This window comes from Bufo gargarizans, chromosome 2 (genome assembly GCF_014858855.1).
Source record: "Bufo gargarizans isolate SCDJY-AF-19 chromosome 2, ASM1485885v1, whole genome shotgun sequence".
NCBI classification, from domain to species: Eukaryota; Metazoa; Chordata; class Amphibia; order Anura; family Bufonidae; genus Bufo; species Bufo gargarizans.
The window spans coordinates 212,187,217-212,259,305 of record NC_058081.1 but is presented as its reverse complement, the minus strand read 5'-3'; the positions used below and the strand labels follow the sequence as shown (position 1 = coordinate 212,259,305).

The following is a 72,089-nucleotide window of genomic DNA, read 5'->3' as shown; positions in this document are numbered from 1 at the left end:
CCACACAAGAATGGTCTCAGGATGCTTTACTGTTGGCATGACACAGGACTGATGGTAGCGCTCACCTTTTCTTCTCCGGACAAGCCTTTTTCCTGATGCCCCAAACAATCGGAAAGAGGCTTCATTGGAGAATATGACTTTGCCCCAGTCCTCAGCAGTCCATTCACCATATTTTCTGCAGAAGATCAATCTGTCCCTGATGTTTTTTTTTTTTTAGAAAAGTGGCTTCTTTGCTGCCCTTCTTGACACCAGACCATCTTCCAAAAGTCTTCGCCTCAATGTGTGTGCAGATGCGCTCACACCTGCCTGCTGCCATTCCTGAGCAAGCTCTGCACTGGTGGCACTCCGATCCCGCAGCTGAATCCTCTTTAGGAGACGATCCTGGCGCTTGCTGGACTTTCTTGGACGCCCTAAAGCCTTCTTAACAAGAATTAAACCTCTTTCCTTGAAGTTCTTGATGATCCTATAAATTGTTGATTGAGGTGCAATCTTAGTAGCCACAATATCCTTGCCTGTGAAGTTATTTTTATGCAACGCAATGATGGCTGCACGCGTTTCTTTGCAGGTCACCATGGTTAACAATGGAAGAACAATGATTTCAAGCATCACCCTCCTTTTAACAGGTCAAGTCTGCCATTTTAACCCAATCAGCCTGACATAATGATCTCCAGCCTTGTGCTCGTCAACATTCTCAACTGAGTTAACAAGACGATTACTGAAATGACCTCAGCAGGTCCTTTAATGACAGCAATGAAATGCAGTGGAAAGGTTTTTGGGGGGATTAAGTAAATTTTCATGGCAAAGAAGGACTATGCAATTCATCTGATCACTCTTCATAACATTCTGGAGTATATGCAAATTGCTATTATTAAAACTTAAGCAGCAAATTTTCCAATTTTCAATATTTATGTAATTCTCGAAACTTTTGACCACGACTGTACATAGTAGTAACCTAGTATGTTCAAGATACAATGGGTTTTAAATTTCCTGCATTTTTCTGTAAAGCACATATAGAGGCGGAGTTTCCGCCTTGGAGGATTTTTCACCGTGATCTTCAGGGTGCAATCCTCACCATAGCATGTAACAGTAACTAATGTATAGGTCCAATAGTGTTTTAATTTTCAGAAGCTTTCAGGGTCAGCCATATTGTGAACCTTGGTTCCATGTTGTTGGTTGTGCCTGGCGCTACTGCAGGGGCATATGACAAAAAAAAAGAAAAACCCTACGTGTCTTTGTTTTTCTGTTGTCAGGTGCTAGGGTCTGTGGTCACATAAAGCAGAAGCTTCAGGCCCATATTCGCAGACTTCTATTTTCAAGCTGTCAAGTGGTACGTCTAGGTCCCATTGGCATTTTCCAGTTATCCCACGTTTGCTGGCATGACAATATCACCGTGATAAGTGTTGCATACAGGCATTGCTTGGGCTCCATGTTGGTGTGTGTGTCCACCTGGTGCGTCCAGGCGTGTCATTTGTCCTCGTTACACGTACTCCTGAAGCTTCAGGTGTCCGTCATGTCCTACGTCTGCCCAGATTGTTTTTTGTTCCGTTCAGTGTTGCATGTCCGCCAGAAGCATTCAGGCGTCCTGTCACGTCTATCACACATGATAGCATGTTGTCCTGCCTGGTACCTTCAGGTTTCATGGTCGTCAGTCCTCGTTGCACGTCCGCCTGAAGCGTTCAGGCATCCTGTCACGTCTGCCGCCCGTGGTGGCATGTTGTCCTGTCTGGAACGTCCAGGTCGTTATGCTCGTCAGTCCTCGTTGCACGTCCGCCTGAAGCGTTCAGGCATCCTGTCATGTCTGCCACACGCGGTGGCATGTTGTCCTGCCTGGAACGTCCAGGTCGTTATGCTCGTCAGTCCTCGTTGCACGTCCGCCTGAAGCGTTCAGGCATCCTGTCACGTCTGCTGCCCATGGTTGCATTTTGTCCTGACTGGAACATTCAGGTCGTTGAGTTCGTCAGTCCTCGTTTCATGTCCGCCTGAAGCATTGAGGCACGTCTGCCACCCTTGTATGGCAGGTTGTCCTGCCTGGCACGTCCAGGTCATTGTGTCTCGGCGGTCTTATATGATATAAAAAAATAAAAAAATAAATAGACACACAATTGGTGGGGTGCCCGCTGGTCTGTTCACTCCTAACATGCGTGTCGCCTTAGGCTACTTTCACACTAGCGTTGTTTAAATCCGGCATTTAATTCCGACACCGGAACTGCCCGCCGGATCCAGAAAAACATGTGAAAACGGATTACATTTGAATCCTGATTAGGATTTTGATCATAATGAAAAAATGCATTGGAAAAAACTGATCCGCCATTTATGGACTTTAACCTTTTTTTCACATATTTCGGGTTTAACATGCAAAAGCCGGATCCGGTTTGACTGAACACACGGCGCCGGATCCGGCGTTAATGAAAGTCAATGGGAAAAAGACCGGATCCGGCGTTTATTCAAAGTGTTCAGGATTTTTGGGCGGAGGTAAAAATACAACATGCTGCGGTTTTCTAAAAAGCCTGATCATTTAAAAAGACTGAACTGAAGACATCCTGATGGGATTACTCTCCATTCAGAATGCATTAGGATAAAACTGATCAGTTCTTTTCCAGATTTGAGCCCCTAGGACGGAACTCAGCGCCGGAAAAGAAAAACGCTAGTGTGAAAGTACCCTTATGCGTTCCTGTCAGGCAGGTAATTGTGTTCATCATAATCTCTTCTTCACGCGCTGGCAACTTTTAGGTGGCACCAGTTATCTCCGGGCTTTGTGAAGCAGGTCCACCATACCCTTCAGATCGTTTGTGTCAACTTCCACGGTACCTGATCCAGTCATGTCCTCAGTCATACCCAGGTAAGTGTTTCAGCGCTTGTCCACGTGTCACCCTCCACTTTTCTTGGGTCGGCCCACCTCACCCCTGGTGGTGACCCCCCCGCATTCCTTCCCCTTCACCAGGGTTTTCCTTAGCATGCGTCCTGGGCTCTTTACGGTCTCCCATCCACAGGGGCTTTTCTCGTAACTAGGGTTTTTCAGTCCTCAGGTGGTCACCGGTCCACGGCTCTTATGTCGGTACGGGCGACATGTCTCAAGCTTCAGACATAGAAGACTCATCGTCCATCCCAGAGTCTCAAATATCCGGACAGACGGGCTATGGATCCCTCAGGAATTGGACTATTCCGAAGCTGGTTGCAGAGTTAAACAGAAGGGGCATCGGCCAGAAAGGCGGAGCTTTATAGACTTTTAGTATCTAATCTGGGACCTTCCGTAGATCAACCGGTGCTACCCTCTATTCAAAAAATATTGGCACAGCTGCGCGCCACAATGGAAAGTCTGGCTACTTTGGTAGCTTAAATCCAGACCAGGGTCATGGAGCTCGAATCCAGGGCCCCCCCCCCCCCCGCCTCGCAGCCAGTGGCACCAGTGGCAACCCCCCCCAGCCTCAGTCATGTTCCCCAGTTATGTACCTCCCTCCTCCGGTCATCGCCCCTGCCCATTTTGTGGCAGAAAATATCAGGAAGGACATATTGGCAGGGAAAGACGTCAACCTGGTGTCAATTCTCATAGCATCTCACGATGCTAATGAGAACAAAACGATCGATTGCGGCGAGGTCTCAATGGTATTAAAATCCGAAGATGCCTGCCTCAATCGGAAGCTTTCCATACCCGAATTTGTGCTAGCTTTCAGTCTTTACAGGGATGTCATCTGCTCTGCTCAGCCAGATAGGAGGGAAGAGCTGGACTTGTACCTCTACCGGGTCACCGACTTAGGCCACAAGCATGGCGGCTCTGCCTTCTACGATTATCATTGTTCCTTCACGGCTAAGGCAGCAGCCGCCCTGGCACAATTCCAGTTTTCTACAAATTGGACTAATCTCAACATGGAGCTCTTCTGCAGACATTTTGCAGGTCTCCGAGCCCCCATTTGTGGTTCTTGTCAGTCCATCTTTCATTCTACCGAATGGTGCCCTAATGCGGCTGTTTCCAGATAGAGCCCTTCCTGGCCCATCTGGGGTCCCTAGGGGCCCTGCCCATATGGATAAGTTCAGTAGACCTATTGTCTATTTGAGTAAAAGTCAGATATGCAACAATTTCAATTTCGGTCACTGCTTGTTCAGCGGCTGCAGGGCCCTTCATGTTTGCACAGTCTGCTTCTGTGCTCACCCCAGGTCCACATGTCCCAAGAGATCCAACAAGCAGTTATGACTAACCAACATCAATGTGGACCTCCTCGAAGGCCTTCTGAGGGACCACCACGATCAACAGTTTGTAGTTCAATTGTTGTCAGGTCTTTCGCATGGTTTCCATATGGGGTTGGTGGCCCTCCCTCAGTCCAACTGGGAGTGTGATAACCTTCTTTCCGCAAAACGGAATTTAGGGGCAGTGCAGGCATCGATTGACTTAAAGTTGAGCAAAGGGTTCCTCATCAGCCCCTTCGATTCCATTCCCTTTGACTTTTGGAGGGTCAACCCTATCGGTGTTGTGGCTAAAAAAGATTCAAATAAAAACAGGCTAATTTATGACCTCTCAGCTGACCTAGTCTGCCCAATATGCTATAGTAGATGGCCGAGCAAGTATTGCTGATGGAGTAGAGGGGATAAGTAACATGCAAAGAAGTCCATGTTAACCTCCCTTTGGGGTCATAACAGGATATTTTTCTCCTCTCTTTCCTACAACCTGCCAGCCCCCTTGAGGGGTGTAGTTTCTAAAATGGGATCACTTTTTTGCAGTTTCTACTCTAGGGGTGCATCAGGGGGGCTTCAAATGGGACATGGTGTAAAAAAAAACTGTCCAGCAAAATCTCCCTTCCAAAAAACGTATGGCATTCCTTTCCTTCTGCGCCCTGCCATGTGCCCGTACATCGGTTTACGACCACATATAGGGTGTTTCTGTAAACTACAGAATCAGAGCCATAAATAATGAGTTTTGTTTGGCTGTTAACCCTTGCTTTGTAAGTGTCACCACCAGACTTCTGAGAAGCTCTGTCAGACGTTCTTCAGAACCTCCTGCTTGAGGTTCCTTTTGTTTTGCTTTCGTTTTCTCATCTCGTTAGCCTCTCTCAGCTGTCATGTAGTTGTACTGATTGCATCCCTTTAAATCCCTTCCCATACTGCATCACTTTGCGGTTTATACAACTTCCTGGAGTGTGTGCATGCTGGATGCTACTACTGAGTCTTCTACAGATAAGTTTTGTTCATTCATTTGTGTTTTCCTGTTTGCTGGATCCCAGGTGACCCTGACTCCCTCCGTGTCGGGTGTAGGGAGCCGATGGTCGTGTCCCCTCACTATTGTAGGGTGTTCAGGTGTTATACAGTCGAGGAACGAGGGCATGCAATCATCTACCATAGAGATTTTTGCATAGGCTGAGCAGTTAGGGAGAGAGCCAGGTCTGTTACAGGGCTTACCCTTTGGTTCCTTAGTTTTGGATCCAGTCAGTCGGATCTTCATTTTGTGTCTTCTAGTTTTCTGTACACCTTCCGTGACAGTAAGTGGAAAAAAATTATTAAAATGGAAAATCTGCCAAAAAAGTGAAATTTTAAAATTGTATCTCTATTTTCCATTAATTCTTGTGGAACTGTCATGGTCTTACCTCCTTGCTGTTCCCTTCGTTTGACATGTGCTGGCGGCCATCTTGGTTTCTGGGTTTTCTTGTAGCCTCCCACCCTGCGGCTCCTCCTTCCCACTGGGAGGAGCTGGATGCCCAGCTCATATATATAGGAGGTCTGTGGCTTCAGTTCCTTGCTTGGTCCTCCTGTGTTCACATGCTTCCAAGACTGCTGCTGCTTCTGGTTCCTGATCCTGGCCTCGTCTGACTACCCCGTTGGTTCCTGATTCCGGCTTCGTCTGACTACCCCGTTGGTTCCTGATCCTGGCTACGTCTGACTACCCCGTTGGTTCCTGATTCCGGCTTCGTCTGACTACCCCGTTGGTTCCTGATCCTGGCTACGTCTGACTACCCTTCTGGTTCCTGACCTCTGTCTCCGCAAGACCCTGCTTCGGTCTAGCCATCCGTTTGGACTTTGCTTACGGCTTGCTCTTCAATAAAACCTTCTTCTTCTCCACTTATCTCTGTTGTACGTCTGGTTCATGGTTCCTTGACATTAGGACCAAGCCATGAATTCTGACGGTACAGGGCCACCCTCGCTACCTACGCTGGTTGCCAGACTTGATCAGCAGGATCACCTGTTGGGTCGGTTCGCTGTGGCGTTGCAAACCCTGCTTGAACGCACGGCTCATTTAGCTTCCGTTGCCGATGGGTCGGTTGTCGCTCCTGGGCCCGCTCCTACTGCCGCTCCGGTTGTTGCGCCAGAGTCTACCCCGACACCTGTTGCTGCGCCTGTGGTGTTTCGGGGTATGACCGGTTCTGCCCCCCTTCCACAGCGCTTTGGGGGAGAGCCAACTCAGTGCCGAGGTTTCCTTAACCAGGTGGGCATTTACTTCGAGTTGCTGCCACATGCCTTTCCTACTGAGAGATCAAAGGTGGGCTTCTTGATCTCGCTGCTCTCGGACAAGGCCTTGGCCTGGGCCAGCCCTTTATGGGAGAACAACAATCCGGTGGTTGCCGAGTTTTCCGGTTTTGTTGCTTCTCTTCGGAAGGTATTCGATGTGCCGGCTCGTGCTGCCTCTGCTGCGAAGCTCCTTATGTCCATCAGACAGGGTTCACGATCCGTAGCTGAATACGCCATTGAGTTTCGTACCCTGGCAGCAGAGGTGGGCTGGAATAATGAGGCTCTGGTCGCTGCTTTCTCTCATGGTCTCTCGGATGCCTTGAAGGATGAGGTTGCAGCTAAGGACCTACCAGTGGAGCTCGAGTCTCTTATTTCTTTCCTGATTTTGATTGACACCAGACTCAGGGAGAGACCTTCCTTTAAGGAGAGCCTGCGGAGGTCTCCTAACAGATTGGCGCCTACGTTTGCTGTCCCACCCGTGCCTCCCTCTCCTCCCACGCCTCCTGGGGATGACTTGTCTGGGGGTGAACCCATGCAGCGGGGGTTTGCTCGCCTTTCCGAGGGGGAGAGGGCACTCCGGAGACGCGAGGGCCGATGCATGTACTGTGGTCTCGGTGGGCATGTCCGAACCGTCCGGGAGAACGCTCGCACCTGAGGTCCTGTCGGGGGCAGATCTTGGGTGGAGTCTCCTCATCCCCGGTTTCCCGTGTTGACAAACCACTGATTACTGTTGTCCTCTCCTGGGTCGGGGGCTCGGTGACGACCCAGGCGTTGGTGGACTCTGGTGCTGGTGGTTTGTTCATTGATGGTGTGTTCGCCGCCGCCAATTCCATTCCTCTGCAGCCTCGAGGTTCCCCACTGGCTCTTGAGGCGATAGACGGCAGACCCCTTCTGCCGCCACACGTGACTCATGAGACCCTTCCAGTGGGGATGGTCATTGGTGCCGTTCACAGAGAGTCGGTCTGTCTCCAGGTTATTTCGTCTCCACACTACTCGGTGGTCTTGGGGTACCCCTGGCTCCAGAAGCATAATCCGACTTTCGATTGGAAATCGGCCGAGATCCTCTCGTGGTCACCGCAGTGTGGGGCTAGTTGCATCCATGGGCCTGTCAAGTTGCTGAGTACTTCCTCGGACTCTCTGTTGCCTCCTGAATACGAGGAGTACCGGGATGTATTCGATAAGGTGCGTGCGGTTGCCCTACCTCCGCACCGCCCATACGATTGTGCCATAGAGTTACAATCTGGTGCCGTTCCTCCTCGTGGCAAAGTCTATCCACTGTCGGTAGCGGAGAATGAGGCCATGGAGGAGTACGTGAGGGAGGCGCTTTCACGCGGACACATTCGCAAATCCTCGTCCCCGGCAGGGGCTGGATTTTTCTTTGTGAAAAAGAAGGGCGGTGAGTTGAGGCCTTGCATCGATTACAGGGGTCTCAATCGCATCACGATCAAGAACGCTTACCCGATACCCTTGATTTCCGAGCTGTTCGATCGCCTCAAAGGGGCCACGGTCTTTACCAAACTCGACCTGAGGGCGGCATATAACCTGGTAAGGATCAAGGCGGGCGATGAGTGGAAGACCGCGTTTAACACCAGGACCGGTCATTATGAATCCTTGGTTATGCCCTTTGGGTTGTGCAATGCGCCCGCAGTCTTCCAGGAATTCATCAACGATGTTTTCCGTGACCTGTTGCAGCAGTGTGTGGTGGTCTATTTGGATGACATCTTGGTATATTCTGAATCCATGGAGGCCCACATTCTGGATGTCAGACGAGTGTTGCAAAGGTTACGAGAGAACAAGCTGTTCGGTAAGCTTGAGAAATGTGAATTTCACCGATCCCAGGTAACCTTCTTAGGTTACATCATTTCCGCTGAGGGGTTCTCCATGGATCCTGAGAAGGTTTCGGCTGTCTTACAGTGGCCCCAGCCCAGTGGTCTTCGTGCCCTGCAGCGCTTTTTGGGCTTCGCCAATTATTATCGGAAGTTCATCAGGGACTTTTCCTTGCTAGCCAAGCCTCTCACGGATCTGACCAGGAAGGGAAGTAATCCCCAGGTCTGGCCGCCCGAGGCCATCCGAGCTTTTGAGGCTCTAAAATCCGCATTTGTGTCGGCTCCGATTCTGTCGCATCCCAACCCTGGGTTGCCGTTTGTCCTCGAGGTGGACGCGTCTGAGACGGGAGTAGGCGCCCTCCTGTCTCAGCGTAGAACACCGGAGGGTCCTCTGCTTCCTTGTGGGTTTTACTCCCGGAAACTGTCTTCCGCGGAGTGCAACTATCAGATTGGTGACAGGGAGTTATTGGCCATCGTGCAGGCCCTTAAAGAATGGAGGCACTTGCTCGAGGGCTCGGTGGTTCCGGTTCTCATCCTGACGGACCACAAGAATCTGACCTACCTCTCTGAGGCCAAGAGATTGACACCACGTCAGGCCAGATGGGCTCTGTTCTTGTCACGTTTTAATTACGTGGTCTCCTACCTACCCGGTTCCAAGAACATCAGAGCGGATGCCTTATCACGGCAGTACTCCGAGCTGTCCGGGGAGGAGTCGATTCCGACTTCGGTCATACCTCCGAATCAGATCCTGGCCGCCATTCGCACCAGCCTGACCTCTCCCCTGGGTGAGCAGATTTTGGCGGCTCAATCTGGTGCTCCCTCTGGGAGACCCAACGGCAGGTGTTTTGTGCCTGAGGAGTTGCGCACTCGGTTGTTGCGAACCTACCATAACTCCAAGGCCGCGGGGCATCCTGGAAAGAATCAGCTGTCCTGGGCTGTTTCACGTCTGTTCTGGTGGCCTTCCCTACGTTCCGACATCGCCGCATATGTAGCGGCATGCTCCGTTTGTGCCCAGAGTAAGTCCCCTCGGCACCTTCCGTTGGGCCTTTTGCAACCCATAGCCACCGGGGAGCGTCCATGGTCACACCTGGGGATGGATTTCATTGTGGACCTCCCTGCATCCCGAGGCCATACGGTCATTCTCATGATAGTGGATCGGTTTTCCAAAATGTGCCACTGTGTTCCTCTCAAGAAGTTACCCTCTGCACAAGAGTTGGCCTCGATTTTTGCCAGGGAGGTCTTCCGGTTGCACGGTTTGCCCAAGGAGATTGTGTCGGATCGGGGGAGTCAGTTTGTGTCCAGGTTCTGGCGCGCCTTTTGCTCCCAGTTGGGGATTCATCTCTCTTTCTCCTCGGCCTACCACCCTCAGTCCAATGGGGCCGCAGAACGATCCAATCAGGCCTTGGAGCAATTCCTTCGTTGCTATGTCTCCGATCACCAAGACAATTGGGTTGACCTCCTGCCTTGGGCTGAGTTTGCCAGGAACACGGCGGTGAACTCTTCCTCTGGGACGTCTCCCTTCATGGCCAATTATGGGTTCCAACCTGCCGTGTTACCGGAGATATTCTCTCCCCAGGATATTCCGGCTGTGGAGGATCACCTTTCCGTCCTACGTGCTTCTTGGGTACAGATCCAGAGGTCCCTTGAGGTCTCTGCGCAGCACCAGAAACTCCAGGCTGATCGCAGACGAGCGCCCGCTCCTTCCTACCAGGTCGGAGACCGCGTATGGTTGTCCACCCGCAACCTCAACCTTCGAGTGCCCACTCCCAAGCTGGCGCCTCGCTTTGTTGGTCCCTTCCGAGTGCTTCGCAGGGTAAACCCGGTAGCCTATGCCCTTGCGCTTCCTCCTGGCATGCGGATCTCCAACGTGTTTCATGTCTCCCTGTTGAAGCCGCTGGTGTGTAATCGTTTCACTTCCTCGATTCCTCGGCCTCGTCCGGTCCAAGTGGGCAATCGTGAGGAGTATGAGGTGAGCAATATCCTGGACTCACGCCTGGTCCGCGGCCGGGTGCAGTTTTTGGTCCATTGGCGTGGTTATGGTCCAGAGGAGCGTTCCTGGGTTCCCTCCGCAGATGTCCATGCTCCTGTCTTGCTCCGAGCCTTCCACGCACGCTTCCCTCAGAAACCGTTCCTTACTCCGCGGAGGAGGGGCCCTTGAGGGGGAGGTACTGTCATGGTCTTACCTCCTTGCTGTTCCCTTCGTTTGACATGTGCTGGCGGCCATCTTGGTTTCTGGGTTTTCTTGTAGCCTCCCACCCTGCGGCTCCTCCTTCCCACTGGGAGGAGCTGGATGCCCAGCTCATATATATAGGAGGTCTGTGGCTTCAGTTCCTTGCTTGGTCCTCCTGTGTTCACATGCTTCCAAGACTGCTGCTGCTTCTGGTTCCTGATCCTGGCCTCGTCTGACTACCCCGTTGGTTCCTGATTCCGGCTTCGTCTGACTACCCCGTTGGTTCCTGATCCTGGCTACGTCTGACTACCCCGTTGGTTCCTGATTCCGGCTTCGTCTGACTACCCCGTTGGTTCCTGATCCTGGCTACGTCTGACTACCCTTCTGGTTCCTGACCTCTGTCTCCGCAAGACCCTGCTTCGGTCTAGCCATCCGTTTGGACTTTGCTTACGGCTTGCTCTTCAATAAAACCTTCTTCTTCTCCACTTATCTCTGTTGTACGTCTGGTTCATGGTTCCTTGACAGGAACACCTAAAGGGTTAACAAAGTTTGTAAAATCAGTTTTGAATATCTTGAGGGGTGTAGTTTATAGAATGGGGTCATTTTTGGGTGGTTTCTATTATGTAAGCCTCGCAAAGTGACTTCAGACCTGAGCTGGTCCTTAAAGGGCTTCTGTCACCCCACTAAAGTCATATTTTTTTTTTGGGCTAGTTAAATTCATTATACTGCGATATATGAAAATATAATGGTGTTACTTACTTTCCTTCAGCAGTTTCTTGTAAAAACTAACTTTTATAATATGTAAATTAGGTCTCTACCTGCAAGTAGGGTGTCTACTTGCTGGTAGCCGCCGCAAAAAACCGCCCCCTCGTCGTGTTGATTGCGCCGATGACGTCTGATGTCATCGGCGCAGGCGCACTGAGGGAGTGCTGAGGAGGCGATTTTTGAAATGCTGACAGGGCCGGCCGGAGGAGGAGATCGCGGCTGGCCCTGTCAATCAACACGACGAGGGTGCGGTTTTGTGCGGCGGCTACCAGCAAGTAGACGCCCTACTTGCTGGTAGAGACCTAATTTACATATTATAAAAGTTTGTTTTTACAAGAAACTGCTGAAGGAAAGTAAGTAACACCATTATATTTTCATATATCGCAGTATAAGGAATTTAACTAGCCCCCCCCCCCAAAAAAAATGACTTTAGTGGGGTGACAGAAGCCCTATAAAAAGTTGTTTTTTGAGAATTTCGTGGAAATTTCAAGATTTGCTTCTAAACTTCTAAGCCTTGTAACATCCCCAAAAAATAAAATGTAATTCCCAAAATGATCCTAACATGAAGTAGACATATAGGGAATTTAAAGTAATAACTATTTTTGCGGGTATTACTATGTATTATAGAATCGTTCATTTCTAACGATAATTTGTTTTCCCTTAGTCCTAACAGTGGCACAGATGGGGTATTCTGCCCCTGTGGACTGGTTAGGACAGGTGGAAGTTTTAATGAAATTAAACAACACATACACACACCCTCCCTCCCCAATAAAGAGGGGGCGTGACCCCCAGGCCCTTGTGTAGTTACAAGTAGAAAAAAAATAACAACTTTAAAGTATAACTAAGGGGGGGATATTTGTGTGCCACTGTTAGGACTAAGGGAAAACAAATTATCGTTAGAAATTAACGATTCCCTTACGTCCTAACCAGTGGCACAGATGGGGATTTAGCAAGAAGAAAGCCCCATTGGAGGGTCCTCATGCCTGGCGGAAGCTAATACTGTCCGGCCAAATGAGGAATAATTATGAATTCTAGAATCCACTCTATAGTGTGAGATAAAGGTGGAGTGAGAACTCCAAGAAGCCGACTTACAGATCACATCCAATGGAATCGAGCTTCTCTCTGCAAATGAAGTGACCACAGCCCGAGTGGAATGGGCCCTTACAAACTCAGGAGGCTCCGAGCCTGAGACATATAGGACTCCCGAATTGCCTCTTTAATCCATCGACTGATGGAGGGCTTTCCTCCCCTTGTGGGTACCGGAAAAGAGGATAAGGAGGTTTTCATCTCTCCTAAATACCTTGGAGCGTACTTTGGAATAAAAGTAGGCAGAAATCTACGTAGTACCCGGTCTTGGAAGAACCTAGTATAAGGTTCAAACGCAGAAAAAGCTTGGAGTTCCCCAACTCGCTTTGCAGAGGTAATGGCCAACAAAAAGGTGATCTTCCAGGTAAGGAACTTGAATTCCACCTCCTCTAAGGGCTCAAAGGGGTGAGATGATAACCCCCTGAGCACGACCGATAAATCCCAGGACCGGTCTAATCGCTGTAGGCTTTAATCTTGAAGCTCCCTTCAGGAACCTCTTAATAAGGGGCTCTTGAGAAATAGACCTGTTGAGACAGGCTGAAATTGCTAATACCTGCACTTTGAGGGTAGAAGGCAGCCCCTTGTCCAGACCGTCTGGCAAAAACTGAAGAATTGCCGGAATGGAAGCTTCAGTGGATGACTGCTGACGCATAGAACACCATGATGAAAAAATCCTCCAAATTCTTAAATAGGACTTTTTAGTAGCTTCCGATCTGGAGTGCTCTAAGGTTCTCAAGAAAGACCCCGAAAGCCCTTCTATCCTTGGAAGGGACTGATCAACCTCCAGGCCGTCAGGTTGAACATTTGAGGAGATCTGAGTGTCCCCCGACACCAGTACTCTCTCTGGGAGAAGCCTCCAAAATTGACCCTGACTCATCTGGAAGAGTTGGGTAAACCAAGCTCTCTTTGGCCAGTATGGAATGATGGCGATGACTGACGCTTGGTCCTGCCTGATTTTCATCAAGACCCTTGGTATCAAGGAAATTGGAGGGAAGATGTAGGCCAGCCTGAACCTCCATGGGATTGACAGTGCATCTATTGCCACCGGGTTGTCCTCCCTGTAAAGGGAGCAATACCTCTCCACCTTGGAGTTGAACCTCGTTGCCATGAGATCGATCTCTGGCATGCTCCACCTGAGCATTATCTCCTTGAAGACCTCTGGATGAAGTGACCATTCCCCGGTTGGAAGACCTCGGCTCAGGCGATCCGCGATCACATTGTGAACTCCGCGAATGTGAACGGCTGATAAGTGGGTGAGGTTTAGTTCTGCCCAATCCAATATCACCCCTATCTCTCTCAGGAGACTTTGTGACCTCGTGCCTTCCTGCTTGTTGATATACAGCACAGCGGTCATGCTGTCTGACTGCACCTTCACTGCTTTCCCTCGAATGAAGGGAGCAAAATGAAAAAGAGCTAGTCTGATCGCTCTGATCTCCAGGAGATTCAATGACAATGATTTCTTCTGTGGTGTCCAAGTTCCTTGGACTGTCTTGTCCAGAAAATGAGCTCCCTAGCCTACTAGGGATGCATCTGAAGTAAGTATGATCCAAGAGGGCTGGATCAGGGACTTGCCGTCCTCGAGGTGAGACCACCATCTTAGAGAGGATCGGGCATGGTAAGACAGGGAGTGAACGGAATTGAGTCCCCCCGGACTGTGATTCCACTTGACTGAAGCGGACACAGATGCCATAATGCCCAAGGAACCGCCTCTGCGGTTTATGACATTAGTCCCAACATCTTCATCAATGTTCGAATTGTTACCTCTCGTGGTACTGAGAGAGAACGGGCTGTTAGTTGAACGGATCGCCTTCTCTCGGGAGTGAGATGAATAGTTATCTTTACTGAATCCACCACGAACCCCAGGAACCTTACAGAGATGGCTGGCAGAAGTGGGGACTTGTCCCAGTTGATTATCCATCCTAGCTGATGAAGGAAGGCGACAGCCTGTTGAATGTGTTGGGACAGGATCGCTTGGGAAGGGGCTCTGAGGAGCCAATCGTCCAGGTAAGGAACTATGCTTAGACCCTGAAGCCTTAGAGCGGCCACCACAGACACCACCACCTTGGTAAAAGTGTGTGGGGCTGAAGAAATCCCAAACGGGAGGGCCACAAACTGGAAATGTTTTAAGACCCCCCCGATCCGTACCGCGATCCTTAAGAATCTTCTGGATCCAGGGTGGATGGGAATATGGCGATAAGTATCCTTGAGGTCCAAGGTTGCCAGGAAATCCCCCGGCACAAGAAGATTGGTCACTGACTGGATAGTTTCCATACGGAATTTCTTTCGTTTGATAAAACGATTGAAGTACCTCAGATCTATAATCATCCTCCATCCTCCAGTATTCTTGGGTACCAGAAACATTGGGGAATAGATACCTGCTCCCCTCTCTTGGGGGGGACCTCCTCTAGAGCCCCCTTCTGAAGATATTCTAGAACATAGCTCTCTAGAACTCTTTGCTTGCTGCAGGGAAGTAACCTTGTCTGGACGAACTTGTCCAAGGGCGGACTGCTCAAGTTCACAAGGTAACCTTGAGAAATGATGCGAAGGACCCATTGGTCCTGGATATGATCCTGCCAAAAATCTAGAAAATGTTGTAGGCGCCCGCCTAGGGGAATGTGGGGAGCAGGGAGCATTGGACATTCAGTCAGACCGGCTAAATACCAAGAGCCTCGAGGAGGCCTGCAATCAGAGCGACGAGGACTTCTTGGGGGGTCTAGATCCCCTAGAGGATTTTCCTACTCTATGGGAACCCCAATCTCTCTGGGTTCTAGGTTGAGGTTACGGCCTGGAACCATACCTCTTGCCCCGACCACGAAAGGACTGCTGTAGAAGGGACTTGCCCTTCTTGTCCGACAGCCCCTCCATTATCTGGTCTAGCTCTGCTCCAAAAAGTTTGCCGGGTTCATAAGCCATAGCACACAGGTTATGCTTAGAGGTAGTATCATCCTTCCAAGGTTTCAACCAGAGCGGACACCTGCCCGCGGTTGAAAGCGCCATGGACTTGAACGCCAACTTCAATTGTTGTGGAGCAGCGTCACACAAGAAGTCGATGGCTAAACTGGCCGTCTTACAGGAGGCCAAGATGTCATCCCTGGAAAGCCCCTAGTCCAGGTCAGACTGTATCTGGGCGAACCTTGATCTAAGAAAATTCGCCACTTCTGATGACGCAATAGCGACTGAGGCAGACGCTGAAGAATAAACCCGCCTAAGGGCACAATCCGCTTTCCGATCCATCGGATCTTGGAGGCTTGATCCGTCATCCGATGGGATTAAAGTCCTCCTTAATAGTTTGGAAATAGCCATGTCCACCTTTGGGACAGGCCCCCAGGATGATACCTGATCCTCCTTTACAGGAAAAACCGCCTTAAATCTCTTGGTCAATACAGGACCCTTCTCCGTTTTTTTTCCATTTAGTCTTCATTACTGAAAGTAGGGAACTAGCTGCTTTAAAGGCCCTGAGCCCCTTAAAGGCAGAAGATGAGGCTTCCCCCGGATCAACGTCCTGGTCCCCCAACCGGGTGGATCTTAGCAGCCGCTGGACTTTTTCAGGAGGGAAAAAATAAGCAAAGCCATCCTCGTCCTCAGAGGAGGAAGAGGTCGATCCTTCTCTTACATCCTGAGCCCCCGATACTTCCATCGCCCGATGAGGAGAGGAAGGACTTCGGCGTTTGGAGACAAAGGCATGCTTCAAATCCTCTATAGAAGCGTTCATTTGACTAAGGTTGGTTTCCATGTAGCCCTTAACCCAGTCAATGACATCATGGACCGTCGGTTCCTGCTGGGGGAGTGCTTTGGCCCTACAGGGAGGGCATCTGGAAAAAGCATAGCTGTCTTCCAGCACAATCTGGCAATCATGGCACTGCAGATGAAGCCTCTTGCCAGAACTTTTTCTGGTGGGCTCCCGGTCACCGTCTCCAGTAGAAGACATGGCTGCAATACAAGAGAAGGGAATAAACCGTAAAATTCAGAGGAAAAAAGGACAATTAACAGCAAGCTTCAGGATCTTTACCCAGAAGATCCTAAGGTTTGAATTGCAACACACAAGAACTTGCAAGAAAGCAGAACTTGCAAGTAATCACAAAAGTCTCAAGATTAGGCCTCTTTCACACTACAGTATGTTGAATTCAGTGTTTTGCGTTCCGTTTTTCACGGATCCGTTGTTCCGTTTCTTGCTTCCGTTGGGGTTCCGTTTCCGTTCCGTTCCGTTTTTCCGTATGGCAAATACAGTATACAGTAATTTCATATTAAAAATTGGGCTGGGCCTAACATTTTCAATAGATGGTTCCGCAAAAAACGGAACGGATACGGAAGACATACGGATGCATTTCCGTATGTGTTCCGTTTTTTTTGCGGACCCATTGACTTGAATGGAGCCACGGACTGTGATTTGCGGCCAAATATAGGACATGTTCTATCTTTTCAACGGAACGGAAAAACGGAAATACGGAAACGGAATGCATACGGAACACATTCCGTTTTTTTGCGGAACCATTGAAATGAATGGTTCCGTATACGGACCGTATACGGAACGCAAAAAACGGACCGTATACGGAACGCAAAAAACTGTAGTGTGAAAGAGGCCTTAAACAGATACAATCTGCGCTCCAGGAGACTGAGCTTGGCGCAACACCAGCTTTAAATAGCCTTGTTTGGCGCCAAACAAACTAAGCTAAACTAAAAAAACTAATCTAAACTAAACTAAACTAAATAAATTTTCCCTATACAGGCCCCTATAGGAGAAAAATTGTAGGGCAACTTGCCCCAAAGCTAAAAAATGAAAAAAATGCCTTGCATAAATCAAATGGGAAGACAGTTTAAACATGGCCCCAAGATGGCGGCGCCCTGTGAGTGCCCGACCTACGGCCCCATCATAGACAGGATTCAAGTCCAAACAATCCGACCCGGCCAGCTACAACAACCTCCCCTGCCGAAACGGAGGAGGGGACCACCCATCCTAACTGTCCAAAGGACAGAAAAAAACACAAGGGCCTGGGGGTCACGGCCCCTCTTTATTGGGGAAGGGAGGGTGTGTGTATGTGTTGTTTAATTTTATTAAAACTTCCACCTGTCCTAACCAGTCCACAGGGGCAGAATACCCCATCTGTGCCACTGGTTAGGACGTAAGGGAAGTAGAAAAATTGAAACTTGGAAATTTGCTAATTTTTCAAAAAATTTTACAAATTTGATATTCTTTTTTTAATAAAAATGATATTTTTTTTACTCCATTTTACCAGTGTCATGAAGTACAATATGTGACGAAAAAACTATCTCAGAACGGCCTGGATAAGTCAAAGCGTTTAGTTATCAGCACTTAAAGTGACACTGGTCAGATTTGCAAAAAATGGCCTGGTCCTTAAGGTGAAAATGAGCCCGGTCCTTAAAGGGAGTCTTTCACGCCGATTGACCCTATTAACCTATTAACACACTTATGTCCACGGCATCCCCCCTATTAAAACTGTTCTTACCGTTAGTTCCCTGCTAGCATCATTCGTCCAAAAAACACTTTTATTCCGTATGCACATGAGGCTGTGAAGGTCATTTTCATACCAATTCACTCCCCCTCCGTGTCTGCCCGCCCATCCGCCGCGTCTGCCCGCCCATGGTCTCTTCTCTATCTTTTCTCCTACTGTCCGTAATCCCGCGCATGCGCCGATGACCGCGATATCGGCGCATGCGCATTGAATGACCACAGTCTGGCCGGGGCATCACAGTTTACTGTGCGCATGCGCCGGCCTAACTTACGTTCTTGCCGTGATCATTATAAAAATTGTCGCGCGACATTAGTGCGACAAATGTCGTTGTGTAGACATAGCCTTAACCTCTTTAAAAGAACACCTTCAATTATTCAAATAACATACTAATTCTTCCCGTAAAAAGCCCCTGTAGCAAGTGACTGTTGCCCCTGATATTCTGGCAGCCCCTCCCCAGCCTCCACCTACTCTCCTAGTTCAGCATGTGAACCCGTCACTGCTTGTCGGCGGAGAGGACACACGCAGCCCTGCGCCCCGCCCCTCTCAGTACATTATCACAGTCACGTGACTCTGACGTCATCACTCCGGGCTTACTCCATGCCTGGCCGTCACCGGTAGGCGGGAAGTTACCGCGGGTACGGTTAGGAGCCCTGTGCCGAGTCGTGGAGGAACAGAATGATTACCGGAGCTGTACCGCACCGTTTTGACCACTTTGCTCTGTGAAAGAGACGTTTTTACTTTCCGGCTTCGGTGGTGATTGACGTGTCCCGGTGTGTACCGCCGGTTATTAACCCCAGTGATGGCTGACGGTACCAAGAGCGGCTCTTACCTGGACACCAGGCTAGGTAACGCATAAGTCCAAGGACTTGTGAAGATGGGGGTAGTAGTGCCAGAGTCTTATACTGTGTAGTGTGACAGGTAGTCAGCCTCTGATCAGAAATGTTTCCATTCACTGATTACAAGCAGAGATCTTAGAAATGATGTCAAATCAGAATATGACAGGAAACCTAAAAACCACAGTGACAATGTTTGTCGGGCTATGTTCACACGGCGGATATTTAGTTGTCCGATTGTTTTCAAATAGATTTTTCGCCTCCATACATGTGGATACCACGGGAAACTGTGGTGGAGTCTGCTCACGGCTTTAGCTCTGTTCAGTGTGGCTAAATCGGAAACAGGTCCACGTCACTAAAACTGAGAAACGGGCAGATATTGCCAATGTCGGGATACGCTGTGTGAACATAGCCTTATAGATCTGTTATTTTCTTGGCTGCGAGGGGTAAATTTTGTATATTGCGGCCATATTTAAGTCAAGTGTGAAGGTACAATACGGGTCACACTGGGAGGACCTCTGTGTACCCCCCTCATCAGTGGTCTGCCTAGCAGGTGTGTACTGTGCTGGGGCCCAACAAATCCACAGCAATTCACAAATGGAGGGAGTTTTCTGAACCCCCAACTACATGTACTGAAAAAAATCTGCATGGAAATCAGAGCAGTGATATCTGCGGTAGGGTCACACCATATCCACTTGTAGGCGTGTATTCTGAGATGGGTTCACCGAAGTTTTCTCCCACAGCTGGACCCAGACTTGTTCTTCATCCCTACGGTGCCTTCTAGGTGGGATTACCTTATGTTACAGTATGGGGTGATGGAGCGTCATGGAAACTGTGAGCCCCCATGAAGAAAGCCTCCCTATGCAATTGGTGATGCACAGTGGTACTGGTAGCAGTATTTGGGTGCCACTGTACTGATCCTCAAGGCTGGGTTCAGACCTGAGCGTTTTACAGCGCGTTCCTCCGCGCTGTAAAACGCTCAACAGGCAAGAACCAATGATTCCCTATGGGAATGGTTCTCACCTGAGCGTAAAACGCCCGACGCCCCAAGAAGTACAGGAGCTTCTTTGGGGCATCTTGTCGCGCGTTCCCGTACATAGACTTAAGCGGGAACGTGCGACAATGGGCCTTCGCTTGTCTCTGTATGCGCGATTGCAAACACCCGTACAATTGCGCATACAGAGCGTACGTTCAGTACGCTCAGGTCTGAACCCAGCGTAAAGAGGACGTCCCCTCTCCAGACATGTCTTTCTTTGTAACTACTTGCATTCCCCACGTAACAATTCTAAAGCATCTACACGTGTGCTGTGCCATTCCTGTATTATTCCTGCTAGAAGTTTACAAATAAATTACCAGCAGTCTGCAGTAAAGGTACTGCTGGGTGTTACCCTTAGCTGGTGTCAGACTGTGCACCACCCCAACTGGTAACAGTTTTCTGCACCTTTACTGCAAGCTACTGGTAAATCATTCGTACATTCTGGTAGAAATAACAGAGCCATAAGAATAGATGCTCCAGAATTATTAAAAGGGGAATGCAGGTAGTCACTGCAACAGACAGGTCAGGAGAGGGCACTGGTCCACTTTAAAGGCTATGTATACTGTTGGGAACACCTTTTTTTTTTTTTTTTTCTTACTTTATTTTTTTATGATGGCATTTTATTCATTTTGGGCTAAAATCATTTTTTCAATTGGCCTTGGGCTACTTTCGCACTAGCGGCATGGACCTCCGGCAGGCTGTTCCGTCAGGTGAACAGCCTGTCGGATCCGTCCTGCTGCTAGTGACGGTGTGCCCCCGGACTGCGGCTCCGTCCCCATTGACTATAATGGAGGCGGTGCGGAGTTCCGGCGGAGGCACAGCAGCGCACGGCGAGAGGCTGCCGGAATAAAACTACATGTCCGACATTTATTCCTGCAGCCTCTCGTCGTGCACTGCTGTGCCTCCGCCGGAACTTCACACTGCCTCCATTATAGTCAAAGGGGACGGAGCCGCAGTCCGGGGGCACGCGGTCACTAGCGGCAGGACGGATCCGACAGGCTGTTCACCCGACGGAACAGCCTGCCAGAGGTCCGTGCTGCTGTGAAAGTAGCCTTAAAGGGTAACGATCATATTTTATTTTTTATGTCATTGGATTGGTCTGACTAAGTTTACCATAGTTACCTAGTTAATACTTCTGTATAGGTATTGAATTAGTTATTGCAGCATGTTCTTTCCTCCCCCAGGCATTTCAGTGTTGCGGCTAAAACAGCGTTGTTAGGTGTCCTCTGTAACGGACCGTTTCAGCAGACAAGGGGTTAAGATCCGTTTAGGCGATATACCCCTTTCTGAGAGACAGGCACAGCTACTGCAGAACACCAACCTCCCGAACTGGATACAAAATAGCACTCCAAACTGGAACCTCGCAAATAGCTGTCAGCAGGCGAACAGGAAAAGCGTACACTCGGCTTACACTCCTGGCAATCAGTCTCTAACAGCATACAGGGAATCCCCCCCAATAACGAGACAAGGCTCCGTCTTGAGGGTCTAGCAGTGCTCTGACTGTACTTCAAGTACAGCCTCTTTTATTGATAAAAACCAAACATAGTACTGCCCACAGGGTTTTGAAATCCAACCAATCAGTAATTCACAACACACACACAATGTAAATACAGCAACCAATCGTTCCCGCCCCCTAGAGGACCAGAAGGGAGACTGCGACACAGGACAGATACAACATATCCCCACAATGCATCATGGTTTCCTCCTCTCTACCTGGGAGACAACCAAAGACAATCCAATTATCTCTCAGGACAAAAGGAAATCACCAATACACATGTGGAGACAACAGGACAGATACACCATTTAAACACACAATGGGACAATAGAACCACACCCAGCATATTCCTCCCAAGCTGACAAGTTACTCTTATTATAAGTTGTTACAACTTTGTGAGGTTACATTGTCCATACATATAACTTACATCAATTTAAACAGTATAACTTGGGGGACAAACCTATCCAAAATTCCCTGGAATAGGTTCAGGGGTTCAAAAGTTACTATGGGCCATAATCCTGAGGCAAGAGGCTAGCAACCAGCCCCCTCCAAAACACAGTGGCGAGGTTGGTTTTGTCACATCCTCCATCTCCTATATACAGAAGACGGAGGACGTAGTAGTGTGCAGTCCCGAATGCTGCGTGTGCGCTCCCGTCAGGCCAGGATAGTGCAGATATTCACGATAAAAATGTGCAATCAACTACTCAGGAGGAAGAGGGCGTGTCTAAGTCTGGAGGAAGCCGATTGGTTGGGGTGAGGCTGCTTGTTCCTGAGATGAGCCAAATCAATTCTGGGTCTTAGCCTCAGGGTAAGGGCATCAGTAGCCACCTTGAGAAGATAGTCAGAAAGAAGTCTTGAGGAATGGTTGCTATTGACGGAATCTTATTAAACAAGTGGTATGTGAACGCAATAATACGTGATTATGGATTATCACCACAGCAGCTGCAATATATGAAAATAGAATTTTGACTGAAAATCTGAGTTATCCTAAAATAAAAAAAACTTTCAGCAGTTTTTGTTCAGGCTACTTTCACATCTGCTTTTATCCTTTTCAGTATTGAGATCCTTCATAGGATCTTAATACCGGAGGAAAACGCTTCAGTTTTTGTCCTCATTAATTGTCAGTATGCACTCCCCTCCGTTTGGTTGCTTTCCCATAGCGGAGAGAAAAAACACTGCAAAAGAAAACTGTTCCATCCCCCATTGACTTGGGCATCTTGCACACGAAAGTATTTTCATTCCGTGTCCGTTTTTTTTTTTTTTTCAGACCGTAAATAGAACCGTTCATTTCAATGGGTCCGCAAAAAAATAAACGGAAGGTACTCCGTGTGCATTCCGTTTCCGTTCCGCAAAAAAATAGAACATGTCCTATTATTGTCGGCATTACGGACAAGGGTAGTACTGTTCTATGAAGGGCCTGTTCCGTTCTGCAAAATACGGAATGCACACGGACATCGTCCGAAATTATTAATTTTTTATCCATTTTTTGCGGACCGCAAAATACATACGGTTGTGTGCAAGAGGCCTTATAATGATTTTAGTGACGCGTCCGTCATGGCTGTTTTAGAGGTAAGACAACAGGATCCGTTCTTTACGGGTGCAGACGGTTGTATTTTCATGATGGAAGCAGATGTGAAAGTGGCCTAACTGCCTAGCCGTGAGTGTTCTTTCTGGCTATGTATATCCCTTATCTTTAAACTACTCATAAGCACTTATTTAAAGATATAGTCTCGCTTCAGCAAATGGTATTTATCATATAGAGAATGTTAATACAGGCCACTTATTACGATATTATTATTATCCATATTGCTTCCTTTGCTGTCTGGATTCATTTTTCCATCACATTATACACGGCTCGTTCGTTTCCATGGTTACGACCAGGAAAAATCGCTAGCCTATGTGAGCTCCCACGGTCCCGGCCACCAGATAGGATGGTGCTTTGTCCTATAGTGTGGCAAGCACGGCCACCGCAGATGGATTGCTGGGTGGTCGTAACCATGGAAACAAGCAGTGTATAATGTGAAGGAAAAATTAATCCAGCCAGCAAAGGAAGCAATATGGATAATAACGATACATTAGTAAGTGCCTTGTATTAACTTTCTTTACATGATAAATGCCATTTACTGAAGTGAGACAACCCCTTTAAGCCACATTGAGCTAAAAAAAAAAGTGTGTATGAGGTCAGGAGATCAGAGAAAAGAAGCCATTAGCTGAGCTGCCTGACATGTAATTGATATTCCCTATCCTGTGGATAGGGAATAACTTTTAACAACTGGAATACCCCTTTAATGCAGTCCTGGTCACGGTTTAGGGCTTGTCACCCTCTTTAAGCTGTGTAGTACTAGTAAAGGAAGCAGGTCTGATAATGACATTGTAAGGCTTATTGCACACGAACGTGTGCGCTCCGTGACCGTATTGCGGACCGCATTTGCGGGTCGGCAATACACGGGCACCGTTCCGTGTGCTTTCCACATCACCGATGCGGACCCATTCACTTCAATGGGTCCGCAGATGCGGCTCGGAACCCTACGAAAGAACTACGGAGTGCTTCTGTGGGGCTTCGTCCCTTACTTCTGTTCTGCAAAAAGATAGAACATGTCCTATCTTTTTGCGGAACAGCTGGATCGCGGACCCATTAAAGTGAATAGGTCTGCGATCTACTGTGACTGCCCCGCAGTGGGTATTCATGCATTGCGGGCCGCAGCACGGCCGCGGGGCACACACGTTTGTCTGCAAGAGGCCTAATTGGAAACTTTCCACAGGAAGTCCCCTGATTGAGGTTCCAGAGAAGAGCTTATTTGTTCTTTGAGAACATGGGAGGGTGAGGACCCCCCCCCTCCCCCCATACACATTACTTGGTCAGCTGCTCCTAATGGAATCACTGAGCTTTAATCTATCGTGTATGGACACCTAGATGTGTACATCAAGGAGATTGGTGTCCTGTTTGGATATAGTGGAAATGCTGCCCATATGAATGTTGTCTGGCAGCGGGATTTGTGAGCCAATTGCTGCCACTGCTGAGCTGCGCCAGTGCTTCTGCTTAGAACAATAGCACGTATAGGCTCTGTCCAGCAATAAGCAGTAACCCACACACCTCGGTCCCGCTAATTTGGGTGTAATTGCTGTGTTCTTTTTTTATTAGGAGAGAAGATTGAGCAGCAAAGTCCATCTACGTCATTTATTGATACAGCCATCAAGATTAGACGAGAGGCACATGCCTGCAACATCGTCCTGGCCTGGGGGCTCCTAAACTTCTCTCTGGCAGGAATGATTTATACAGAAATGTGAGTAAAAGATTTGAACCATTCTAACCTTGACAAAGCCCATGTTCCCTGGTTGCCATACCTGTTCAGTCTGAACGCCCTCACCTCTCCATCAATTGCTGATATGAAGGACGAGAAGCACTCAGCCGAGCCTTGTGCCTCTTCAGCCATGATCGCCTTTCTTTAGGTCTTCTCGGAGAGCCGAACAGAGCAATGTACAGACTCATATACTGAATTCAGTGTGGGCGTGTTCGGCCCCACAGAGATGTCTGGCCCGGGGTTGCTGACTCTAATGCCCCTATTATAATCCGCCATTGATGGGGCCTTAAGCAGTAGGTCACGTTATGTAGTCCACAGTATAGTGCATAGACCACACTGACACAGCGTTACCAGCCGAGGGTCTGGAAATATATAGATACGTCACATTACCTGCTTCTCCTTCACTAACAATACTCCAAGCTGAGAGGAGTACTTTATTTTATGCATTCTAGGGACATTGTAACCTGACTTTTGTTTTTCTATTTCAGGACCGGGAAAATAATCAGTACCTATTATAAGATTTCATGCTGGCCCTTGTGGTACATTGGTAAGTCGTGATGCACCTGTTCTCATAGACATCCACAATACCGATATTCGCATATGTCGTGTCTATTTCATCCTCTTCCTTTTAGTGCTATTTTATCTACTGAGCAAATCACTAAGCAATATGTCTAGGACATTTTAAATACTGCTGGTGGGCATTGGACCAATCTCTTCCTCCAATTTGCCTAGGGAGCCTCTGATCATTTCTGTGTGATACCATGTCCTATAAATCTAAAGGGTTCCATCATCCTCTCTATTTCTTGGCACGTCAGCGATTTAGTCAATGAACTTTCTCAATTTTCATGGACTGCCCCTTACTTCTTTCTGTATCCAAGTTGACCATGAATACAAACCGGATTCCAAAAAAAGTTGGGACACTATACAAATTGTGAATAAAAACTGAATGCAATGATGTGGAGGTGCCAACTTCCAATATTTTATTCAGAATAGAACATAAATCACGGAACAAAAGTTTAAACTGAGAAAATGTGCCATTTTAAGGAAAAAATATGTTGAATCAGAATTTCATGGTGTCAACAAATCCCCCAAAAAGTTGGGACAAGGCCATTTTCACCACTGTGTGTCATCTCCCCTTCTTCTTACAACACTCAACAGACGTCTGGGGACCGAGGAGACCAGTTTCTCAAATTTAGAAATAGGAATGCTCTCCCATTCTTGTCTAATACAGGCCTCTAACTGTTCAATCGTCTTCGCCCTTCTTTGTTGCACCTTCCTCTTTATGATGCGTCAAATGTTCTCTATAGGTGAAAGATCTGGACTGCAGACTGGCCATTTCAGTACCCGGATCCTTCTCCTACGCAGCCATGATGTTGTGATTGATGCAGAATGTGGTCTGGCATTATCTTGTTGAAAAATGCAGGGTCTTCCCTGAAAGAGATGACGTCTGGATGGGAGCATATGTTGTTCTAGAACCTGAATATACAGTGGGATGCAAAAGTTTGGGCAACCTTGTTAATCGTCATGATTTTCCTGTATAAATCGTTGGTTGTTAAGATAAAAAAATGTCAGTTAAATATATCATATAGGAGACCCACACAGTGATATTTGAGAAGTGAAATGAAGTTTATTGGATTTACAGAAAGTGTGCTATAATTGTTTAAACAAAATTAGGCAGGTGCATAAATTTGGGCACCACAAAAAAAGAAATGAAATCAATATTTAGTAGATCCTCCTTTTACAGAAATTACAGCCTCTAAACGCTTCCTGTAAGCTCCAATGAGAGTCTGGATTCTGGTTGAAAGTATTTTGGACCATTCCTCTTTACAAAACATCTTTAGTTCATTCAGGTTTGATGGCTTCCGAGCATGGACAGCTCTCTTTAAGTCACACCACAGATTTTCAATTATATTCATGTCTGGGGATTGAGATGGCCATTCCAGAACGTTGTACTTGTTCCTCTGCATAAATGCCTTAGTGGATTTTGAGCAGTGTTTAGGGTCGTTGTCTTCAGCTTTGTCACTGATTGTCTTCGGCGCAGCTTCAGCTTTGTCACTGATTCCTGGACATTGGTCTCCAGAATCTGCTGATACTGAGTGGAATCCATGCGTCCCTCAACTTTGACAAGATTCCCAGTCCCTGCACTGGCCACACAGCCCCACAGTATGATGGAACCACCACCATATTGTACTGTAGGTAGCAGGTGTTTTTCTAGGAATGCTGTGTTCTTTTTCCTCCATGCATAACACCCCTTGTTATGGCCAAATAACTCAATTTTAGTTTCATCAGTCCACAGCACCTTATTCCAAAATGAATAAGATTTTTCTTGCTCTGCCACTTCGAGCCTTAACCTGAACTGAGCCTGTGGTCTTCCATTTCCTCAATATGTTCCTAACTGTGGAAACAGACAGCTGAAATCTCTGAGACAGCTTTCTGTATCCTTCCCCTAAACCATGATGGTGAACAATCTTTGTCTTCAGGACATTTGAGAGCTGTTTTGAGGCCCCCATGTTGCTACTCTTCAGAGAAAATTAAGAGGAGGGAAACTTACAATTGACCCCCTTAAATACTCTCTCATAATTGGATTCACCTGTGTATGTAGGTCGGGGTCACTGAGCTTACCAAGCCAATTTGAGTTCCAATAATTAGTTCTAAAGGTTTTGGAATCAATAAAATGACAACAGTGCCCAAATTTATGCACCTGCCTAATTTTGTTTAAACAATTATATCACACTTTCTGCAAATCCAATGAACTTCATTTCACTTCTCAAATATCGCTGTGTGTGTGTGTCTCCTATATGATATATTTAACTGACATTTTTTATTGTAACAACCAACGATTTATACAGGAAAATCACAACAATTAACAAGGTTGCCCAAACTTTCGCATCCCACTGTATTTTTCTGCATTGATGGTGCCTTTCCAGACATGCAAGCTGCCCATGCCACACGCACTCATGCAACCCCATACCATCAGAGATGCAGGCTTCTGAACTGAGCGTTGATAACAACTTGGGTTGTCCTGTCCTCTTTGGTCCGGATGACATGGCTTCCAAGATTTCCAAAAAGAACTTTGAATCGTGACTCGTCTGACCACAGAACAGTCTTCCATTTTGCCACACTCCATTTTAAATGATCCCTGGCCCAGTGAAAACCCCTGAGCTTGTGGATCTTGCTTAGAAATGGCTTCTTCTTTGCACTGTAGAGTTTCAGCTGGCAACGGCGGATGGCACGGTGGATTGTGTTCACTTACAATGGTTTCTGGAAGTATTCCTGAGCCCATTCTGTGATTTCCTTTACAGTAGCATTCCTGTTTGTGGTGCAGTGTTGTTTAAGGGCCCGGAGATCACGGGCATCCAGTATGGTTTTATGGCCTTGACCCTTACGCACAGAGATTGTTCCAGATTCTCTGAATCTTCGGATGATGTTATGCACAGTTGATGATGATAGATGCAAAGTCTTTGCAATTTTTCGCTGGGTAACACCTTTCTGATATTGCTTCACTATCTTTCTGCGCAACATTTGTGGGAATTAGTGATCCTCTACCCATCTTGGCTTCTGAGAGACACTGCCACTCTGAGAAGCTCTTTTTATACCCAATCATGTTGCCAATTGACCTAATTAGTGTTAATTGGTCTTCCAGCTCTTCGTTATGCTCAAATTTACTTTTTCCAGCCTCTTATTGCTACTTGTCCCAACTTTTTGGGGATTTGTTGACACCGTGAAAATTTGAATCAACGTATTTTTCCTTTAAAATGATACATTTACTCGGATTAAACGTTTGATCTGTCATCTACGTTCTATTACAAATAAAATATTGACATTTGCCATCTCCACATCATTGCATTCCGTTTTTATTCACAATTTGTTTAGTGTCCCAACTTTTTTGGAATCCGGTTTGTAATAAACTTTTGCATGTCAGCACTATCTCTGACAGTGTAGAAGGCTATAGTTGCAACCAGTGGCAGAGTATATGCTTCTTACTCACCAGACACCATTGCTGGTGGGCCTATGTGGTCTAAGGATTCAGCATTGATTCCAGCTGCTTCTGGATTACAAAAGGATTCTAGCTTCCCCTCCCTCTGGAAAAACATATCTGTTTCTTCACCAAAATGGAACAAATCACATTATATGCTTTACATTTTCTGGCCACCTCCACAGAGTAATCACCAAACACTACTGTTCTGTCTTTATACACGTTCACACAGTGGGCACCTTACATACGTACGGTTGAAAGACTGCATGTCCACAAGGTCAGCCAAGTGATTGGAGAGGATGTGGATCAAGAAAAAGGGGTGTTGGTTCTTCTTAGTGAATCAGAGGAAGGTCGTAAACCCATAAGTTAGGAATGAATCCTTCCTGAGGAAAAACTTCCCTCCTGATCTCAAGTGGCGACTGGATGAAATTTCTGTAGTTAGTAGTGCGGTTGTGTGAGCAGATATTGCTCAGCATTGATCTGTAGAACCCCTTTTAAGAGACGTATTTTATTAAATAGTCATACAAGTTGTAACTTTAGATCATATGCAATGAATGTACAGTTGTGTATAAGCTGAACATGTGATTTGTAATCTTTCTTTTAACTTTTTTTTTTCTTTCACCTTAACAGAACTGGCATTTGCTTTACTGTTCAGTCTGAATGCATTGGTTGACTTCTGGAGGTATTTCAAATGCACTATGACATCGCCAAATCTTACACTAAGCCCCTCCCAACAAAAGCTTCTTGGAGTACAAAATTCATGTAAGTTTGAGTTTATTTTTTACTTTATTTGTAAACCTAGAATTTATATTAAAGTGGTATTCTGGTGGGAGATTTGCCTATTCTTGTCCACAAAACGGACAAGAATAGGATGTGCTATAATGTTCGGACGGAGACGTGTTGTCCGCGTTTTTTACTGATCTATAGAAATAAATGGATCTGCCTGCACACACAAAAAAATGCGTATTAGACACTGACTCATCATCAACCACATGACATCATAGCAATGACTTATTTTACTCAATGAAAGCTAGCCCTATCCTGCTTACAGTGCTGTATGGGTCTACTTGACTCTGACCATGTGACTGACGCAGTCAGTTGTCAGTCACATGATCAGCAGAAAAGCATGTGTCCAATGATAAAGTTGTTTGGCCCTGTTAATTTGCAGTTTGGTCATGTGACAAGAACAAGTGAGGAGGAGCCATGTATCGACGCTACGCTACAGAGGGTGGGATGTCGGCAGAGGATGGCTCGTGGGTGGTTGGAGGTCAGGCTGGGGATTTAACTGACAATGAGGGGAGGAACTACAAAGGCGGGGAGAGCGGTGGGGCAGTGCAGGCACTGTACTCTGGCCCGCCGCTCAGTATGTACTGTATTATACCTAGTGCTAATCATAATATCTAAACTGCACTCTCCCTGTTCCCCCATCTGTACCGTACTTACCGGTACATGTCGCACTCGGTCTCCTGTAGTAAGCGCTTGCAGGTAGGCCGGGTTGCAGGCGGCCGTAACTCACTGAGGTCACGTACCTGCTCCGCCTGCTTCATTCATAAAGTAGGCGGAGCAGGCACGTGACCTCAGTGAGTTACGGATGCCTGCCTGCTAGCGCTTACTACAGGAGACTGAGTGTGACATGTACCACTAAGTACGGTACAGAGGGGGAGCGCAGTTTAGATATTATAATTAACACTAGGTATAATACAGTACATACTGAGCGACCGCCCCTCTCCCCACCTACTACAGACCCTCTTCACTAATACGTCGCAGTCTGCGATGCTGCAGCATCGCAGACTGCGATGTAAATTGCCAGCATTCGCCCCATAAGACGCAGGGGCACTCCCCCCCCCCCTTTGGGGGGGGGGGGGGGGGCTTGTGCGTCTTATGGGGCAAAAAATACGGTAGTCACATGACACAGCTGAGTATCAGAAGGGAGGTTATAACTCACAAATACAGACACTGGTAAGAAGATTACCTTCACTACAGATCATGTAACCCTCTAACAGGTCAGAGAATAAACATTTTTTGGGAGTTCTACTTTAACCCCTCAGATGCTTTTTTTTTTTAAAATATATTCAAAAATTCAAATCGCCCCCTTTCCTTAAAATTAAAATACATGAACAATGTAAAAAATAAACATCATGCTATTAAAATCCGAAAAAATTTATCCCATACGGGTGAAAAAGTCAAAATGTCTGATTCGCTGTATTTTGGTCACTTTGCCTCCCACTAAAAATTGAATAATCCTCAGGATAGGTCATTAATGTTCGATCGGCGGGGGTCCGATAGCCCCGCTGATCAGCTGGTTGAAGAGAAGGCCATGCGCCGTGCCAGTGCAGCTTTCCCTTAATTGTTTTATCTGCTTGACATCGCATCAGTGAGCGGGTGTAATTACAAATCGCCGTTACTTTCACCTCAATGGGATGGCTCGTTACTATACAAGTGTATGGGAACGAGGTGTCAGAAGCCGGGTGTTGGACCCCCGCCGATCTGATATTAATGACCTATCCTGAGGACAGGTCATCAATAAAAATATGTCTGAAAAGCCCTTTTAAAATACAAGAAAAACTAAACCTATATGGTATTGTTGTATTCATAGTGACCCGTAGAATGAAAGTAACAGGTCAGTGTTACTGTATAGGAAACCGTGCAAAAACAACACTTAATTTAATAATTTTACTTAATTTTTTTTTTTTATAATTCCACCTCATTTCTTCCCCCCTCCCTCCCCCTTTCCTGCTTCCCACTACATTCTATGCAGCCGTAAATGTTGTCATTAGAAAGTACAGTTCATACAGCTATGGGAATAGAAAAATAAAAGTTATGGGTTTGGGAAGGCTGTGAGTAAAAAATGAAAATGGAAAATTGCCCGATCATTAAGGGGATAAGAAAGGTGTGCAGAACTGCATCAGGCCGGTTAGAGGCAGAGAGAAGTACCAGGGTTAAAATAGCTTAAAAAAAAGTTGAGCTTGAAATGCATATGAAGTAAATTGTAGTCAGTTTGGCTAAAGCAAGGTGTCTGACAACCTCTTTAAGGCTTTTTATTTTCCACCGGAATCGGAGACATTAACAATGGACGGAACCAGAAGCATTTTGATTAGTTAATCTACCTGTGTGTGTGTGTGTGTGTGTATTTTTCTCTGTATCATTACTTAATTTCTAACGCTTCATTTGCAGCTGTGCAGTATACTCCACCAAAGGATCTTGTGAAGAGTGTAGTCCCTGCGTCCACACCTTCTCCTTGCATTCAGGGGCAAAGTGTACTGAGCTACAGTCCATCACGTTCACCCAGCACCAGTCCCAAGTTCACTTCTAGCTTCATCAGTGGGTACAGTCCGCAGATGCAGGCTCTGTTACCAAGCACTGGCAGTTCTTTTGCAACAGCTGTAGCCTACTCACCGAACAATAGCTTTACCAAGGTAATATCTAATGAGTACATTTTAAATGGCTCTTAAACTCTCCATTGCTAATTATTTATTGGTGAAAACTTTGACCAGTGGTTGATGTACCACACTGTGGCCTTGACATCAGGTCAAAAGGAGGGACCACGGAGACAAGATAACGGGGATCATTTACTTAAGAATGTTTCACACACCGGTCTTAGGAAAAAAAAAACCTCTGGTGCGCACACCTTTTTTAATTCTAAGAGGTGCTGTCCATGTGCCAGAAGACAAATTTTCTCCAGCCAGGAGCCGGACTAGATGTCTGGTCTAATGTCCACTAGTTTTCTGATGTATAAATTTGTAGATAAGCCTCCACATGCCCCCACACCCCAGCCAGTGGTGAGGGTGTCGAAAATGGCTAAAAAGTAGCAAATTTTTATTTATTTTTTACAAAAAAAATAACTTTTCTACACCAAAAAAACTGCCTTAGAAGTTATTACATGTTTTTTCGTTTATATTATTGGGCCCGGCCACTAGGAGGCTGACAGTAGGAATAAAGAAAGTGCTGCTCCTCCCAGGTGGTCTATACCTTCTATACAGGCACTTGTCTAATTATTTATAGTCTAATGTCTGTGGAGGCAGACGCAACCTGTTTTTTCTCAGGTCTGTCTCTGATTTTTAAGTTTGTTTATAATTTTTTTTTTTCTATATGGTAAATTTAGGGATGTGCGAAGTCGATTCGCATAAAACTTTGTTACAATACTGTACTGAGCGAGCCTACAGTATTAGAATGTATTGGCTCCGATGAGCCGAAGTAATTACTTCACGGTCTCACGAGACTTCGGGTAATAACTTCAGAAATTAGTTTTGTACTGTAAAAAACCTTTTCCCAAACTCAAGTTTGGTTCCAAGGTACTACCTGGAACCAAACCAGAGTTCGGTACAAAGGATTTACAGTAGAAATTAATTTCTGAAGTTATTACCCAAAGTCTCGTGAGACCGTTAAGTAATTACTTCGGCTCATCGGAGCCAATACATTCTAATACTGTAGGCTCGCTCAGTACAGTATTGTAACAAAGTTTGATGCAAATTGACTTTGGATGAAGTATCTAAAGTCAATTGGTTCATCCCTAGTTAAGATCCCTTTACACGGGACAACATTACAGCAGATTGTCGAAGGATGCTTTTCTTCCCGACAATCTGCTGATGGCTAGCAGAGGACACCGGTGCATTTACATGCAGCGATCTCCTTCAGAGGAGCAATCACTAATGCCATCTCTCTTCCCCATACTGTCTTGTTCCTGGCTGCAGATTGTGGGTAAACGTACATTTTTGCACGCGCACAAACGATCGGGTTATCTGAGCTGTACATTTACACCGCTAGATCAATGCTAACGAGCATTACTATGAACACTCGTTAGCGGTAATCTGTGAGAGTCCCAGCCCTTAACACGTCCTCAATGTTTTTTTTTTTTGTTTTGGTTTTTTCCTTTCAGATGCAAAACTTCAGTCCCACACCTGGATCACCATCATACCCCAGTAGTCTTGGTCCATTGGAAAACAGTGGCTTGAGATCTCGATATCGCTCATCACCATTTGCTTACAGTTCCCCTGCTGGCAAGGATGACTACATGACTGATCTCAAGTTACTGGATACGTTCATTCGTAGTGAAGAAGAAAAGCAACAGCGCTCTCAGCTGGGTATGAGGTTTTTAAAGATGCTGTATAATGATGTTTTCTCGCCCAGTTTCCTTGGGGGACACAGAAGACCTTGGGTATAGCTCATCTCCATAGGAGGCGTGACACTAAGTGAAAACTGTTAAGCCCCTCCTCCACAGCTATACCCTCAGCCTGGAGAGAGAGACTGCCAGTTTTTAGCTTAGTGTCCAAGGAGGCAAGACACTCTACTGACAGGGCCTCTGGACCCTTTTGTCCCTGCTAGCCCTAGGCTGGCCCCTGGCTGCCACAGGGTGACATTCTGCTCCCTCTCCTCCCATGGGACATTGGCACCCTTCTCCCTGCAAGAAGAATGCCTGGGGAGCTGCAGAGGTTCGCACCTAGCTGCCCCTGACGGAGGGGTTATGCAGGCTTCCACCCTCACAGACCCGGTCTCAGGGTCCCCCTCCCTCTTACCGGCCACTGCTTCAGGGCCAGAGGGCCCGCGCCTTGCTGCCCCTGACCCATCACGGGCACCGGTCCGGTCAGCACTAATATTCCGGTGCGCCGCAAAAGATTTTAGGCTCCCGCGGCGGGCCGCCATTCCAGGCCCCCTTACTCTTCCGGCCGGCGGGGTGGGCTCCCGCGGCCAGCGAGCCGCTATTCCGGCCCTCCTGTCTCTTCTGGCGGCGGGGTGGGCTCCCGCGGCCGGCAAACCCGCATTCCGGCCCCTGTCTCCATTCCGGGTCCCTGTCTCTTCCGGCCGGCCGGGTGGGCTCCCGCGGCCGGCAAACCGCCATTCCGGGCCCCTGTCTCTTCTGGCCGGCGGGGTGGGCTCCCGCGGCTGGCATTGGGCTATGCCCCAGCAGGTGCCGGTCGGCGGGGCTCCGCTAATTTGGTCCCAGGCTTCGGCCTGCTGGGCCGCAATCCCGACCGGCCCGTGGGGTGGGCTCCCGCGGCCGGTTTGAAGCGCCGTTCCGCCTCGGGTCCCGGCGGTATGACGGGCCGGGCGCCGCAATTTAGCCCCCGGCTTCGCGGCCTACTAGGCCGCAATATTCCGGCCTCTGGTGGAGGGAGCGGGAACTTCTCCAGGCGCAAATTTTTCCCGCCTGGAGGTTCCTCCGCCCCCAGGGGATCGCACGCCGCCCTCCTGGCCGGATCCCTGTTAACCCTTTGGGTGCAGGCCGGCTCCCAAAAATGGGTCTGTATAGTTGGCCCCCCTTTTTTTTCTCCTGTCTCTCAGGGCCCCTATATGGTGGCTCCCCTTTAGCCTCAGAGGCTGAGTTTAAATAATGGAAAAAAAATAAATAAATAAAATAAAATAAAAAATTATAATAATAATGATTTCTATTGTGCTGCGCAGGACGCTGCAGCCTCATCAGTAATGCTGCATGTCTGCATGACCTCTTTCCACAGGCGGCATGGTGTTGCGCTCCCAGCCTGCGTCGCTGCTAGGGCATTTCCCCTTTTAGGCGGTTTTCTTGCCTCTTCCAGGATACGGCGCTGGCCAAGTGCATTCGGCCCTTCTGTAGGCAGCATTCATCATCTCTCCAGTTTTGGTGCCTGCCATGTGCATCCCCCCCCCCTCCTAGGCGGGCTACTGCACTCTCCCTGGCTGGCCATGTGCATGACCCCCTTCTTAGGCGGAATGCTGCACCTTCACCGGATACGGTGCTGGCCTTGTGCACGACCCCCTTCCATAAGCGGAACGCTGCACTCTCTGGATTTGCTGCCGGCCATGTGCGTGACCCCCTTCCGTGGGCGGAACGCTGCACTCACTGGATTCGCTGCCGGCCATGTGCATGACCCCCTTCCTGGGCGGAACGCAGCACTCTCACTGGATCTGTTGCCGATCATGTGCATGACCCCCTTTTTTAGGCGGAATACTGCACTTTCACCGGATACGGTACTGGCTATGTGCACGACCTCCTTCCATAGGCGGAATGCTGCACTCTCGCTGATGTGCTATGATGTACTTATGTACTATGTTATTATGCTGCACTCACTGGTTTCGCTGCCGGCCATTTCTTAGGCGGTATGCTGCACTCTCATTGGATTCCCTGCCGGCCTTAGGTATGCCTCCTTCCCTCAGGCAGCATACATACATCCCTCTGTCTTTGGGTGTTTCCTCGCAGGTACGTTGCTGGCCACGTGCATGTACCCCATACATGGAAGGGTGCTTGCACTCTCGCTGGATCCGCTGTCGGCCATATGCATGACCCCTCTTCCGTAGGCGGTGTACGCACTCTTGCTGGATTCGCTGCCAGCCAGGGGCATGCCTTCCTTCCTCAGGCGACATGCACGCATTCTTAGTGCCTGTGTTTGTCTCTCGCCAGTTCGTTGCTGGCCATGTGTATGACTCCCATGCATGGCGGTGTGCTCGCACTCTCCCTGGAGGAGATGCTGGCCATGTGCTTTACCCCCTTTTTTCTGGGCGGTGTGCTACACTCTCACCGGATACATTGCTGGCCTTGAGAATGGCCCTCTAACATGGGTGGAACGCTTGCACTTCCATTGGATACGGTGCTGGCCTTGTGCGTGACCACCTCTCACTTCAAGGGCAGAATTTGGCACGCTCATGGGATTCACGGCTGTCCTTATATGGCTGTGCTGGACTTGTACATGTCCCCCTTCATTGGCAGAGTAGTTACTCTCTCGCTGAGTTCAGTGTTGGGTGTATTATTGCACACTCATTTAATGCTAGGATACCCCTGTGCATGTTCCCCTTTCACTAGGTGGACCTCCTGCGTTCCTGCTGGTTTATAGGGTATGTCCTGCTTCTCTGAAGTAGGTACGGCCTTAGGCATCACTCCCCTTTGGGACGGGTCTTTGCACTCTTGCCGACTGCAGTTGGCCAGGTACAATTTCCCCCCTTTCGGGGTGGACTGATTGGGTTCCATCGCATGCTATACTAGGTTTGTGCATAACTCCCTTTCAGGTTGCACTTTGCAATTCCGTACATGCTGTGGCGCTCTGGGACGAGCCCCCCTTTTTTCTAGGTGGGTTGGCCTTCTCGCTGCTTGCGGGGCTGCTCGTACGTATGCCTCACCTGCTTCCTGCGGCATACCTTTGTTTCTTGGGAGACTATGCTTGCCGCCAGCCTTGCACTCGTCCCTAGGGAGTTCATTCTGTCCTCCTGACCGGACAGGCTCTATTTCTCTCTGCTGCACCGAGCTGGGTGGTGCTCATTCATTTAGTTGGCCTTTCATTCCAGGGAGTGTTCGTGGGTCCTAGATGCATGCCCTTTGCGTCCTTCTGCGGCATTGCTTCCCTGCGTTAGTGGTCACATGGTCGAGAGTGCTGTTGTCTGCAGCGCCTCTCGAATTCTTCATTGGCTCTGGCAGGACTGCGGTTCCCTTGCCTGCCGTAATTTCCTCCTCTTCGGATGCAGTGTGGTATGAGTCCTTCCTCTTGGCGCCTCTACGCTTCTGTCTGATCTGCTACCGGGTTCGGGCTGCTCTTCTCGGGACGGTCACCCAACTTCTCTTGGGTGCTGGATTACCCAGGTCCGGAGGACCTCCGCCTTGGGTTCTTCAAGGTATTTGCCTTCTGCGAGGCGGTGGACCGGGCGTCTCACAGTGTAGCGGGTTCTGCTTTTGAGCTGTCCTGTGGCTTCCCTGTTGCCCACTCCTCCTCCTTTCGGTTGTAGGGTGTTATGTCGGCCTCTGTCTCGACTGCCTTATTTCGCCGGCTTTGTTTGGCTCCCGCTCTATACAGCTCACTCCGATGTGGCTTCCCGCCAGACTTCGGAGGCTGTATTTTCACTGTCCTCCCCTCTGGGGTGAGCATGGTTGTTCATGTGGATGGTTCCGGTGTTCCTTTTGGCCTCGTACTGTCTCCCTTGTTCACGCTGGCTGTATTAGCTGTGTGCCTATTTACCGAGTCTACCGCGTTCTGTCCTCCCGCTGAGTGCAGATTGCGTGGCCCATTCTAAGACGATGGTCCTGATGTAGACTTACCTTCTCGATAACTTGGGGGGACTACCTTTTCGGTCCAGATTGTCCTTTGATCCCACACCGGGGCTGTACAACGTGGTTACATCAGCATGGACTTTAGCCTGCCTTCTCCTGGCATCTGGCGGATCCTTTGGGTTCTTTCCATCTGTCCTTCTGCTCCCCCATTCGGGTGGATACGGGACAACGTTGTTCGAGGGCCGACGGGGCTAGTTTTGTCGACCCTTCTGCCCGTGTTACTGGTCTGCGCCTGTTCACATTCGGTTTTCGCCTGCTTGCCAGGCGACTCCAGCGGGTTCGCTGCTGTCCACTCCTGGCTGTGTCTCGTCCAGGATCTGTTGTAAGACTTAGGGTTTTTTTGTCTGGGGTTCTGTGGGAAGCTGTGCATTCCCCACTCTGAAGTTCTTTCCCCATGGTTCTGTCTTTTACTTGAGGTGTCAAGTGTCGGCGCTGTTCTTCCTCTTCCAGCGTTCCCGGCCTCTGGGCCTGCCAAGGCCTTCTTCCTCGGAGTGGCTCTTTGGTTCCTCTGTACTGTCCTTCGGTACCGCCCTGGGGACTATATCCTGAGCTCTCGGCGCTCCAATCTTGTCCTTGGAGCCGTTACAGGAGTTCTCTCTACCCCTTCTGTCCTGTACGGTTGTGTTCCGTATCAGTCGTGTCTCTGACGGGTGCCGGTATGGCCCCTTTTTTTGTTACGAGCTTTCTGTCTTTTCCAGGACAGGGCTGTTCTGCATCCTGTTTCTTCCTTAAGGTGGTGTTTGCCTTTCGTTTCACCGCCTTACCTATTTGGACGTTGTTTGGGCCTTGCCGTTTTTTTGCTTGGAGATCTCCGACTCTTGCAGACGTTCGGCCTCTTGGGTTTCCAGGAGGTCTGTGCATGGGGTTGATAGACTCCAGGGTGGTTTTCCTCCGCTTGATCAGATTGGCTATTGCTGAGGTTACCGCACCAAGGGCAGGATTCTGTCTTTGGTGTCACCGTTCCTTTCACCAGAGCGGTCGGTGCCTCCTGGGCCGGAGGCATTGGGCTTCGGCCGTGCATTTGGGCACGGCGGCCACAGGTCTGCCTTGCACGCCTTGCTGAGTTCTACAGGGTGTATACTCTGACTTTGGCAGCGGCTGCCTTGCCCCGCCTGGGTTTGCAGGCGGCGGTTCATTGATGCCTTTCGGGTGCTTCACCTTGGTGCTGTGGTCCCTCCCCCTTTTGGACTGCTTTTGAACGTCCCAAGGTCTTCTGTGTCCCCCAAGGAAACTGGGCGAGAAAACGAGATTTTTGTATAACTTACCAGTAAAATCTCTTTCTCGCTCTTTCCTTGGGGGACACAGCACCCACCCATTCATTGTTTTTTCTCTGTACGTTTTCCGAGTTTTTGTTACCCGTTGGGTAGTTGGCTTGTTGGTTCCTTGTTGGACTTTGCCTTTTCTCACTGCTTGGACACGCAACTGGCAGTCTCTCTCTCCAGGCTGAGGGTATAGCTGTGGAGGAGGGGCTTAACAGTTTTCACTTAGTGTCACGCCTCCTATGGAGATGAGCTATACCCAAGGTCTTCTGTGTCCCCCAAGGAAAGAGCGAGAAAGAGATTTTACTGGTAAGTTATACAAAAATCTCGTTTTTACTTCTCAATTATTTCTGATTAATTCTCCTGCACGAGCCACCATAGTAAAAAAAAATATTGCATTCAACACCATTCCTTCTATTCTTTGGTAGAGTAATTAGATTACTTTTACTTTGAGGCTTTTTTTTGAGTTAATGATTTGAGAAGAGAGCCCTGCTGACTATATGACCAAATGTAGTGCATGTTCCATTTGTGAAATCAAGCTAGAAAATGGAGCAGAACCTTGTGCTGTCTGTTTGATGCATCCTGTGTCTGGTTAGTTACTACATACCTTTTTTTTGAATGGTAATTTAGGGAGTCCAGAATCCAACTCCACATCAAACAGTCCAACCTTCTGGAATTACAGCCGTTCCATGGGAGATTATGCATACAGTCTCAGGAAGTACCAGTACCAGCTGGCATGCAAGTCTCAGGCTCCTTCTGCACACAAGGATGAGGCAGACCTTGGCTCCAAGCAGGCAGCAGAAGAGGTACTGTAGTAAATAAAGCACGCTGTTTGTGATTACCTATTTATATAATAGTGTTTTGTATTTAATATTGCATTGTATTTATTTTAGCCTAAAAAAAAGTGCTTTTCTGTTTTTCTACATCCTTCCGCTTTCACTGACTACAGTCTCCTCGTTGCCAAAATGTGGCATGGAGCTGTTCTGTCGGCTTAAAGGGAACCTGTCATCAATTTCATGCTGTCCATACTAACGGCAGAATAAAGTAGAGACAGGCGAGTTGGTTTCAGCGGTCTGTCATTTATAAGTTAAAAGTAAGTGGTTGCCAAGAATCAACATCACAATCAAGACTGGGCCTGGAAAAGAGTCCCGGCCACCTGAGAAGAGTCCTGGTTATTCATGAATCCCTGATCACCCTGCAGACCTGCTGATGACTGACAGTCTTCTACCTAGTTTTCTCCCTTTCTCTCTAGGAAAGAACTGTCAGTCATCAGCAGACGGGTGAGAGAGCAGGAGATTATGAATAACCATGACTCTTGTCAAGTAGATTTGACCCTTTTCAAGGCCTGAGCTACAATGATTAAGATGCTGGTTCTCGGCAACCACTTTTAGCTCATGAGTGACACACCGCTGAGATCAGCATTTGTTACTATTTTATGCTGTGCTCAGTGAAGTCAGCATAAAGTTGATGACCTTTAAGACTGTTTTCACATGCCCGTATGTGGTTCTGTGAAATGTACACTGTGTGATAGACAAGTTTTCCCAGACCGACCGCGGCTCACATGAACCAGGCTCTGATGCTGTGAGTTACATCCCGACTACGGGTCTACTGTACACTACTCACAGCATCATTTTAGTACAGGACATTTGACCTGCGGTTGGACTGGATTTTACAGCATCGTAGATGACTGCTACGTGTGGACACGTGAGCTGTGGTTGGCCTGGGAAATCTGGCCATCTCATGAACCACAAGCAGCCTTAAAGGGGTTGTTCATGATTATTATTTAATTTGTCCGACAACCCCTACAATGTCTTAAAATGAAAAAAAAACAAAAAACATTACAAACTGCAGCACTAGTCCTGTACGTGGTTTTTCAAACGGCTGTGGAGACCTGCCTTGATATGACATGTGCCTGCTGCAGTCAGTCACTGTCTATAGCTGATGACAGTGATTGGCTGCAGAGGTTTGTTGCCAAATCCAGGCACGTCACTGTACACGTCCCATACTACTGTGACGTGCACAGTGCCTGTTTGAAATCAACAGACTGTCTACGTAATCCACAAATTCTCATAAGCACCTCGAAGCTGCTTTCCACCATAAAAATGAATAAGTGCCATATTTTTCAGACTGAAGGCATCATTTTTAGCCAGAAAAAATCTTGCTAAAAAATGCCTGCGTCTAATAGTCTGCAGGCAGGGTGATCTAGCAGTGCCAGACCCCCAGACTCATTCCTTAAAGGGGTTCTCCCACAGATGATGATCTACAGTTTTCAAACCAGCACCTGGATCTGAATACATTTTGTAATTGCATTTAACCGCCTCCGGACCGCCTAACGCAGATGTGCGGTCCGGAGGCGGCAGCGCTGCGCACAACGACGCATATACGCGTCATCTCGCGAGATGACGCGCTATGTCGTGCCGGCATTTCGTCGAGGACTATTTCGTCATCAGCTTGCCAGCCAATGATCGCGGCTGGCAAGCTGATGATTTTTAAAAAATCCAATCAGAGAGCCAGATAACAGATCATATTTGTAAATATGATCTGTTATATGGCTGCCTGCTCCTCTGCTGGTTCTTTTCGTCGGTTGGATCCAGCAGAGGAGCAGGCTACACAGTGAGTACACCAACACTCTTAGCCCCAGATCACCCCCCTGAACCCCAATTAACCCTTTGATCACCCCTTTGTCAATCACTAGTGAAAGGAAAAAAGTGATCAGTGTAAACTGTCACTTTTTATTTTCACTGGTATTGACCGTTAGGTTTTAGGTATAGTTTAGGCCCCTTGGTTAGGTAGTTAGCGCCCAGCCCACCGCACCGCAGTCCGTTATTCGCTGATTAGCGTATCGCTAATCAGCATTTGTACTTTTATAGTATCTGGAAGTGATCAAAACTGATCACGGTCAGATCTATAATTGTATTAGTGTCACTTTAGTTCGCCCTCCACCCAAAACGCAGTGTTTGCCCGATCAGGCCTGATCGGTCGCCCACACGTGCGTTCACCCACGCCCGCCCCACCGCAGTGACAAAATTTTTTATTATTTTTTGATCACTGCACAACCACTTTACACGCACTGCGGCGATAAAAAAATCAGTTTTGATATTTTTTATCAACCGCAGCGGCCTCCGGTACTTCGCTAGCCTCCCCTTTTGTAAGACAGGCTTGCTTTTTTTTTTCTTGGGTAGTCTCAGGGAATACCCCTAAATTTAGTTGCCCAAAATGTCAAACAGGGGGTATTCTTCTGAAGAGGCCTACAGGCTTCTGACCCAGTCGGATGAGGAATGGGAACCCTCATCTGATGAATCCAGCGGGTCAGAATACGAACCTGTAGAAAACAGTGGCTCTCTGACCCAAAGTTCGGACGAGGAGGTTGAGGTCCCTGATAGCACCAGGCGTACCCGGCCCCGTGTCGCTAGACCGCAGGATCCGCTTCAAGAGCAGCAGAGTGGGGCTGGTGCTGTCGGATTACGTGGTGAGGCATACACCAGCAGCCCAGCCCTTCCTGGACCTATTACCAGCACTGCCGTACAACCTGGTGAAGTAGCGAGCACCAGAGGGGCAGTTGAAGCTGGTACGGTGGCACGTGCAGTAGTGACCCCGTCGCAGCCACCGCAAAGACGTGCCCGTAGAGCCCCTAGAATCCCAGAGGTGCTGGCAAACCCTGATTGGCAGTCCCCAACTTCAGCCGCACCTGTAGTTTTCCCTTTTACCGCCCAGTCTGGAGTTCGGGTTGAGACAGCTCAGATCGGTTCGGCCCTGGGATTTTTTGAGCTGTTCTTGACTGCGGAGCTTTTAGACTTAGTTGTGGCAGAAACAAATCGGTATGCCACACAATTTATAACCGCTAACCCGGGAAGCTATTATGCCCAGCCTTTCCGTCCAAGTTTCCGAAATTAAAACTTTTCTGGGCCTCCTCCTCAACATGGGCCTGACAAAAAAGCATGAATTGCGGTCATATTGGTCCACGAACCCGATTCATCACATGCCCATGTTCTCTGCTGCTATGTCCAGGACACGATTTGAGGTCATCCTGCGTTTCCTGCACTTTAGTGACAACACCGCCTCCCGTCCCAGGGGCCACCCTGCTTTTGACCGGCTCCACAAAATTCGGCCCCTCATAGACCATTTCAACCTGAAATTTGCAGATATTTATACCCCAGAGCAAAACATCTGCATAGACGAGTCCCTAATACATTTTACCGGGCGCCTTGGCTTCAAACAATACATCCCAAGCAAGCGCGCCCGGTATGGGGTCAAATTGTATAAGCTCTGTGAAAGGGCCACAGGCTATACCCACAAATTTCGTGTCTATGAGGGAAAAGATCAGACCCTGGAGCCGGTCGGTTGCCCTGACTACCTGGGGAGCAGTGGGAAGACAGTTTGGGACTTGGTGTCACCCTTATTCGGCAAGGGGTACCATCTTTATGTGGACAATTTCTACACAAGTGTGGCCCTCTTTAGGCATTTGTTTCTAGAACGGATTGGCGCCTGTGGTACCGCGCGGGCTTCCCCCAACGGCTCGTTAGCACCCGTCTTGCAAGGGGGCAGAGGGCCGCACTGTGTAACGAAGAACTGCTCGCGGTGAAATGGAGAGACAAGCGTGACGTTTACATGCTCTCCTCCATTCACGCAGACACGACAATACAAATTGAGCGAGCAACCCTTGTCATTGAAAAGCCCCTCTGTCCACGACTATAACCTCCACATGGGAGGGGTGGACTTCAATGACCAGATGTTGTCTCCGTATTTAGTTTCCCGCAGAACCAGACGCTGGTATAAGAAGGTGTCTGTATATTTAATTCAATTGGCTCTGTACAATAGTTTTGTTCTCTACAGTAAGGCTGGGAGAACTGGATCCTTCCTCAAATTTCAGGAAGAGATCATCGAGAACCTCCTGTACCCAGGAGGTTCCGTGGCCCCATCCACCAGTGTAGTTAGCCGTCTACACGAGCGACATTTCCCCAATGTCGTTCCTGGTACCTCAACCCAACCGTCACCCCGAAAAAGATGTCGTGTCTGTAGCAGGAGTGGAATAAGGCGTGACACCCGCTATTTCTGTCCTGACTGTCCTGACCACCCTGCCCTATGCTTTGCAGAGTGTTTCCGGAAGTACCACTTACAGGTACACTATTAGCATAGGGATCATCTCACCAGGATAGGCACACAGGGCTATTAGGGCCCATTCACTCACTGCTGCTGCAAACGTCTCCTTTCACATGGGACAAAGTGCATAACGCACTTCGCCACATCTTTGGGCGATTTGCGCTTTGCACATTGACCCATGGGGAAGGAGAGGTTTGTTCTATAAAGGTAAAAAAACAAAAAAAACACACCAGTAAGCAAACACGTTAATGTTCAGTTCAAAAAGTTAGTTACATGTTCTGTTGCAAAGTTAATAAAATTATTGCGTTGCGGCCTGTTTTTTTTTTTTTTGTCTTTTTACCTTCCAGGTGGACCAACCGATCGACCAGCTGCAGCACCGATGTGCATTCTGACAGAAGCATTGCGCTGCTGTCAGATTACACGCAAGTCGGTGTATGCGGCGCTGCAAGACGGGATTTTCTCCTCTGCAGTGACAGATACGTTTGCCGAGGCATACGAGCTGAGGAGGAGGCGGCGTTCCTATGCTTTGGCAAACACTTTGTGTATATATATATATAAAAAAAAAAAAAAAAAAAAAATCCCGGCAATGATTTATTAATCCACATCGATTGATGTGAATGGAGAAATCTGGTTTGCCAGGGCATACGAGCTAAGTGGGTATGGATGTAGGGTGGAGCTCCTATGTCCTGGCAGACGCCTTTCCCCTCCATTTTTTTTTTTTTGGCAGAGATTTTTTTCATCCACATTGATCAATGCGAATTAAGAAATCTGTGCCTTTCATTTTTTTCTTTCAGCCCAGAGGCTGAACGGAAAAAAAAATCTCATTACCTGTATGCTCAATATAAGGAGAATAGCAGAAACTCCTAATGCTGGCCATACATGTAATGATTGCGGAGACCCTCAAATGCCAGGGCAGTACAAACACCCCACAACTGACCCCATTTTGGAAAGAAGACACCCCAAGGTATTTGCTGAGGGGCATATTGAGTCCATGAAAGATTGACATTTTTGTCCTAAGTTAGCGGAAAGTGAGACTTTGTGAGGAAAAAACAAAAAAAAAATCAATTTCCGCTAACTTTTGCGAAAAAAAAAAAATTTCTATGAACTTGCCAGGCCTCATTGGATACCTTGGGGTGTCTTCTTTCCAAAGTGGGGTCACATGTGGGGTATTTATACTGCCCTGGCTTTTTAGGGGCCCTAAAGCGTGAGAAGAAGTCTGGGATCCAAATGTCTAAAAATGCTCTCCTAAAAGGAATTTGGGCACCTTTGCGCATCTAGGCTGCAAAAAAGTGTGACACATCTGGTATCGCCGTACTCAGGAGAAGTTGGGGAATGTGTTTTGGGGTGTCATTTTACATATACATATATCTTGGTCAAATGCCAACTTTGTATAAAAAAATGGGAAAAGTTGTCTTTTGCCAAGATATTTTTCTCACCCAGCATGGGTATATGTAAAATGACACCCCAAAACACATTCCCCAACTTCTCCTGAGTACGGCGATACCAGATGTGTGACACTTTTTTGATGCCAAGGTGGGCAAAGGGGCACATATTCCAAAGTGCACCTTTCGGATTTCACCGGTCATTTTTTTACAGATTTTGATTGCAAAGTACTTCTCACACATTTGGGCCCCTAAATTGCCAGGGCAGTATAACTACGCCACAAGTGACCCCATTTTGGAAAGAAGACACCCCAAGGTATTCTGTGAGGGGCATGGTGAGTTCCTAGAATTTTTTATTTTTTGTCGCAAGTTAGTGGAATATGAGACTTTGTAAGGAAAAAAGAGAAAAAATCATCATTTTCCGCTAACTTGTGACAAAAAATAAAAAGTTCTATGAACTCACTATGCCCATCAGCGAATACCTTAGGGTGTCTACTTTCCGAAATGGGGTCATTTGTGGGGTTTTTCTACTGTTTGGGCATTGTAGAACCTCAGGAAACATGACAGGTGCTCAGAAAATCAGAGCTGTTTCAAAAAGCGGAAATTCACATTTTTGTACCATAGTTTGTAAACGCTATAACTTTTACCCAAACCATTTTTTTTTTTTTGCCCAAACATTTTTTTTTTTATCAGACATGTAGAACAATAAATTTGGCGAAAAATTTATATATGGATGTCGTTTTTTTTTGCAAAATTTTACAGCTGAAAGTGAAAAATGTCATTTTTTTTGCTAAAAAATCGTTACATTTTGATTAATAACAGAAAAAGTAAAAATGTCAGCAGCAATAAAATACCACCAAATGAAAGCTCAATTAGTGAGAAGAAAAGGAGGTAAAATTCATTTGGGTGGTAAGTTGCATGACCGAGCGATAAACGGTGAAAGTAGTGTAGTGCCGAAGTGTAAAAAGTGGCCTGGTCATTAAGGGTGTTTCAGCTAGCGGGGCTGAAGTGGTTAAAAAAAAGCTAGCAGAACAATTGACAATTGTAGTAATAAATGGGGAGATCTCTGGATCCATGTGAGGTTCAGGACTGGTTCTAGCTTTGTTAGAAAGAGGTTGTCATGTACTACATTATTATGATTACATTATTATGATTTTTTATTTATTTTTTCCAATTCTTATAGGATAACCCTTTTTAATGATCCTGCAGAGTGCTTATACCGCTGGGTAGGCATGCACAGCTGAGGGGTGCATGTGTGTTGTATATCATGATCCACAGAATGCAGACGCCTTCCTTTTGCAGTACACATTTTCCTCACCCCATCAATAGAAATAACGGTTCTGCAATACATACAAGAATAGGACATGTTCTATAATTTGCAGAACAAACATACTGATGCAGTCAACACAAAGATGACATCCGTCTGCGTTTTTTTATTTTTTTGGAAGACTTTTAAAAAATTAACGGGTCTGTGTGCAATCAAACATTTAGCATTGGACATGTGCATGAGGTCTTACATTTCATGAGGTGACTACATGCGGTAACGCTTTATTTTTCCACTGCAGATCTGGGCAAGAGTTACAATGAACCGCCAACCATTGGACCACATAGATTCATGGACAGAAAAACTCCGGAATGTATGTCCTATTTAATTCATATATATTTGTTTTATTTTAGCAAAACTAACAGTATTGCAGTGCACAAATAACATTTGAACACTTGGTATCAATGCATGCAAATATTATACAGTGTACGTCATCATTGGGAGTCATATTTTTCTGCATATGATTCCATCTCCACATGGAGTATAACCCAAGTTCACAGATATTGTTTATAAAAATATATGTATAAAACCAATGAACTATAATAATCCAAATGTCATTCTGTATATTTCCGATCTTGGTAAAAGTTCTTTAGAAATGTAGTGTCTAGGTTGATGATATTAAATGGGTCTTGGTTCCTCTTCTATGGTGCCCTCACTGAGGATAGCGTTGACCGACATGTTGAAATCGGCGGTCTGTCACTTATCTGGTAATGCTAAATCAAGCCAAGACGTTACTGTGTAATGGGAGTTTCTCACCTTACATGAGCAGTACTACATTGATAGCCCGTTTCATTAGTTTTTGTTTATGTAGTCAGTAGTACTTTGCTAATATTTGAAATCTGCTATCTTTACCAGACATGTTCACTGTTACTTTGCATAAACTTTTTCCTTGCAGTGGATTAATGAAACAATTTTGGTGCCATTGGTTCAAGAGATGGAAACTGTGAACATGCAGATGAGAAGGCTTGGATGTCCTGAGCTGCAAATAGGGGGTAAATCATTTGAAATTCAAAGCACTGCTAACATATGTGGAGAAGATTGATATAAATCTCCAGCACAGCACTTCAGCAAATCACATTTTTCATGTAGAGAAAGTTAACACAAGGCACTTACTAATGTACTGTGATTGTCCATATTTCCTACTTTGCTTGCTGGATTAATTTTTCCATCACATTATACACATGGTTACGACCACCCTCCAATACAGCAGTGGTACTTGTGCTTGCACACTACAGGAAAAAATGTCGGCCTTTCTGGTGAACGGGACCATGGGAGCTGGTGCTTTTTTTCATAGTATGCAAGCACGGCCACCGATGCTGGATAGCACTGTGGTCGTAACCATGGAACTGAGATGTGTATAATGTGTTGGAAAAATGAGTCTGGTCAGCAAAGGAAGCAATATGGATAATAACAGTACATTAGTAAGTGCCTTGTATTAACGTCCTGTACATAATAAATGCTATTTACTGAAGTGACAAACCCCCTTTGACTCTCGGCATACATTTTGATAAATGCATGAATCTTGAGTGTCTGTGAGAAGAAATTATTTTGAAAGCTCATGGTTTCTGCTGAGCGGGTTATCCTTTTAAGCACATACAATGAATAAGTGGGAAACTAGGCAGTGTGTACTCCTCACAATTTATCACCAGCTTGTGTGTTCCTGACAGTCCTGTGAAAAGGAAAACTTAGTAATCTGGTAGGTTTTCTATTTATTTCTAGAGTCCAACATTAGCAGTTTAAAGCAAGCTGCTCTTGTAAAGGCACCGCTGATCCCTTCACTCAATGTCATCGTTCAGTACCTGGACGTCACTCCAAATCAAGAATACCTCTTTGAGCGTATTAAAGGTAACAATTTCTGTGTCCTATACACAATAGGTTTTGTTGCATTTCCTTTAGTTTCTTTAAGATTGTGGTGTTTTGTTTTCTTCTTGTGTGGTTTTGTTGCCTCGCCTCAGAATAATAATTCAGGCGACTTCCCAAAGTATGATCGGGACTGTGTCTTTCTGTTGTAATAAATACATGCTGGACCCTCACTTTTTTTATTTTTTTTTTTTTTTTTTTTTTTTTTTATCGGTAAAAACACAAAGTTTCACACAGTCCAAAATGGACCTCTACTATGTGCTGCCAAGCCTCGCTCTGTCAGATAGCTGAGAGTATGGGTGACTAAAAGGCCTGCCCACTCTTCCTCTTACCAGGAGATGTTTAAAAGATTATGGTTGGCAACCACTTTCCCAGTTTGTTAAAGTTTAAAAAAAAAAAAAAAAAATCTGGGGCGTAGCTTGTGTAGATTCTTGTAACTTTTTAATTCACAATAAATGCTGTTAATGTAACAGTTTATAAGGCAGTAAAAACACATCTGTCCATCCAGTTCAGCTTGTTATCCTGCAAGTTGATCCAGCTGTGTTCATAATAGTATTCTTAGCTTTATATATAGTATATATTACTTTACAAGTTGTCTAGAAAAAAAGAAGGTATAAATGGTTAGCAAACCTGTGCAGATGGCGGATGAGGAGGTCACAGGGACTGAGAGGGACCATGGTCTCTTTAAAAATTATATGGTAAAGAGACTTTAATTGATATATTTATTACATAGACATGATATACATTTTTAATCCTTTATCAAATGGATATTTTCCTTCCAGCATTTATTGCTGAGAGCACAATAGTAGTAATATGCAGTGGACTTAATTTTTGGAAGATGGGGCTGTGCTACACCATTACCGGAACTCCCATAGAAGTGAATGGGAACAATAGAAGCGGCATAGCCGCAACCCCCTCGACTGTTTCCATAGGCTCAGCCACCACATAGAATGGGTATACCGTTCTCTGTCAGCAATGGCTTGGGTGGAAATACTCCTTGTTCATTATGTCTGTGATTCATAAAGTGAGTTGAATATTTTCTTTTATTTCCATACATTTTTCTTCCAGAACTGTCCCATGGAGGATGCATGAGCTCTTTCCGGTGGAATGGAGGTGGAGACTTCAAAGGTCGGAAATGGGACACTGACCTCCCTACAGACTCTGCGGTATGTTCATGGGTGTTTGAGCAAAGATAGGCTTAGTTGTCATAGTTTACATGTATTCTGCACAGAAGATCTGTGACAATGTACCGTGCTATGCATGTGAATGAGGTGTGTTTAAAAAAATAAAAAAAAAATATATATATATATATATATATATATATATATATATATATATATATATATATATATATATATTTATATTTTTGAGAGCATGTTGCCAATTTTCCAATTCACAGCACTGATTTATTAGTGGATTTGCCACAGATTTTATGTAAAGGATGAAATCCGTATCCAAATTTGCATGTGATATCTGGGAATATTGCTTGGTATTTCAGGCCATCTGTGCAGTGGAAATGTCCATGGTGTAAGCCTAGTGTGAGTGTAAAACAGACAGACAGACATGCATATGAATTCATCCTCCATTTCTTGAGGGCAATGGACCTGGATACCTTGATTTAAGGCCAGCAAATTATTGGTGGATAGGTCATTTTTCTTTCTTAGGGCTCATGCACACGAATATATATTTATTTATTTTATTTTTCCGCATTTTTTGCTGGTCACATGTGGATGCATTCACTTCAGTGGGGCCGCAAAAGATACGGACAGCACACTTTGTGCTGTTTGTATCCGTATGTCTGTTCTGTGGCATCCGCATAAATATAGGGTATGTCCTATTCTTGTCTGCATGACTGAGACGGATAGGACTGTTCTATTATGGGGCAGACTATCCTTTCCACAAAATGCGGAATGCACGTATCCGTGTTTTTGTCGATTTCCCAATTTGTGGACCTCAAAATAGGCAATGGTTGTGTGCATGAGCCTGTAGTAAAAGCAAGATGGTGACTCAAACACAGCAAGCCTATATTACAGGGCTGTCTCTGCCTTCTTGATTGCAGCCTTACTAGAGAAGGGATACAGTTAAAGGGTTTTTTCTGCAAACCAGAGCCCCTTGATGTTACTGTGACCACACTTGGTATGCTTTTTAATACCAATTGACAGTAATGTTTGTACATTACCACTTAAACCTGTATTACACTGGCAGATTTTCTACTAGATGATCACTTACAGGCATTCTTAGTAACGCTAGTTAACAATCATCTGGCAGTGTAATACTGCCGCCGATTACCCGATGAATGAGCAAACACTCATTTATCAGGCAATCATGATTATTGTTGAGCGAACTTGTGTTTTCAAGTTCAACGTACAATGTTCGGGTTATCTAAGAATTCCGTTATGGATTCCACGGACCATAAATTATGGTCTGTGGTGGCGGAATCCATAACGGAGTACTTTGATAACCCTAATCTTGTACGCCGAACTTGAAAACACAAGTTCGCTCAACACTAATGATCTTTCACGATTTGTCTCTGCTAGCAAGCAGGCGATTGCTGGGAAGGAACGGAATTGGGCTGTGTAATATAGCCTTTACTCATTGGGCTTCCTCCTGAAAGTGTGGGCTGCTCTGTATTTCACTCTGCATTCTGGTCTGCTCCTAGAATGTTTAGAGTAATTCTGTCAATGAGCACTATGCGGGCAAAATCAACCAACCAAAATCAATGTGCCTAATCGGAGACTCCTGCTAGGACTTGGTGCTTTACATGCACAGATATTAATTTACAGTCACCAGCATATAATGCAACCTTTCCCCTGTATTTGCTGCTGCAGGAGAAAACTATGCCAAGGGTCGAAGCAGGACCCTGCTGCAGGCCGCTTCATTTTAATAAGGGGTTGTCTTTGTGAGACAGTCAGTTTGATGTTATCATCTATCCTTTGGCGTTTTTATGTGTTGCTGTGAATAGTTTAGAGATGGCCACGTTTTTCTGTATTTTTTTAATTTTTTTTATCTATCAGAATGTGCTTGAAAGAGCTGCATATGGTTCTTTATCAGAATTTTTTGAATTGCTTTCATACAGTCAATTAAAAAATTTTTTTTTTGTTACATAATTTTTTTCTTAACTTTCATTTTAGATACTCATGCATGTGTTCTGTACGTACCTCGACTCTCGACTGCCCCCTCATCCCAAGTATCCTGATGGCAAAACCTTCACCTCTCAACACTTTGTTCAGACGCCTGATAAACCTGGTATGCAAGTCTAGGTTTTAAGATGCATATGTTTTGTAACGTGTTGTTTGTTACCATGGAACATAATGTGCAGGTTTAACTCTAGATTTCTCTAAAGCCCCTGCTTTTATTAGTTATATCAGTGGAGACCATGAAGTATTCGATAATCTCCCTATAGAGATTCATGGTTCACTGTTTTCATACAGTCATTGACCCAAAAAAATAATACACCCAGATTTTTAGGTAAAATGGTAAGGGCACGTACACATGAGGACCAGGCTCTGGACGGCCCAGACAGACCACCAGTAGAGAGGATTATTTGATCAGCCGAAAAGCCCTTTACTGCCATTGACAACCAACCACTGTCTTCTTCATTTGCACTGGTGTCGTGGATGAGGAACCTGGACTGTTATGGACTGGAACTGTATCATCTTCGGCAGGGCCGGCTCCAGGTTCATGTGGGCCCTTGGGCGATAAATCCCAGTGGGCCCCCATGAGGCATTTTTTTACATTGACATGTCCCTCTGTGGCTCCCACACGGTATAATGACCCCCAGTGGCCCCTATACAGTATAATGACTACTAGTGGCCCTTCACACAGTATAATGACCACGTGTGGCCCTGCATTCAGAATAATAACCCCCAGTCGCCCCCATTCCATATAATGACCCCCAGTAGCCCCCACACTGGGAGAATACTGTATGGAGGGGGCTCTGGGGGTCATTATACTGAATGGAGGGTCATTGGTGATCATTATACTAAATGGGGGACACTGGGGGTCATTATACTATGTAAAGGGCCCTCACAGTATAATGACCCCACAGTGACCCTCCATTCAGAAAAATGACCCCCAGTCGCCCCCACACTGGGGGTTATACTGTATGTAGGGGGGACGAGGAGTAATTATATTTAATGGGGGCTCTGGTGGTCATTATGCTAAATGGAGGGTCAATGGGGATCATTATACTAAATAGGGGGCACTGGGAGTCATTATATTGTGTAAGTGGCCCTCACATACCTATCATTGCAGGGGAGCTGGTGGTCCTGTCATTCACTAACCGCAGCTCCCTGCGCTCCTTCTCTCCTCCGGCCCGCTGCAGCAGTGAGCCAGGCCTGGAGGAGAGAAGGAGATGTGCAGTGATGTAGCTAGAACTGACTGGGCCCCACAGCAAATTTTAGTACGCACCCCCTCCCCCCAATGTGTGTTCACATCACGTTTTTCCTATCTGTTTGATGTATACAAATGTGCAGCACTCCACGTTTTTGTATCCTGCAGAGTCAAGTAAAAAAATGCATACGTTAACATATGTTTTCTTACAATGGAACTGTATGGTGAATCGACGCCACTGTACGGCATCAGTCTGAGGCATCTGGTAACGCATACGTTTTTGGTATACATTAAATGGATGGCACAAATGGGATGTGAACCCAGCCCTACTGTCAGAATAAGCACCAGTACACATCAGAGCAGCGTGGCGGAGGGGGGAGGCCGCCATGTACTGACAGAGAGCTAACTGTTCCTGGTGGTCAGGGATGAGGACTGTTTCCCAAGGATCATTTTCTACTGGGAAATACAGGGCACAGTATAATACACTAGAATCTATACACTATAAAGATATTAGCCCTACCCCCAAATAATAATACAATTAGGGGGTCATTTATTATATAGAAATACTTCTATATTAGGCGTATTTCTGACACAGATTGTGGCGCAAAGGTCCTTAGCACCGCAATCTGTATCTTTTCCCGCTCATGCCAGGTCTAAAAAAAGTGGTGTGGGTATGGAAGGGGATACAGTTATTGCCATGCAGTTATTGGATACCACCGCCATATAGTGATAACACCACCATACAATGATAAAACCACCATACAGTGACTGGATAAAAGGGACAGTACAGGGTGTGGTAAGAGGGCACAATGCAGGGTATAAAGGGGCACAGTACGGGGTGGGGGGCACAGTCACATGACCCTGTGACGTTAGAAGGTTCTTATGGTGAATGCTGTTCAGATGCCACCATAATGAGAAGCAGAGGAGTGAGACAGCGGCCCGGGGCCCTGGATGGACAGGAGGGGTGGACACAGCAAGTAGGTGGAAGGGGCTCTGAGGGGGGAGTCATACAACAAGTAGGGGCAGGAGGTCTGTGCAGGGCAGCAATAGGAGATAGGAGGGTGGAACAGGAGCTCTGGATACATGAGGGAGGAAAGGAGACAGCAAGGGCTCCATGAGGATGAGATAGGACAGGATATGTGGGGTGGGGGCAGGTGTCATGGAGACAAACTGCTTAATGAAACAGTAACACAACTAAATAGAATGAAGCAGCAGCAGATCGAAGAGTCCCCCCCCCCCCCCCCCCCCCTTCTGTCTCACAGACAAGAGACAGTCACAGTGCAGACTCACTCACAGACTGTCTTCACACTTCTGCTCCAGCTCCAGCCCTCCGGTCTCTCTCCTCAGGCAGCGTGTGTCCTGTGTAGAGAGGGCGTGTTCTGTGTCTCTGCAGCTCAGAGGGCCCACCAAAGGGGTACTGCGTAAGTGAAATGACAGCAGTGAGAGCTTCCATCTGTATTGATGGAAGTGCTCATAGCAGCTCAGTGGGCCCCCCCAGGAGCATTGGGCCACGGCACTTGCCCGGGGATGTCGGGTTATGACGCCGGCCCTGATCTTCGGCAATGAATCCAGGTGATACTTTGGGATCCAACGATGGTTCTATTTTAATATGGGGCCTTGTGGTGAGCGCTTCAATTCTGCCTTTGCTGTAAAGCGACACACTGCCCCAATTGCTGGTGTGATGATGTGGTGAGCAATCACATATGACAGTCGGTCAATCCTAGTAGTGATATGAGGGACACTAGCAGCTCAGTAATATGTGCAGGACATCCTAAAGCCACCTGGGGTGCCGCAGGGCTTCCAGCTGGCAGGAGCATAATGCTCGTCTGTACACAGCAAGGGTTTCCTGTGAATGTCTCCACCAGATTTCAACACTTCTCTGGCCTGCTCAGACCCCAAGATTTGTCAGCAATCGAGCATTTAGGGGACCAGCTGGGACTTCAGCTTCAGCAACCTACAAGTGTGCAGGATCTGCAGGCCCAGCTGCAACATCCCGAATATATCCAGGCTAGAGTTTCCTGTTAATTTTACAGTTTCCCCCAATAAATGTATCTTTTCGCTCTAATGTTGTATTCCCTTACATATCTCATTACCTTCACACATATAACGTTTCATTTGATTCCAACAACTCCTCCTTGTATTTTTTTGGTGAATGTATTGTAACTAATTCAACAGAGCAGATATGGCAGAGGTTTGGCAGCATTAAAGGAAAATTGTGTGTTATTTCAGAGCATTATGATCTATTCACTCTTCATTTTACAAATATAAAGGAGCAGTTGTATAAACTTTTTATTTTTTTTCTATCATGTTCATCTTTGCTTACATTATATATAAGCTGTCTTGTAAATGAAATGGGGCAGATTTACTAATACTGTGCCAGATTTATCACAGTGGTTGGCACACAGCATCCCCTTTTAACAGGGCACTAAGACATATCAAAAGTTTTGATGGTAGAGTCTGAATCGAGACAGACCCATAGACTTTCTTTCAAGTCTGTCTCACTTCGTCTCCTGCAGCTAGAAGAGAGAGCGTTATATATGCAAGTACTTCTCTCTCCTCGTTCTAAAGATCGGTGGAGGTCTCGGCACTCAGATGCCACTGATCAAAACTTTTGATATGTCTGACATATCAAAAGTTTTCTGAAAACTCGGTGACTAGGGATAAGCGAACCTAATTTTTTTGTAAGTTCGGGTTTACGCGAAATTGCATTATCGATTCCGTTACCACGGACCATAACGCGAATCGGGGACTGAATGCATAACGGAATGTCTTTAGAAGCATTCCGTCATAAGAGAAGTGTATGGCCAGCATAACGCATCTGTCCGATTTTCCATTATTCCGGAATCCTTGAATTGCGTTAGGGTCCGTGGTAACGGAATCCATAACTCAATTCAGTGTAAACCCGAACTCTAACTTCAAAGACTGTCATCCCTATCAGTGACCTTTTAAGCCACCCCCCATTCCTGCATCATGCCCTTTCCCCCAATACTATGCTTTTTTTGTTGAACAAGGCATGCATATGTTAGATAAGTTTCTAAAACACCTGATAAAGGCAGTGCAAAGCGTGTACCCCAGTTTTTTTGGTGCAAATTTCATTTTCAGTAGTAAATTTACCCCAATGTTTTTTGCCAGAAGACTTGCTAGAAATGCATGTAGCTCCTTGTCCCTGCCAGCATGAGAGCTGGGTGTCTTCCTTGTCCATGCTAGCCTGAAGGCGGGTTTTCCTTTCAACCATGTTCTGAGATAATCCAAGAAAATGATACAGTTTGTGATATAAAGAAAATGTATTTGTACTACAGTGAAATGGAGGACAGTGAGACAGATGTTGTATGAGTGAACATGTCCTCATTACTTGGTTTTAAATCTACGTTCTTTTTGTCTTTTTAGATACTTCAAATGAAAATGTCTTTTGCATCCACCAGAGCCACATCAATCCTCCCCACTATGAACTTGTTTACCAAAAGCACATATACAACTTGCCAAAGGTAGTATTTTTATATACGATTATGTGGACATACATTACCTGCATGTTTTAGAACTAAATATATATTGACTTTTTAGTTATTAGCAAGTACTTGTAATATTTAAACTGTATTTCCAGTGGGCCAAAAGATAAGGGCACACTTTTTTTCACTAACAATGAAGCATGGCATGATGAAACACCTTATGGGTTATGGCTTGCCGATGATCATGAAGTAAAGACTTCTTAGTGGTATATTTATCAGTTTTTAAGGTGGGAAACCCTTCTTAACAATTGTTTCTTTGGGAGAAAAAGGGCAAGTCTTGTGTCATTTTTCTGATTTTAAATTCTGTTAAGCTCTCTAACTTTATCATGGCTGACCTCCCTGAAGACGCCATAATAGCTATTCATACTTTCAAACAGATCTGAATGAATCACTAAGGACACCATTAAAGGGGTTGTCTACCCTTTTACTAAGTAATCAGCTCGGGTGTAGCTCTGTTGCCAGATGTCTGCTCTAGATCTACGCTGCCGATCCGCGTAGGTGCGGGGTGCCTGTGCTCTTCTTGCTGTCAAATATAGTGTTTCATTTGATGCCTTCTTGTAGTAGCTCACAGCATAACTGTTGTACTTGCGTTGCTAGGGTGGCCACACACAGCATTCAGGCCAGCATCGAGTGGGACAGTTCAGGATTCCAGGCACCGTCCTGGATTGCCACACTCCTACCTGTCCTTTTAAGAGATGAATTGTAGATTATTTGTGCATGATGAGATTCTGCAGTCATAATATCTTGCCGCACAGATTATTACAGGAGGTGATAACTTCTGGTTGCCGATGCAAGGGTTACATTTTAAGGCATTGCATGAAATATTTGTGTGGTGTAATTGTGTGTGTGGTGGTGGTGGTGGTTGTGTGTTTGGATGGTCTGTTGTGAGTACTGCCATTTGGAACATCTCAGGTGTTAGAACACAGAATTGTGGGTCTACAGTTGGCAGCTATCCCTAATATGTAATGAGTCCTCTATCATTGGCAATTTGTGTTAAAATAAAAATCTAATATTCTATTTATTTTTTAGGGGAGAAACAACTTGTTCCATACATTACTAATGTTTCTGTACATAATAAAGACTAAAGAATCTGGAATGCTTGGGTACGTATAATAGAAGAATTATGGATTTTCAAACCGAATTCCTACCACTTGTGGATTAAACACTAGAAATACGGCTTGTGCTCCTCCTCCGTTAAAGGGGTTGTCCCACTACAAACACTCATTCCCTTTCCACAGGATGAGGCATAAATGTCTGATCAGCAGGGGTCAAACTGTAGTCCCCTTATGAATGGAGTGGGAGCACACCACTCACTGCTGCTCCATTCAAACGATCAGACACTGTAGATAAGGATAAGTGCTCGTAATGGGATAACACCTTTTAAAGCATATCCATATTTTAATTTGCTTTCCCCATTGATAAACAGGGCAACACTAATACACTTTGAAATAGATCTATATTCCTCCTTTTCCTCTGTATTTGGCAATCTCACTGTCTGTAACTCTTCATAAACTCTGCACTTGTTGGAAAAAAAATAAAAGGGATTGTCCTAGCTACAGATGTTGATGAACTAACCTCAAGATAGGCCATTAGTATCACATTGGTGGGACTCTAACTCCAGGCACCCCTGACAATCAGTTTGAAGGGTCCTCTTCGTTGTCTACCTGCACGCTGTCTCTGGTGGTGGTGCAGTATAATTACATCTTCCTCTCCCATTCACGTGAATAAGTGTAATTATACTGCACTGGTGCAATAATGTAGACAGCGTGCAGGTAAACATTGAAGAGGACGCAGGGCTTGCACAAGCATACTACAAACTGCTGATCCGCAGTGGTGCCAAGAGTCGAACCCCCCCATCCTGATCTGATACTGATGACCTATCCTGACAATTTATCTTTAAAGAGGACCTGTCACCACTGACATTCCTGTTTTAAGAGCTTCATGCATTCCTCATGTAATAACTATTCTGGAGCATCTATTCTTATGGCTCTATGTTGTACCATTCCTTTATTTCTACTAGAAGTTATGAATGAATTGCTAGCAGTCTGTAGTAAGGGTACAGAGGGGAAGTAACTGGTTGGGGGGGGGGTCTACCTGCACAGTCTGAAAATGGCAGGATAGTGAGTCTGTGCAGGTACACACCACCCCTCTGTACCCTTACTGCAGACTGCTAATGTTTCATTCATAACTTCTAGTAGAAACAATAAAGGAACGGTACAACACCGAGACATAAGAATAGATGCTCCAGAATTGTTATTACATGAGAAATGCATGGAGCTATTAAAACAGGCATGTCAGGAGCGGTGAAAGGTTCTCTTTAATATCTGTAGCTCAGACGACCCCTTTAACTGTCAAGAATGAAGGTCTTCTAAGCTTTTAATCAAACTAAGGGGTCATATTGCTCAGAGCTGGTGTTTGTGACCTAAATACACTATGGGTTATTCTGAAAATAGTATGCTTTAAAGCTCAGCATTAGTATAAATGATAGCGATTTATCAGAACTAGTGTAGCAGAACAGATTTCAGCTTGCAATCTGCAGAGAAAATGAAATTGGCAACCTAATTAGTTGCAGATAGACAATTGCTCCACTTTTCCTTTTGACAAATCTCTGCCAATGTGTTCCCAGTTCATATGTATGATGTACTGCGCCGTTTCCTTGTTCTAATTATTTATTTTTTTCTTTTCTAGGAGAGTAAATCTTGGTTTATCTGGAGTGAATATATTGTGGATTTTCGGTGACCTTTGATGATAAAATTTTGAAAAATTGATATGAATGTAGTTATTTAAAGGGTGTCTCTGGGAACTTATAAACATGGCATGGATGTTCTCCAACTTGACTATGTATTTAGGTTTACAGTCGGTTTTCATGTTTTTTCCCCCTTTTTATTTTGTCTTTCATATACAACTATATGGTATGATGTAAACAGATCTCATGTAATTGTATGCTGGCCATCTAAGTTTTACTTATATTTCTGATATCCCCATTCATATTTCGATTTTGTAAACTACATAAAACTGCCTTTTGGAAATATATTTTACATTTGTCAAGTGTTTTTTGAGCTCATGAAAGGTTATTGGGATTACACAGAAACCATGTTACTACATGGACCTTTTTGTCATGTTGACACACAAGTTATATTCTTTGGGTAATTCATGTTTGTCTGGCATCCAGTTCATTTTTCAGGTTTTGTTATCTGAAGTCAAGTTATATCAGGGTTTAAAGGGGTTTTCCTGGAGTTCATTATTGATGGCCTATACTGAAGATACGTCGTAGAATCTGGTTGCTTCGTGAAAATTGGGGGTCTGACTCCCAACACCTCCGCTGATCATCTGTTTGAAGAGCTGTCATGTTTGTTGATTACATGGCTTATTTGCAGCCTGGTCCCATTCAAGTGATTGTTGCTGGGCTAATAGACCAAAAACAGGACTATATACAATGTACGGCACAGTGCTTGGTAAGGGTCCATTCACACGTCCCTGAATGTGTCAGCACCCGATTCTCTAAGGGGCAGGAATAGATGCGGACAGCACGCAGTGTGCTGTCCGCAGCCGCATTTCCGGAGCATGCCCCCGATTTTCCAGTCCGCAGCTCGCTCCGGAAAAAATAGAACATGTCCTATTCTTGTCCGCAATTGTGGACAGGAATAGGCAGTTCTATCGGTGTGACAGCTGTGTGTATTGCGGATCTGCAATACACAATGGAACGTGTGAATGGATACTAAGCTGTGAGGAGGCAAGTGCTCACTGCCTCTGAGGTGATTGGTGGGGGGGGGGGGGGGAGCTGCGTGTCGGACCCCCACTGCTAGATATTAATGACCAATCCTGGGAATAAGCCATCAGTATTGAACTCCTGGAAAACCCATTTAAAGTCCCTTTTTGTCTCTGTAGAGTCTTGGTAGGACATCATGAGAATACACTGATTTCAGTAGAGATCCTATGTTCAGTGATATTGAGTGATTTATTTTTTTAAACAAAATGATTGGATATTGCAATAAAATGGTTAATGTATTACCAGTGGTGCATGTACAGGAGTGTATATATTTAAATTAATCACATGAAAGCTACAAAAAACACAAATTGTGAGAAATCTTTCCATTTACTTATCCCTTTGCCGGTTTTATAACTTATCTTTCCATGAGCTGTAAGTATTTTATATGGACTTGTTTAAGAAATAAACTTTTTAAATTTTGTCTTTCATAATTTTAATGTTTTACGTATAAAACCTCCCGTTATGTAGAGCGGGTGTAAAAAAACAAAACAAAAAACTAGCTTTTAAATGCTATTTGACATACAGGTGTGGATTGGTTTCTTTGAACAGCAAGGCCCACTTCCTGTATTTGTGGGTGCTCCTTTCTTTATTTTACATGGGTTCATATCTCCTGATTCCCATCATGCTTTGGAAAATGGTTGGAGAGTTGGCCAAGCCTGTGCTTGGCTCTGTCCGATTCTGTAGGACTTGACATCTCAAGGCCACAGATGTGGGATTTACATCATCATGGCCAATGGCAGACTAAGTCTTCTGAAAATGTGATGAAAATGGGCATCGAAAATACAAGTGCGTAGCCAAATTCGGCCAGTCTTTTACTATGTTGTGCAAGCCCATTCTAGGTGTTTTCCTTTCAGCCATGGGAATGATTCCAGATTGTATTTCTCATGTGTATGGCCGACTTTAATTTGGTGAGATCTGATTTCCGTAGTGGCCGTACACATAGGGTTGATGACAGGTGTTAATAAAATAAGCTGTATCGTGGCCAACTTTAGGCATATTTTTGTATCCTGGACAATCCCTTTAATGTCAGTATGACATTGTGTGCTTTCCTTGCTACAGAAGCTTCGATCATACACAGTCTAAGCTTTAGCCTGTTGCTACCTGGGTAAATACTGGATCAAGAGGTGAGAAACACAAGGTGCATATTAGAAAGTGTCTCTATTTTTTAAATTTAATACAAAAAAATCTGAATTAGACTTACCGGTAATTCGGTTTCCATGAGATCACCATGACTGTGTAACAAGGAGCTTGACCCCTGACCTCTGTAGGGGCAGGAACAGAGAGAGGTTAAAACACCCCCTCCCTCCACCATACACCAGTGTTTCCAAAATTACTAAAGAGCAAGTTGGTGATGATTAACCACTTCACATCCGGGCCATTTGACCCCTTCCTGACCAGGCCTAATTTAGCAAATCTGACATATGTCACTTTGTGGTAATAGTTTTGGAAAGCTTTTACTTATCCAAGCCATTCAGAGATTGTACTTCATTATAGTCATAAATTTGAGTCAATATATCTCACCTTTTATCAAAAAATTCCAAATTTTCTAAACTTCAATTTCTCTGCTTTTAACCCCTTAGGGACTTAGGACGTACCGGTACGTCCTAAGTTTAAAAGTAGAATGCGGCGGGGGTTAATAGGAACAGGATGCCCGCTGAAATCATTCAGCGGGCATCCTGTCACAACGCCGGGGCGGGTCATGTAACCCACCCCCCACCCCGTGTTGGCGATTGCCGAAAACCGCAGGTCAATTCAGACCTGTGGTTGCGGCGGGCGGTGCCATCGGGTCCCCATGTAGCTGTGGGGGGGGACCCGATGGCATGGAAGGCAGTGCAATGTCTAAGGAAGGCATCGCGCTCCCTTCTGGTGAAGAGCCTGTGAGATCCAGCCCCCTGGATCTCACAGGCCGGAAGCTATATGGGTAATACACACAGTATTACTCATATAGCCAATGCATTCCAATACAGAAGTATTGGAATGCATTGTAAAGGATTAGACCCCCAAAAGTTCAAGTCCCAAAGTGGGACAAAAAATAAAGTGAAAAAAGAAGTTGAAAATTAAAGTTTTCCCCAAAACATATTAAGTTTCAAGTAAAAATAAACAAAAACGTCATTTTCCCCAAATAAAGTGAAAAAAAAATTAGGGGAAGTATACATATTGGGTATCGCCGCGTCCGTATCGACTGGCTCTATAAACATATCACATGACCTAACCCCTCAGACGAACACCTTAAAAAATAAAAACTGCTAAATAAACCATATTTGTGTCACCTTACATCACAAAAAGTACAACAGCAAGCGATCAAAAAAGGCGTTTGTCCACCAAAATAGTACCAGTCTAACCGACACCTCATCCCGCAAAAAATGGGCCCCTACCTGAGACAATCGCCCAAAAAATGAAAAAACTATGGCTCAGAATATGGAGACACTAAAACATCATTTTTTTTGTTTAAGAAAAAAAAAGCTGTTATTGTGTAAAACAAAAAATAAATAAAAAAAATAAGTATACATATTTGGTATCGCCGCGTTTGTATCAACCGGCTCTATAAAAATATCACATGACCTAACCCCTCAGATGAACACTATAAAAAAAACTGGGATAAACCATTTTTTTTGTCACCTTACATCACAAAAAGTGTAATAGCAAGCGATCAAAAAGTCACACGCACCCCAAAATAGTGCCAATAAAACCGTCATCTCATCCTCCAAAAATCATACCCTACCCAAGGCTCTCAGACTATGGAAACACTAAAACATGATTTATTTATTTTTGCTTCAAAAAATAAATCATTGTGCAAAACTTACATAAACAAAAAAAAAGTACACATATTAGGTATCGACTGCATCCGTGACAACCTGGTCTATAAAAATACCACATGATCTAACCTGTCAGATGAATGTTGTAAATAACAAAAAATAAAAACTGTGCCAAAACGGCTATTTCTTGTTATATTGCCTCACAAAAAGTGTAATATAGAGCAACACAAAATCTTATGTACCCTAAACTAGTACCAACAATACTGCCACCCTATCCCGTAGTTTCTAAAATGGGGCCACTTTTTTGGAGTTTCTACTCTAGGGGGGCTTCAAATGGGACATGGTGTCAAAAAAAACAGTCCAGCAAAATCTGCCTTCCAAAAAACGTATGGCATTCCTTTCCTTCTGCGCCCTGCCGTGTGCCTGTACAGTAGTTTACAACCACATATGGGGTGTTTCTGTAAACTACAGAATCAGGGCCATAAATATTGCATTTGGTTTGGCTGTTAACCCTTGCTTTGTAACTGGAAAAAAATTATTAAAATGGAAAATCTGCCAAAAAAGTGACATTTTAAAATTGTATCTCTATTTTCCATTAATTCTTGTGAAACACCTAAAGTGTTTAAGAAGTTTGTAAAATCAGTTTTGAATACTTTGAGGGGGTAGTTTATAGAATGGGGTCATTTTTGGGTGGTTTCTATTATGTAAGCCTCTCAAAGTGACTTCAGACCTGAACTGGTCCCTAAAAGTTGGGTTTTTGAAAATTTCTGAAAAATGTCAAGATTTGCTTCTAAACTTCTAAGCCTTGTAACATCCCCAAAAAATAAAATATTCCCAAAATGATCCAAACATGAAGTAGACATATGGGGAATGTCAAGTAATAACTATTTTTTTTGAGGTATTACTATGTATTATAGAAGTAGAGAAATTGAAACTTGGAAATTTTGCAATTTTTTAAATTTTTTTGCTAAAATTTGTATTTTTATAAATGAATTTTTTTGGTTTTACTTCATTTTACCAGTATCATGAAGTACAATATGTGACGAAAAAGAAACAATCTCAGAATGGCCTGGATAAGTCAAAGCGTTTTAAAGTTATCAACACTTAAAGTGACACTGGTAAGATTTGCAAAAAATGGCCAAGTCCGTAAGTTGAAATAGGGCCGAGTCCTTAAAGGGTTAAAACAGATGCCTCATAAAATATTTATTACTTAACATTCCCCATATGTCTACTTTATGTTGGCATCATTTTGTAAATGTCATTTTATTTTTTTAGGACGTTAGGCTTAGAATTTTAGAAGCAATTCTTAACATTTTTAAGAAAATTGCCAAAACCCACTTTTTAAGGACCAGTTCAGGTCTAAAATCACTTTGTCGGGCTTACGTAGTGGATATCCCCATAAATGACCCCATTGTAGAAACTACGCCCCTCAAGTTACTTAAAACTGATTTTACTAACTGTTAACCCTTTAGGTGTTCCACAAGAATTAAAGGAAAATGGAGATCACATTTTTAAATTTCACTTTTTGGGCAGATTTTCCATTTTAATAAAAAAAAATTCTTTAACACATTGAGGGTTAACAGCCAAACAAAACTCAATATTTACTAATCGCTATTAACCTCGCTGAGGATATAAATATTTATAATTGTGAATTCATGCAATGGGAGCATATGGATGACAGTAAGCATAAATAAAACGTAACTTTTAATGTTAATTATTAAATAATCAATGATCCACCGACTTCAAACAAAACATAGATACATACAAACATATATAAGACCTGATAGTCTCAATGGTATATGAGGGGGAGGGCAAAATTAGAGGAGCAGGGCAACGCAAGGGACCTCACTATCCCTATGGGAACCCTCACTGTTGCCTTAACCCACAGGAACACCCAGATGGTGGGTGGCTTGTGGTCCCGTACCTGCCCTGACTTTCCCCTCAAAAGACCCTAAAACCTTCCAACACTTTTCCTCTGGTATAGGCTCACCAGGAGAGAGATAATGGGTAAAAAAACAGATCAACAAATACAATAACTTATAAGTCTTAGATGAAAGCTCGATATGTCACCCAATAACGGGTACAGATATTGCAATTAATCAAAAGCCCCTAAAGTCAATAATCTTGCTTATGACACCAGCTCATGTAGTTATGATAAACATATGATTTATATGATATGTACAGGAGTCACACCAATGTAAAGACACGCTTATTGGTCACCTTACTGATCATTATTCAGATGTTTCAATATAATCAATCAAGCACTTATTCCTCCAGGTCACATGTATTAAATTAATGATGTCACATACTGTGGACCTTATTTCGATGCAAGCACTTAATTCAAGACCACATGCATAAGATTAACATTACAGACCTTGTCAGTCACAAATATTTTATTATTTCAAAAAGGAATAGCAAGTTACAACAGATGCACACATGTCACAAGGTTCTTGAGGCGATAATAATGATTAATAAGACAGCAAAGAATACCCAATGCCAATATGATGGCTCTATTAACGAATTAACAAGTAGACAAGTATTACGTCCCACCCAGGGAGGAACCTGGTCAAAGAGGGAGGGAGAAAGAGGATGGAAAGAAAAAGGAGGGTAAAAATCCAAAACAAACAGGAATACAGCAAAACTCAAGTTGCCGGAGAAAAACAAAGCATTTTCAGTAATAGTAGTAATAATAATAACGCATTGCTCATTCAGGTTAGTCAGCCATGTGTCAGTTCGGATACACCGCTAGCCACTTAGCCCATTGTTTTAAGTAAGCATCATAGGTCCCTCTACAAGAAGCCATCGTACCCTCCATTGTGCAATTATAACCCGCCCTACGTTCTATGTCATCAAGTGAAGGAGTTAGAGTGGAACGTCAATGTTTTGCTATCAATGTCTTTACAGTTGTGAGGATATGAAATATTATGGCCCTATCTTCTCTCGGGAAATTTTCAATCCCTGTAAATAGTAGACAGAGGGCCGGATCCCTCGATATTGGGGTGTCTAAAATTTTCTTTAACAGTGAAAAAATGTTTTATCCCAAATCTCCACCAGCGCTTAACATCCCCAAAATATGTTTTATATCTCCTATAATTTTTTCACACCTCCAGCAGGTTGCTGACATCTCTGGGTATATTAGTGATAAGCGTTGAGGGGTCATATCTCACCTATATAGCATTTTACGCGAGGATTCCAGATGCATTGCGCAGCTCGATAATTTCCGTGCTGCAGTAAAAGATCCCTGCCACATTTGCTCTTCATTAAGAAGCTTAAGCTCCGTGGTTTATTTTGCCTGCCCCCATACCTTATCAGTGGACTCATGTTCCAAAAGTAGTATGTAAATCTTTGACAAACCTTTAGTACGACCAGATGAAACAAAAAAACTACAACTTTAGGTTTAAGTTTAGTACAACTCAAAAACTGATGTGTCAGGCTTCGGGGCTGCCGAAATGGAACTTAAGAAGGACCTCAGTTGTAAGTATTTATAAAATTCATTATTGGGTATATGATAGGAAGTAGCCAGGGTTGAGAAGGGGACCAATCTCCCTGCACTCCAAATCTGATGGATTTTTGAGATTCCTGCAGCTACCCAATTTGAGAAGGAGATATCTGGGATAAGCAGTTCCACCATGTTTAGGCTACTTTCACACTAGCGTTCATAGGTCCGTTCGTGAGCTCCGTTTGAAGGAGCTCACGAGCGGACCCGAACGCCTCCGTCCAGCCCTGATGCAGTCTGAATGGAGCGGATCCGCTCAGACTGCATCAGTCTGGCGGCGTTCAGCCTCCGCTCGCCTCCGCACGGACAGGCGGACAGCTGAACGCTGCTTACAGCGTTCAGCTGTCCGCCTGGCCGTGCGGAGGCGAGCGGATCCGTTCAGACTTACAATGTAAGTCAATGGGAACGGATCCGCTTGAAGATGACACCATATGGCTCAATCTTCAAGCGGATCCGTCCCCCATTGACTTTACATTGAAAGTCTGAACGGATCCGCTCAGGCTACTTTCACACTTAGAATTTTTTCTAAGTTATTAATGCAGACGGATCCGTACTGAACGGAGCCTCCGTCTGCATTAATATGATCGGATCCGTTCAGAACGGATCCGATCGAACGCTAGTGTGAAAGTAGCCTTACTGTGATATCAAGTATACGCCTTACTTGCATACTTGCTTTCATCGGTGACAGTGGCGAGGAATGCAATGAGTTGTTTATAAGAATTGCCATGAAATAATCCTTTAGAGGTGCTTGCTTAATAGTATCTTGTTCTATCTGCACCCACTGAGGTGAACCATCTACACAAAACCAACACCTAACTTGATCAAGTATTGCAGCGTGATAATAGTGAAGCAAATTAGGTAGGCCCAATCCACCCTGCGACTCTGTTTTGTATAAGGTGGAAGCAGCTACCCTAGATCTCTTATTATTCCAAACAAAGGCATTTAATAATCCGTTATGTATTTTTTTAGATAACACAATAGGAAGATTTCTAAAGAGGTATAATATTTTAGGCAGGATCATCATTTTTGTAATCGACACTCTTCCCATCCATGATACCTCCACCTTAAAATAAGCTGCTATATCCGCTTTAATCGTCAGGGGAGCATAATTATGGACAAATAATTCTTTAGAGGGAAATGTGAGAGCTATTCCAAGATAGGGCAAACCTTCTTGGGACCATTTAAATGCGTAGTGGGTAGATAGCTGAACAGACACCCTAGAAGGAAGTCCCATATTTAGCATGAGGGATTTATTAGCATTGAGCTTGTAGTACGATATATTACTAAATTGCGTGAGAAGGGCCATAACTTCTGGAAGAGATTCCTGGGGACTGGTTAAGGCTATGATAACATCATCGGCAAACAAACCAATTCTATGGTGTACTCCATTGATAGGGATACCCAGTATCTTGTCTGAAAACCTAATAGCTTCAGCCAGAGGTTCCATGACCAGCGTGAATATCAAGGGGAAAGGGGGCACCCTTGTCTCGTTCCATTTGTGATATGGAAGGAATCTGATAAATGGCTAGATGCTAATACTTTCGCTGACGGTGTAGAATATAATGCCAATATGGCTCTTTGTACCAAACCGACAATCCCAAATTGATTCAGTACTGCCTCTAAGTATCCCCAGTGCACTCTGTCAAACGCCTTCTTGCGTCAAGTGAGAGCAGCAGCGAAGGCGTTCCACAGGACTCCGCACTACCTATCAGATCCAGAAATCTCCTTGTGCCATCTGCTGATTTCCTCCCTTTGACCAATCCCACTTGATCCTTATGGATCAGTTTAGGGAGAATGTCTGCCAATCTGAGTGCCAATGTCTTTGCATACAGCTTCAAATCCGTATTCAAGAGGGAAATTGGGCGGAAATTTTCAGGTTTATCCGGCTTCTTCCCTGGTTTAGGTAAGGTGACTATTGTAGCAGAAAGTAACTGCAGGAAAAGATCCTGTTACACGCACGTGATTAAACAATCTGCAAAGATATGGCACCAGAATTGGGGATAATTGTTTATAGTAATCATTGGATAGTCCATCTGGACCTGGAGTCTTATTGGATTTAAGGGATTTAATGGCTGAGGTAATTTATGCCTGTGTGAATTCTGATGATAGGCCCTCCAATCCTGATTCTTCAATTAGGGATAGTTTCACAGAATCAAGGAACCTAGCAATATCGTTGGGCTCAGGTTGTGGCGTATATTCGTCTTCCCTTAAATTATATAATTTGGAGTAGAACCCAGCTATAGTATCCGCTATTCCTTTAGGGTCAAAGATCTTATTCCCTTTCGGATTGCAAATATAGGATATTTTAGATCTATTCTGTAAGGCCTTCAATCTAGAAGCCAAAAGGGAGGCAGCTTTGTTATCGTGACCATAGTATGAAGCCTTAAGCCTTCTCAGAGCCAACTCATATTTATGAAGTTGAAGAAGGTGTAACCGATGATGCAAGTCCTTAAGTTCATTCTCTTTACCTTGATCATATGACCGTTTATTCATTTGACTAAGCCGTATAATAGAATTATATAACCTACATAGAAAATGCCAGACCGCTTATAATGAATCAATACTTTATTACAAAAATCACAAATTGTTAACAGACATGATTAAAAGATAATGGTGCAGGAGATAAAAAGCGACATCACTGGAGGAAGCATACAGTGGATATAAGTCCATGTACAGTCCATCATTGTATTACAAGAATCAATAAAGTGCAAATGCAAACAATTCATCAGTATGAAAGGACATCGGACAATTACCCATACTGTGTCTCCTCCAGGATGGCGCCAACCCCAACGCGCGTTTCGGCGTACCTTCGTCTGGGGGACGGAATTGCATTTCCACTGGGTACAGTACCTACCGTATGCATCAGCCTCTTCCATAGGTGGCGTTATGGCATTATCACCGGTTACTGTGTTTACCATAGACATTACCCCTTCCTTAGGTGGAGTAATGGCACTCTCACAGGGTACTGGATTCGCCATATGAATTACCCCCTTCCATAAACAGCGTAATCTCTCTACCGTTCAATTCTGTTCCTGCTGGAAGCATGACCACTTCCGCTAGCAGCACCTGTTGTATGCATTACCCCTTCCATAGGCGGAGTAATTGCACTACTACGGATACATTTACCTGCCTTATATTTTGCTCCCTGCGGTAGGTGGACTAAGTACAGTTACACAGTTTTTTTAGTGCCGGACGTATGCATCCCCCCTTCGGTAGGTGGCGGCATTGCATCTCCACTGGGTTCTGTACCTGCCGTATGCATTAGCCTTCTCCATCAACGTGCTTCCTGTTGCATTTCCCCTTCCACAAGTGACCGCTTACAGGGGAACACCTAAGTATCTTGGATTGCTGCAGTTAAACTACGCCACGGCTCAAGATGCCTTAGCTTCTTCAGTGGGGCGTGGCAACAGTTGATACCTGCGGATGCCGGTGCTCTGCATCAGTGGTGTATGGGTGCCGCCAGTGGATACGGTCGCTGTTTCCACATGGTATCCTTCTTATCTTCGGTGCTGGTTTGGAGCATGGTTGTGACATCCTCTGTCTTCTCAGAGGGGTTGCCTAGCAACACTTATGTGTCCTAGAGACCACCCATCTCCATTGGCCTCCTCAGTACCAGTCGGTCAGGACATGGTCCTCATCAATACGTAGTGTGTATGCCATTGTGCATAATATGGGGAGTACGTTTCAGCGAGTCAAGTGTTCACTGACTCTGTAGTCCCCCCTCAGCTGCGGGGTCTACCCTGACGCTAGCTTGCTGTTGCTCCTGTTTAGAGCCCTTCCAGGTAAAGTGTTAAAGCTAGCTCTTCTTAACTGGGGCAGTATGGGGCCGTGGCTTCTACGGGATAGCCCTTACGCCTCCCCCTTAGTTTTGCGCCGATGGGCAGGCGCTGGCTACTTCTGGGAGAGTGGTATTTGCGTTACCACTACATACTATGGTTCTTACTGCACAGCTCCTTCCTCAGGTGGCGGATTCTTCTAGCTCTGAATTGGTGGCCTCTGCGGTATGGCCCCCTCCTCCGCTGGGATATGGGCTAGAGATACAGTTGTGGCTCCCCTTACTTGGCTTCTTCCTCAGGCGGAATTTTGGCACAACCACTAAATCCCTGGCTACATCTGCATTTGCACGGGGTATTCTTTAGTGGCCTTCTATCCCAGAGTTCCGGACCCGGCTGGTTGGATGTGGCGCACTCCACATCTCTTCTTCTGCAGGTGAATCCTTCCCATTGGTCCTGGGTGTGCTACCTGTATCTATATTACCTCTCTTAAGACATGTCTAATGTCTAGGTCACGTCAGCCTTCTGGTGATCATACTTCCCACCGCCCATTCTGGGGGTAGATTACAAGACTCCCCACACCAGACAGAGCGGGGTTTCTGTCACGTCTTGCCGTGATGATAGACGTTCCATTCCTGGAACAGAACACCCTTCTATTTATTCTTCCCCCTCGGACAAACAGCTGCTGGCCTCTCCCTTCTGTATTTCTAGACTGTGGAAGGGGTTCGAGATGGTCTGTCTGCATTGGAGTCGCCCAGACGTGGACTTGATGGCTTCGAGGCTGTCTTGGAAGCTTCCCACCTTTCTCTCCCAAGCAAGAGATCCGGAAGCTTGCGGCGTGGATGTCCTGATTTCCCTTGGCAGGGGATCTCCCTCCTTTGCGTTCTCCCACCTTCCGCCTCCTACCCAGAGTTGTACGGAAGATCAGGATGGAGGGTATTCCGACTATCCTAGTCGTCCTGGGGATTGGCTGTCGCACGTGGTACGCCGACCTCGTCTCCCTTTAGGAGACGTCCTTGGTCACTGCCACTCAGAGATGACCTTCTTTCGCAGAGTCCGGCCTTCCATTAGTATTTAAGGTCTCTTCATTGCCGGCGTGGGTATTAAGACCGCCATTCTATACGAAGAGATTATTCGGCGGATGTCATCCGCAAGCCTGCATCGTCCAGGATCTATTCAGCACCTGGAGGGCCTTCCTGGGTTTCTGTGGAAGCCGAAATGTTCTGCCACTTCGTTTTTTCTCTCCACGGTCCTGTCCTTTCTACAATCAGAGTTGAACCTTGGTCTGGCCCTTAGTTCTTGAAGGGTCAGGTGTCGGCACTTTCTATCCTTTTTGCAGCGCCCTCTGGTTCCCTGGGGCCTGTAAAAACCTGCTTCAGGGAGTGGCACATACGGTTCCTCCGTACCGTCGTCCTTTACTGACTTGGGATCTGAATTTAGTCTTCTCAGCGCTCCAGGCTTTCCCTAGAGCCCTTGCGGGAGATTCTCTCCGACTCCTGTCCTGGAAGGTAGTTTCTGGTCTCTATCACTTCCATCAGACGGGTGTTTGAGTTGGCGGCCTGGTTATTCATAGGGAAAAGGTGGTTCGCCGGCCTGTCCTTTCTTTTCTTCAGAAGGTGGTCCCTGACTTCCATATTAACTAGGAAATTGTCCTTCCCTCACTGTGCCCATCTTCTTCTCGCCCTAGGGAAAAGGAGTTACACATTTTGGACGTTGTCAGAGATCTGAAGATCTGTTGAGCAGCCTCCGGTCCCTTTTGCCGTACGGATCCCCTTTTTTGTCATTCCGGAGGGTCCTCGAAAGGGATTGGTGGCTTCCAAGGTGGCACGCCAAATTCGGTCTACCATTGCTGTAGCATACCGCGCCCGAGGCAAGGTTCCGACCTTAGGTGTCACGGCTTACTCCACCAGAGCGGTGGGCGCATCTTGGGCTCAGAGGAATCGCGCTTCGGCTGCACAGTTGTGTAAGGCGGCTATTTGTCCTCCTTACACACATTCACAAATTTTACCAGGTGCATACTTGCATCGGCGGACACTGCCTTAGGCCGCATGGTCTTGCAGGCGGCAGTTTCTTAGATGCCTGCCGGACGATTGCTTCCATGGGTCTGTGGTTTTTCCCTCCCTGTGGATTGCT

General features: G+C 45.7%; 1 protein-coding gene across 1 annotated transcript; it reads left to right on the top strand.

Annotated features, from left to right (window-relative positions):
- The first annotated feature begins 18,340 nt into the window (after positions 1 to 18,340).
- TMEM209 (transmembrane protein 209) lies at positions 18,341 to 59,195 on the top strand. The gene is made up of 15 exons (XM_044276724.1): positions 18,341 to 18,595; positions 24,257 to 24,398; positions 24,905 to 24,963; positions 29,023 to 29,154; positions 31,567 to 31,808; positions 33,269 to 33,473; positions 39,289 to 39,464; positions 46,706 to 46,777; positions 47,360 to 47,456; positions 48,184 to 48,309; positions 49,393 to 49,490; positions 51,456 to 51,570; positions 56,044 to 56,141; positions 57,192 to 57,265; positions 58,851 to 59,195. The coding sequence occupies exons 1-15, from the start codon at positions 18,550 to 18,552 to the stop codon at positions 58,906 to 58,908; spliced, it is 1,740 nt and encodes a 579-aa protein (XP_044132659.1). The 5' UTR covers positions 18,341 to 18,549; the 3' UTR covers positions 58,909 to 59,195.
- Positions 59,196 to 72,089: the final 12,894 nt, after the last annotated feature.

What these genes read in the sequence shown, in the direction of transcription:
- TMEM209 (XM_044276724.1), top strand. Translation starts at nt 18,550, where the DNA reads ATGGCTGACGGTACCAAGAGCGGCTCTTACCTGGACACCAGGCTAG. An exon ending in CCAAGCAGGCAGCAGAAGAG is followed by an intron (nt 39,465 to 46,705) that starts GTACTGTAGTAA and finishes TTTCCACTGCAG; the next exon opens with ATCTGGGCAAGAGTTACAAT. An exon ending in AAAGAATCTGGAATGCTTGG is followed by an intron (nt 57,266 to 58,850) that starts GTACGTATAATA and finishes TTTCTTTTCTAG; the next exon opens with GAGAGTAAATCTTGGTTTAT.